At 40.8% G+C, this 60,948-nt stretch overlaps 1 protein-coding gene across 1 annotated transcript; it reads right to left on the reverse strand.

The window, feature by feature from the left end:
• Nucleotides 1-9,093: 9,093 nt before the first annotated feature.
• Nucleotides 9,094-41,513, reverse strand: LOC122650745. Its single transcript, XM_043844135.1, has 8 exons — nucleotides 41,208-41,513; nucleotides 40,818-40,920; nucleotides 40,513-40,613; nucleotides 17,002-17,050; nucleotides 15,231-15,323; nucleotides 13,905-14,019; nucleotides 9,711-9,940; nucleotides 9,094-9,561 (listed from the first exon to the last, which is right to left on the reverse strand). The coding sequence occupies exons 1-8, from the start codon at nucleotides 41,465-41,467 to the stop codon at nucleotides 9,094-9,096; spliced, it is 1,419 nt and encodes a 472-aa protein (XP_043700070.1). The 5' UTR covers nucleotides 41,468-41,513.
• Nucleotides 41,514-60,948: the final 19,435 nt, after the last annotated feature.

Consider the following 60,948-nt stretch of genomic DNA (forward strand, 5'->3'; position numbering starts at 1 on the left):
AATTTCGGATATCTCGATAGTATTGAGACGAAATGGGATAACGAATTGGAAAAAGTACATATTTCGACGATATTTCAGGACATTTCGGGACATTTCGGTATGTCACTGAAATATTGCCGAAATATGTTACATTAACTTAAAGAGTCACGTGACCCTTGATTTAAATACAGAATCTCGCAAGTCACAGTCGAAATTTCGACCGAGACCTGCAGAGACCTCTATTTGCTGCAGTTTTTGCTTTCTTCCACTATTCCAACTTGGATCCAAGCATTGTTCTTCATCATTTTCAACGGATTGTCGCCGGAACCATGTCGGAGCCTCATCCAGCTCATCCTCCAAGGATTTTTTATTATTTAAGGTAATTCTTTTTTCTCTAAAAATAATTTTTTTGAAAATAGAATGTTCAATACATGTTGGATGGTGATGATATTAATATATGTTAGACACCAGAGGCCGATCTACAACCTCATGGTGTCGGAATTTTTTTTCCATATGTATTTTATTTTTTAAATTTTCTGATTTAAAAAATTGATTTTCCTACAACAAAAATAGTTATAAATTAGGAGTAATATAAATTGGATGGGGATCAATTAAATATATGTTAGACACCAATGGCCGATCTGCAGCTTCACGGTGTCGAAAATATTTTTCTGCCCATAAATAATTATTTTTATTTTCAGAAATTAAGAAAAATATTTAAAAATTCAAAAAAATAAATAAATAAATAAGGAAAAATATTAGGTTTTGGTTTGAAAAATCATGAAAAAATATGAAAGTAATTTCTACATGTTTTTTAAGAGCATTAGATATATATTATGTTTAATCATTTCGGTTTTGTTGTGTTAGGTCAATATTTATATGAAAATTATTTATAAAAAATTGTTTTTAATTAAGAGAAAAATATAAGGGTTAGGGAAAAAATATTAAATAGCTATACAATTGTTTTAGTACTCTCAAAGTCTCAATTAAAGTACTTCTACATTAAGTTTTTAATCATTTGTTTTACTTACATTGCAGTAAACAAGTATTATTATGGCCAATCGTGAAAGACAACGTGCGAAAGGAAAGCAGAAGGTAGGGAAAGTAGTCAACAGAGGGAGCAGAGGGAGCAGAGGCCAGCCAGGCAGCCTAGGGTTGACATTGCATGGTTACATAGCACTCCAATTGATGGGGATAAGAGAAAATCCCAATATAACTATTATCAAATGCAGTTTTTGGGAGGTGGGTCCAGTAGACTTAAACAACATCTGACTAGAGGATCTAAAGATGTTGTAGGTTGCCATATGGTCCCTACTCAAGTAGCTAGGGAAGTTGGTGACAGTTTGATGGGAAAGAATAAGAGGAAAGCTGAAAAGCAGAGGGTAAGGGAACAACTTGAGGAGGCAATGAGGAGTTCAATGGGAGGAGGAGAATACCATGATGATGATGGTGATGACTCTAATGATGATAACAGTGATGACCCCATCTATGTGCCTGATGATATACAAACACCACAAGAGGCTAGGGACTTTCGACGGTCTGTTTCGAGGAGTAAAGTTAGTTTTCGAGAAGATCAACAGAGACAGAGAGTAGGGGGTAGTGGAGGAGCAGGCACATCTGGAGGTTCTAGAGTTGGGGGTTGTTGAATCCTTTTAAAAGATCACAAAGTATGAAAGCAGCTCTAATACCTCTATCGGTACCAGTACCACCATCAGCATCAGATCCTAAACTACATAAGAAGGGAAGCACTCAACCAAAAATCAAAGGAGCATGGAAGAATATAAAGGGGTTAATGAAAGAGTCAATACCTAAGTGGATGCTATACCATACCATCCCAACAAACACCGCACAAGGCCCCCATTATGATACCATGATTAATACAATTGCAGAGGCTGACTCAGGGTTCAAGGGACCCACCCCATATGAGGTAATGAATGTTTATTTACCTCAACAGAAGTCTGAGATTGATAGTACATTGGGGAGATGAGGAGTATGTGGGAGACATGGGGTGACTATAATGGCAGATGGTCGAACTGGGCCTATAAGAAAGTCCATCATCAATTTTTATGCTATATTATGATGGGAGGACAGTTTTCCTCAAATCTGTGGATGCTCTAAAGAGATAAAGGATGCAAAATATATTTATAGATTGTTGAAGGAAGAGGTTGAAAAAGATGTAGGAATAGAGAACGTTGTCCAGATTGTAACGGATAACGGAAGCAACTTCAAGAAGGTCGGTGAGAAGATGATGAATAACAGTAAGTACCGGCTGTTCTGGACTCCTTGTGTGGCCCATTGCATTGATCTAATGTTGAAGGATATGGGGAAGTTAAAGTTGATGAAGACTGTGGTGGAAAGTGCAAGACAAGTCACCAACTTTGTATACAACCACTCCTTCGCACTATATCTATTGAGGGAAAAATGTAGGGGTGACTTGGTGAGGCTGGCCATCACTAGATTCGCCACAAACTACATTGCCCTAAAAAGCTTTGACATAAAGAAGGTCGGGCTGAGATCTACGTTTGCTTCTCAGGAGTGGTTTGGATGGAAGGGTTCCAATACCACAAGTGGGAGGGAAGCACGAACAACCATGTCCTCTGAGGAATTCTGGACAAAGCTAAGCAAAGTGGTGAAAGTTTTGGAGCCAGTAGTTAAAGTTCTACATATAGCGGACTCCGCTCTCAAGGGCCCCACCATACCAGTCCTATATGTTGCCATGGACTTGATGAAGGATAGTGTCTACAATGTGGCTCCTCGTAGTAGCAAGCACTTCTTGGATATTATCAATGCTCGCTGAGAGAATCAACTTATGCATTCACTGCATAAGGCAGGTGAGTAATTTTGTTTATGTAAGTAATTCATATCTTAGTTTTGTAGTAATATTACTAATTACAATATCTCATTTCTATATGTCAATTTTCAGCATACTACTTGAACCCCAAGTATCAATATAATAATAGGCTTGGATTGGATACTTAACTTATTGATGCTGTGAAACAAGTAGTAAAAAAGTTGGAGCTAGATGGTAGACTACAATCTATATGCAACAATGACGTGAGTCTTATAATTCATTTGGAACATAATTAGTAAGTAGTAATTAGTTAATGAGTCATTACTAATTTTCCACATGGGTATAGATGAAGGTTTTTAGGGATGCATTGGGGAGTTTTGGAACTGATGCTGTAGTATACACAAAGCACGCAGTGATGCTGGTACTCAATTCAATATCTTATTCTTTTAAATTACATATGTATTGAAAGTTGAAAGTTATGAAAATTTTGACACGTCTTTTTTTGTTCTAAACTTGTAATGCAGCTGAATGGTGGATGTTGTATAGGGAATCGGCTGAGAATTTAAGAAGAATAGTAATCAAGGTCTTTGCCCAAACATGTTCCGCATCTAGCTGTGAGAGGAACTGGAGTACGTTTTCGCTCATCCACTCCAGGAGGCGTAATAGATTGGGTTCCGAACGTCTATCTGACATGGTGTATATGCACTACAACTTAAGGCTGAAACTACAACACATACGCATGGGACATGAGGGACAAAGGGGCACTATTGACCTCGCCGACATCTTTTAGGTTGACTCGGATGATGAGGACCCTATTGTGGATTGGGTGAGGGATAGAGGTGAGCCGGTGTTGGATCAGGAGGGAGGTAGGCCAAACCCCATGATAGCTTCTGAGATGGGTGCTAATATGGATGACTATATGGCTGACGAGGGTCAGATACACACACGGGAAGCATCACCCATACCATTCCAGCCCATAGATGGCAATGCTGATGAGGATGATGACTGGTCCAGGTCCTCAGGTGGTACTAGTAGGAATCAGACTCAGACTCAGACTGGAACTGATGGAAGTGATGGTGATGGTAATGATGATGGCAGTGATGATGATGATGGTGGTGATAATGGTGAAGCATTTGATGGAATGCGAGAGCGTTGTGGTAGACCAGCAGACGGTGCCTGTAGAGCCAGTCCGATTCACCGGAGAAACACAATTTGATCATTCCACACAAGATACGGAGCACGGTGCACGTGAGCCCGCACCCACACCGGTACCCTCACGTACCCCCTTATCATACACCAGGAAGCGTAGGAGTCGGCAGACACAGGCTGTTGATTATATGGATATTGATGAGTTATCTAGCTCTGTTGGCGGATTAAGTATGGGTGATAAAGAGAGAGGATCGAGTGGGCATTGGCGTGCCCCATCTTTTGACGCACATACCACTCCATCATCACCGGATTATAGTGCATCACAACCTCAAGGTGGATATGGATATGGATATGGATATGGGTAGTTCATTGGGGACAATGACTCCCAGTTCCAATACCAGCCCTAGGGATGTACTGGATCATCTTTTGTGGACGACATCTTTTCATACCCTAGCTACCCAACTCACCAGCCATACATGCTGCCAGCAAGCCCAGCACCGACGTCACATCATACTGGATCAGTGGGTAGTCAGGGTTCTTCTTCACAGTCACAGATTGGTCATCAATATCCTAGGATAGGTTACCTGCAATATGTTGATGACTCCATTTACATGGCAATTGTGGATGACTACACTCGTTTTTTCTTCGAAACTATACCGTGGTCCACGTATGTCCTACAGACAGAGGACAATGGACGTCGACTCCAGCGGAGCATGAGTGGGGTCGATCCAAGAAGGCATAGCAATTATTATTAGGATTTGTTTTATGACAGTTGTCAGGCTTGTGAGTTGTGAGTTGTGAGTCTTGCGACTTATGAGTTGTGAACTTGTGACTTTGTGAGTTTGTGTATTGAGTATTGACTATTGAGTATTGAGCTAATGACTTTATGCACTTATGAATTTTCGAGTTTAAAGTTTAAACTAAAGGCCACATTTGACTTTAATTTTGATTCGTTACTTTGTTTAAATTTATTATTATGTCTTTGAGTACTTATACAATGTGTATTTAACTATTTTTACATCAGGGTCGGATCGTATACTGTTAATCAAGGGTGCAAACCCAAAACACAACTTTGAGTTCACTTTTTTGCAATATGAAGGTTTAAATGTGTTTATTTAGCTTAAATAAGGATGTACATGAAGTATCAGGCCTTAATATGGCCAAAATCCCACCGAGATGGACTGCCGAAATATGGCAGAAAAAATACCATATTTCGGCAAAATTTCGGTAAATTTTGGATATTTCGGATATCTCGACCAGCCCAAGATACCGATATATCGCGAGATCTTGAACCTTGCTTCTTCGTTTAAATTCCAACAATGTGGCTATCTCACTCGGGCTTTAATAATTTTGTAAAGGTGAAGAAATAATGATAATAATGGCTTGTGTAGAGCAATGAGCCCTCCACGATTTATTTATAATAGTAAATCCATAAGAAAGCAATTACAATTAGAACTCTAACACGATTTATTTATAATAGTAAATCCATAAGAAACCAATTATAATTAGAACTCTAACTCTAACTAGGTGACTAGGCAACATAGTAGAGCTAGGAATATAACTAGGAATAGGAATAAACAACTAAATAGAAAAAACAACCCCATGGGTCGACCATATATCATGGGTCGACCCATGTCACACGGAAAGCCCATATTCCAACACTCCCCCTCAAGTTGGTGCATAAATATCTGTCATGCCCAACTTGCACACTAGAGGTTGAAAAACTTTTCCACTTAATCCTTTTGTGAACACATCAGCCAACTGGTCTCCAGATTGCACATAAGGAACGCAAATAGTCCCATTATCCAGATTCTCCTTGATAAAATGACCGTCAATTTCAATATGTTTTGTCCTATCATACTGCACTGGATTATGGGCAATACTTATTGCTGATTTGCTGTCGCAGTAGAGTCGCAGAGGTAGAGTAACAGGAATGCTGAAATCTTGTAACAAGGTTTTGAGCCACAATAGTTCACAAATACCAAGAGCCATAGCTCTAAATTCAGCCTCTGCACTTGAACGGGCCACCACTGTTTGCTTCTTGCTGCGCCATGTAACACAATTTCCACCCACAAATGTACAGTAACCTGTGGTGGATTTTCGATCAGGGGAACCAGCCCAGTCTGAATCAGTGTAAGCGTCAATCTATAGATGATCATGACGGGATAATAACACACCTTTACCAGGTGCGACAAGTATCGTAAAATCCTGAGTACTGCTTCCATATGATTAGACCGAGGATCATGCATAAATTGACTGATAAGACTCACAGCATAGGCAATGTCAGGCCGAGTGTGAGATAAATAAATGAGTCGCCCGACTAACCTCATATATCTCCCTTTGTCTACTGTTTCACCATCAGTGTCTCGGAAACGAGCATTTGCCTCAATAGGCGTATCAACAGGAGAACAGCCTAACATGCAGCCGCAGCATGAAGATCTAGAGTATACTGCGTTGAGATAAGAATAGCCCTTGAGAAGAATGAGCCACTTCAATCCCTAGAAAGTAGCGAAGTATGCCTAGATCCTTGATCTCAAATTCCTTGGCCAAATATGTCTTCAACTTGGAAATTTCAGCAGGGTTATTTCCAGTTACAACTATATCATCAACATATACTATGAGGAGAGTTATAATGCTGTCTGATTTCTTGATGAATAAGGTGTGGTCTGCGTTGCTTTGTTTATAACCAAATGTCAACAATGCTGTCTGAAAGCGACCAAACCATGCACCTGGTGATTGTTTCAGGCCATACAAAGCACACTTAAGTTTACAAACCTTGCTGTGAGTTGCAGCAGATGAGAACCCAGGAGGAACACCCATATATACTTCTTCCTCTAATTCACCATGGAGGAAGGCATTTTTAACATCAAGTTGTTGTAGACTCCATCCTAAGTTCACAGCACAAGAGAGAATTACCCTGATAGTATTCATTTTGGCAACAGGTGCAAAAGTTTCCAAATAATCTATCCCATATGCCTGAGTAAATCTGCGAGCAACCAGCCTTGCTTTAAAACGGTCAACAGTTCCATCAGCTTTCTGTTTAATTACAAATACCCACTTGCAGCCAACAGTCTTCTTCTGTGGTGGAAGTGTGACAAGATCTCATGTACCACTCTTCTTAAGAGCTTGCATTTCTTCGACCATGGCCTCTTTCCACCTAGTATCTGCAAATGCCTCCTGCCAAGTCTGTGGTATAGAAACAAAGGATAAAGAGGAAACAAAAGCATGAAATGAGGGGGATAAAGACTCATACGAAACAACCTGTGAAATTGGATGTTGCGTACAAGACCTTTTTCCCTTCCTAAGAGCAATGGGTAGGTCAAGTGATGGATCAGAAATAATAGGAGAAGGATCTAAAGGATCAGAAATATTACCAGAGGAAGTGTCATTCGGTCCTGGTTCATAGGAGAACTCTTGGTGTGGTAATACTGCAGTGGTGGGCTGTCTTTGCCCTTTTTTCTTTCTATAATACTGCTGATTAAAGTCTTTCTCTGGCTGTACCTGCTGCTCCCCCTGGACATCATCTTCTAAAGGTACATGGTAACCATCAATGGGTTCATCTAGAGGAGGTGGAATAGACTGGCACATCTTCTAGAGTAGGTGTAGACTCCCCCTGAAGAGGCGCCGAGGAAGGAAAGAAAGCCACTGCCTCATGAAAAACGACATCCATGGAAACAAAAACACAACGAGAGGTAGGGTGATAACACTTATACCCTTTTTGAGTAGGAGAATAACCAATGAAAATGCAGTGGAGACCACGAGGATCAAGCTTACCATGGGCATAGTGATTCCTAACAAAACAAACACACCCGAAAATCTTGGGCGGAATAATATATGAAGAAGACCCCTTTAAAAGATCAAGAGGGGACCTGTAGTCAAGGACCCGAGAGGGCATTCTGTTGATAAGGTAAGCAGCTGTTAAAACAGCCACACCCCAAAAATTAGAAGGGACATGCATCTCAAACATAATAGAGCGAGCCACATCAAGGAGATGTCTATTTTTGTGTTCAGCCACTCCATTTTGGGGTGGAGTGTCAACGCAACTGGTTTGATGAATAATACCTTGAGTAGCAATAAATAACTGAAATGCTCCATCTAAATATTCACGACCATTGTCACTCCGGAGAGTTTGAATGGTGGCCTAGAACTGAGTTTGAACCAAGCTATTAAAAACTTTAAAACAAGAGAACACTTCACTTTTGTGTCGCATTAAATAAACCCAGCTAGTGCGTGTGTGACAATCAATAAAGGTGACAAACCACTTAAAACCAGAAATAGAAGATGTACGTGAGGGACCCCAGACATCAGAATGAATCATAGAAAATGGTTTAGAACATCTTTTATTGGAACTAGAATAAACAGAACGAGTTTGTTTTGCAAAAACACAAGCCTCACATAATAAAGAGTGAGGATTACAATGTTGAAATAAAATAGGAAAAATCTTAGCTAGTGTTCCTAAAGGTGGATGGACCAATCGACGATGCCAACGATGCAGTTCAGATAAATGATGGTCAGCGGAAGTAGCAGTAAGAGCCTGTCCAGACTTAGCAGCAGCAGTAATAGAGATAAGATCATCGTCAAGCAAATAAAGGCTACCACGCATTTTACCAGTTCCAATCGTTTTCCCTGTCCCCAAGTCCTAAAAGACACAATGTGAAGGATAAAAAATAGCTTTACAATTTAGATCAGAGGTCAAACTTCTGATAGAAAGCAAATTAGAAGTTAGCTTAGGGACATGCAAAACAGAGGACAAAGATAAAGAAGGAGAGCAATGGATGGCCCCCTTCCCGGATACAAAGGAAAGAGAACCATCGGCTATTTTAATTTTATCTTTGCCTGAACAAGGAGAATAACGAAAAAACAAATTAGATGTACTAATCATGTGGTCAGTAGCTCCTGAATCAATTATCCAAGGATGAGATAATGCCGAAGCACACTGACCAGCAAAAGAAATACCTGGTTTGGAGAAAACAAGGTTGGATTCAGAAGAGGGAACCACAGTCGAGGTAGAGGCAGATGCAGATGAAGATGCAAGAGATCCAAAGTTTGTCATCATGCGACGAAAAACAGCAAGTTCCTCTGCAGAAAGGAGTAGTAGGGGCTGTTTCAGTAGCTTCAGAAAGGTGAGCCTGTGTGCCACCATGACCACCACGACCACGACCACGACCATGGCCTCAACCACGACTACCACCACCACCATCAGATGAATCAGATGGCCGACCATGCAACTTCCAGCAATAATCCACAGTATGTCGTTCTTTTCCACAATGGGTACACTTAAGAGGTTCCTTCTCAAATGAGGAACGGGTACCAGTATTAGAAGAGCCACCCCCAGAAGAAATTAAAGCAGATCTCTCTGGCTGTGTAGTTGGTAACATGGTGGAACGACGAGTATCTTCCAATTGTATCAAAGAGTAGGCTTGCTCCAAAGTGGGAAAAGGTGAACGACTCAAAACTTGAGACCGAAGCTGATCATATTCCACATTAAGGCCAGTCAAAAAAGTGTATACTCTAAATTTGTCCTCCCTAAGCTGAAATTTGGTAATATCAGAAAGACAATCAAGCTGAAAGTTATCATAATAGTCAAGCTCCTGCCACAAACTACGGAGTTCACAGTGATATTCGGATAAGGTCAGTTCACCCTGTTTGGTTGCATGAATTTTCCGTTGAATATCATAAACTTGTGCATCATTCCCTACCTGGGAATAGGTACCCTTAGCAGCTTTCCAAATTTTTGCGGCTAGCCACGGGCAATGGAAGGAGTCATTGCACTGAGAAGAAAAGACATAACAAGAGAGTTACTTGAACTCCACTTGTCTTGTAATGAACCAGCCTCACTTGGCTTGACAGTGGTACCATAGATATATCCCTTATAACCCCTTGCATCAATGGAGAGAAAAACTGATGTGGACCAGAGTAAATAATTGGTGCCATCGAGCTTTACTGGGCTGACTGGAAAAGAGGGATAATCATGATGATTCCCTTGTGCAGTAGTTTGGCCAGTGGCCACTGTAGAGACTTCTGAATCAGGCATAATGATCACAAAAAAATCCAAAAACAGCCAAGAAAATTGCAGATATCGATTCCAAAAAAGTGCAGAAATCGATTTCTGCAAAAAGGAGATCTCGGCTCGTGATGGAATACTGGTTCTGCTTATGTATAGTGCAGAAAAACTGCGAAGAACAAAAAAATCTGCAGGAATTCTGGAAACCGAGAACTGCAGAAACAAAAAAACCAGATCTGTTGTGGCCGCAGGTCTGCAACAGGAAAAAAATACCTGCAGGTTTTTTGAATAATCTGCAGGTCTTCAAAAAATTGCAGGGCTTAAAAAAATCTGCTGGTCTTCGAATAAAAAATTGCAGGTCTTCAAATAAAGCTGCAGGTCTTCATAAAAAAATTCTGCAGGTCTTCAATAAACTGCAGAGCTTCAATCTTCAGACATGGATCTCACGATTGTTGGAGATCATAAAAAAAGGAATACACGAAAGGAGGTAAGATTATGGGCAGGTACTAGATCATTATGAGATCACCTCAAAGTACCGCCTCCATAAAAGAAGAAGAAGAGAAGAGAGAAGGCTTTAGGGTTTCGGTGGGTTTAGGGTTTTAGGAAGGGGAAGATGAGTGGGAGCAGAATTCAATCTCAAGTAGGGAGATCGATATTGGGATGTGAGAATTATCTCTCAGGTATCGTTTTCAGCTCTGATACCATGAAGAAATAATGATAATAATGGCTTGTGTAGAGCAATGAGCCCTCCACGATTTATTTATAATAGTAAATCCATAAGAAACCAATTACAATTAGAACTCTAACTCTAACTAGCTGACTAGGCAACATAGTAGAGCTAGGAATATAACTAGGAATAGGAATAAACAACTAAATAGAAAAAACAACCCCATGGGTCGACCATATATCATGGGTCGACCCATGTCACACGGAAAGCCCATATTCCAACAGAAGGATTTTTGGTCTTCTGTGTATGAAGTTTCTGCTTTGCAGGTTCTTTTCTTGTCACCCCCACCTCATTCCACAGCCTGAAACTCCCAAATTCCACAAACCTTCTATTTTCATTCCACCCCCATAACTTCACTTCTACCCATCAGAACTTCATCAAAGTTGCAGTAGAGCCCTCTCTCCATGGATCCTACACTCGATCCAAGTTTGATCACCGTCACATGGCTGGTTTGGCCTGCAGAGAATTAGTTTCTATTTTGGGAGTTGCTGTCTTATCTTCCAGCTCAACCATCAGAATCAATTGAAACATTCAGCAGTGTTTCTACCCTATACAAGCATCACTTGATCCAAACCTGGGAGAATTCCTTTGGCTGGTTTGGTTGATTTCATATACTTTCTAATTCTGCCTCTTGTTTCTATTTTGGGCTTATGGGTTTAACGATCCTACTGTAGAGTGGTTCTTAGTTGAACCCCTTCTACATTACCAGCCCAGCAAGGTTGTGGGATTCGACTGCTGTGAGAGGCAGCCTGCTCTGATGATGTGGTAAGTTCTTGATGGTTCTATGAAGCATCACCTAAGGCAGCCCCAGCCCAGAGAGAAGCATGAAGAAGAGAAGGGACCAAGACAGAAATTTTTATTAAAAAAATTACTGTTCACAAGAACAGTGCCCGAGTTACTGTTCTCGTGAACAGTGATTTGGGGGCAGATATGAAGAAGTTGGTGGAGATTGAATGCAACTTTGAAGACTTCTAGAAGAATTTCTAATTTATTTAGTTTCTATTTTATTGTCCTTCCTTTTGTTTTAGAAGGCTGATAAATAAAGCCTTGGTAGTTTCTAATTCTAGTTAGCTTCTATTTTCAAAAAGTTCATTGTCACTAGTTGCTAGGTTTAGTAGTTTCTATTTCCTACTTTCTATTTTCAGTTAGTTTCTATTTTAGGAAGTTTCTATTTTCTACCTTCTCTTTTGTAAGCTTGTCTAAGCTATTAACGGCCCCCTATTGTAAAGACGGATCAGATTTTGGAGAATAGAATTTTCAGGCCATGTTGCCATCGTTTATGGGAGAATATCCTTGTTTCAACAGTTGGGATAGCTGTGGGTGAGAGACCCAGACTGAGAAAGCCATCCCCTACCCCATTCTTCTTCTATCTTCTCTATATCCTCTTCTTCTTCTTCTTCTTATCCTTTTCTATGTTCTTCTTTCATATGTAAACAGAAAAAAAAACACACACAATAAAAGTTTCAGTTATTCAATTTGTTCATCCTTATTGTGTTGATCCTGGCTGCAATCGATCTCCCACTGGTTTCCCTGGTTCGAGGTCGACTTTTGCATTAATCTGTCCTACGCAAAGTACAAGATCTCAGCGAGATCTCAAAAATATCTCGGTATTGTGACAAGATGAAACAGTAGGCGATACAGGATTTGTGCAAGATCTCGGTCGAGATCTCGGTATCTCGCAGAGATCTCATGGTATATCTCGATCTCGACCAAACCATACTATAAAAAAAGGCACCCTCTCAGCGAGATTTGGACCTTAACTCGAAATCTCGCCTCTCTCGATGTGCTATGAAGGAAAAACACTTGGAGGTGGCTGCACACCTTAAGAGCAAATCGAAATGGAGACTCTCAAAACAGAGATAAAAAAAAATGCTAGCACTGATTATCTAAGCTCAGATACCATGCAACATTACCAGAATCAGATAACCGGTACCAACAGCAAAGAACAAGCGAAAGGGAGAAGAAGAGAGAACTACTGCTGGAGAGCGCAATAGTCCATATGATAGATCTCTCCCTCTACAATGCTTTATAGATAAAACCTAACACTAGTTACAATATCACAGGACTCCTAGTGGTAATAGAAAGCTAATAGAAGATTACAATACCAGTCAAGACTAACTAATTTAACTTAGAAATACACTAGGAAACCAACTAAGACTAGTGCTAACTAAGACAACCACAGGGGACTGACAGCAATATTACAGCATATCTTAACAGTCTGCATGGAGAGCCACATGAGCAGGTCCAGCAGGATGATAATGATTGACGGAGGGATATATTTTCTGGATTGATCAACGATGATCAACAATCCCTCGCCAAACCAGATAAGGATCAGTCAGAACCATCCAATCCCTTAACTCTTGTATACAGGTTCCTAAATAGAATCCCCACAATTACATTGTGGATTGCGATTTGAGTTTATTTCTTCTTTGAACACTATCAAACTAACTTTTGAGTGCAAAAATGAATCAGGACAGGAATGGTGAAGCTGGTGGGATGGAGGTTGAGGGAATGAGCATCAAATTCAGCCTGGTAGGAAAAGTTGACTGCTGCAATGACAAATAAAACTTTAAGATACCCGCTTGGGAAAATACAAGAAAAGTATGAGGAAGAATTTTCTGCCCTTTAATAGCAAACAAACTATGTGACAGTGTTGACAAAACCTCCATCAAAGAAATAAGACCGACTACAAAGAGGATTTTTACCAACTAAATGCAACAAGTTGATGGAAAGTTATGGGCAGCATTGGAGGTTTAAAACCCCATTGCATGATGTGCTGAATTTGCACTCTTTCCTCATTTTGAAGGTTGAAGGAACCATATAATTCTGCAGCTCAAGAAGCTGGATTGCTCAACAGCACTGCAAGTGGTCCAGCTACTATCCTTCTTTCTGTCATTATAATTCAATTGAATTGTCAAAAGAATATGAGCCATGAAGGCAATCAATTTTTCATTGAGGAAGAAGAAGAAGATGATGGCAAAAATAACATAAGTCACAAGTCTAATAAGGATGATGATTGATGTTGATGAAACACTAGTGAACCAAAAGAATCTCCATAATACCTAAATGATAGACAAGAAAACTGAATGGGGACAAATGAGGACATGACAAAGCTGAATCGACACATCAGAGACTTCAATTTTCCAATCAATTAATACTATAATAAATGTTATTTTCAAATATAATAGATCTCATGAATCATTTTTTAAGTGAAACTAACAAAAGGATTTATGAAATACAGGTTCTATACTGACCTGGATCAAGCGGAAAGAAAAGACCATAAGATTCCAGGTATTCATTAAGCTCCATCCATCCAATCCCAGGCTCAACAACCACATCCATGTCTTCAAGATGCAGTACTTTAACATTCTGCCATGCAAACAGCAGAAATGCAGCCTCTGGTTATTGCAGTAGCAGATGTTTCCTCGATTAACTTTTGTACAGAAAGCATTTAAATCCCAGCAAACCTAAAACATCTTAAAGTTGATAAGCTTTACTCAGAATTGAACGTGAAATAACTTCGATTACAAATCATGTCAGAATGAGAAAAGATAGCAAAATGGTATCTAACAGGAGTCTCAAGGACTAAATCATTATTTTAGTTATCTCCTAAGATGCTCAAATCCGATCACTGGTTCTGGTTCAAACTTTAAGGATTTATTCTCCTTCCCTGTTAGCCCGCTGAACCAGAATTTTGCCAAATTACATGTCTTTTCTCTGGTGAATTAAATCTCAGTTGCTGGTTTTGGTTCCTACTTCCTCCGATTCTGGATTTACATGAGGTTTTCTAACTCTAATCCTTAGGTGATTAGAATACCCGATTACTTCTGTCCCACCACAAGCAGATCCTCCATCATCCAATCTCCATCAGGGTCTCTAGGATATTCATGTGCTCAGTTCCTGAACCTCATATGTGGAGGAACAATAGGTAATCTGGATCTCCATGATGGTCACTCATCAGTGCACCTTGTTCATGCTGTCCTTTGCTGATTTGTCACGTATTTGGGCCTTCCAGGGCATCTTTCTTTTTTTGTGAATAACACCAATTTTATTGCAAAAAAAAAGATGACTTATCAGTAGGGGAACACAGCAAATGAAAAACAAACAAAAAGACCATTGAAGAACAACCTTATTCTCTGCATGGAGGCCCAAGGGTCTCCAGAAAAATCATCAGCTGGGCCCTGAGCCTCATACATGGAGAAACAGTGGGTAACCAGGACCTCCATGATGGTCCCCCATCAGACAGATCTTGTCCATTCTGTCCTTTTGTCACACATTTGGAGATAATCTTTTCCTTTTTATGAATTACTGACTTTGTTACACAAAAAGGACCTATCGAGTTGAAGAATACAGCACATGGAAAACAAGCAAAAGATAATCAAAAAAAGGACGCACACGGGGGTGGTGGGAAGACTTAATTCAATAAGGTTGTTTGGGACATCCTATTGACTTATTCCCCCACATTTCTGAACAAAATGCTACAACACATAATACAAAAACTCTTAACTGCTGATCAAAAAGAAAATGCAAGAGTAAGAGCTAATTGTCATAAAAGTTAATAAGAAACTTTTAATTCATACTTTCATCAATGACATGTCAATGCATACACCCCCATGTGGAGACAAGGTGTGACCCTCAAGTGATGTAGCTCCACCATAAGGTACAATAGGAACCTGCTTATGACAAAAGAATGAGCAGTTTAGACAATACTTCTAGGAGCCAACCAGACCGTTTATACACTATAAAAATCAAGGAAACCAATGAGATTATCTAGTCATAAATTATGCTTGGTTAGTGAGTATTAGTTCTTGGAACTTTCAGCGATTCATTTAATGTTAGGGTAAGATGAGGCATCAAATTTCAAGTCAAGCGATGTATCTTCCTTCCTTTTTGGCTTTCTTTTTTTGTGCAATTCTGTGCTGAAATTTTAGGAAATAAGCATTTTTGGCAGAAGAAGCCGGGTTGGTTATGGGAGATAGAGCTGGGTAGGAGGGTCATAACTCCTAGCAGAGCCATGTTGGCAGTATTTGAATCACCAAATGACACACTAATCTTTTAAGTGGAGAGGGGAGTTAAGTAGCTTTTATTTTAATGGTTTTTAGCCGAATATGTGGTGAGTTCTAGTGATGCTGGTTGGAATCATAGAGAAGTTAGGATACCAAAGAGAGAGTATGTAGAAGAAATAGAACATTGACCAATATCGAAATGTATATTCAAAAAATGATCAGGTTGGAAAGGGTGACAGAATAATAATTTTGGGAGGATACATGGTTTGAAGAAATCATCATATAGATAAACTTTAAGAGTAGCGGAGATGAGGATGTTGAGATGGATGAGTAGCAAAAAAGGGAAAGATAAAACAAGGAATGATCAAATTAAAGCTGCTTTGGGAGTAGCTCCGATACATGATAAACTACGAGAAAGTTGTTTAAGGTGGCATGGCCATGTTCCTCGGAGGCCATTGGATGCCCCAATACGGAGGAATGATTTGATTCAGGTTGAAAGAACTAAAATAGCCAGGGGCAGACCTAAAATGACCTTAGGAGAAGTGGTGAGAAAAACATGCATAGCTTAGGCCTTGTATCAAGTATGACTTCGAATAGAGCTGATTGGAGAGCAAGGACCCATGTAGCCAACCCCATTTAGTTGGGATAAGGCTGAGTTGTTGTACATGGTTTGAAGAAGCAACTGCTTGGGGAGCTTTATCAGAGACTATACAATCAAGCTTTTGATAAAAGAATTGCCACCGATAAGTGCTTCGCTGTAGTGAATGGATATTGACATGGAAGTTGGGATCTGCTCTTCTCATGCAATTTAATCCACATGACTCAACTTTTGTTGTGATGCTGTTCCCAAAATTTTGTCTTGCAAGTCCTGAGCATCAGATTACTAATATGCATGAACTGGCATAATTGTGGTGGTTTCTCCATCCATTCTCTTCTGTTTACCGAAACTCACCGAAAAAAAATGCACTGTTTCAGCAAAATTTCAGTTAAGCTGACACAAGACCGAAACAAGAGTTTTCGAACCCCAGAATAGGAGATGATAATCCGACTGGAGAAATATAGCTTTATGCAATGTATAACTTGCTTATCTTATGTTCTTAAAATTGAAAAATTCCACTCCATCATATTTGTGTGAAAAGGATGTGTCACTGTCTTTTTTAACTTAAATTTTATTAAAAAAAATCTTTTGGAATTGCCAACTAAGAGAAAGGGGGGTAGGGTAGGGAAACCCCCACTTTCAATAGTGCACTCAAATGGGAAAATCAGATGAATACTTGCATAATTTAAAATGATAAAACAAAGAAGAAGAATCTGCAGCTTCCATAGAAAAACAATAAGATCTAACCTTGTGGTTGTTACAAGATCTGACAATCTTAGAGACTTCATCTTCAGACCTGTGTGCTCAAATAATGAATTAGAGTTCATGTCTTGAAAAAAATTTATTTTTCTCAAGGGCAATGAGAAATTTTCAGCAACGAAAATAAAAATATGCAAGAGAAATTTTTCATCAGGCTCCAATTGTTTCCAGGTAAAACCCACATAAAAGTAAAATTATTAGGTAAAATCAGTATAGAACGCAAGATTTTCCCAGAAATTTGTTCTTTTACATGAAACTAAGCCTAAATGAAGAAAACTGTGAGAATGATATTTTACATTTTCCATTCTCTTCATCTTTGGTTGGACTAAAAAAGGAAGCAAGAAATTTTCAGGTAAGGACAGAGGAACTTATTAAAAAGAAATGTGAAAATGAGGAGCGTCTTGACATAAGGCATTTAAAACAAGCATCCTTAAAGTTCTACGTAGACCTGTAGACCAACACAAAGGAAAGAATTATGCATCAATACAAAAAGTTCAAGAATTATGTCATGAAGGAGCTACCCAACCACAATTTCCCTTGAACTTGGGATTCAGCCCATTCTCTAATTCTTTGAGGGTAGGGGGGAAGAGATGCAGGTTTTCTGTTTTTGCTGGTGATGGCATGGGTTCATTATCTGTTGGTATAGTATGGTATCATCCTTGCAAGACCCGTCGGTGCTGTTTCTTTTTGAAAGGGTGCTGGTTCTGATACCTGTTTGTGCTGAGTTTTGCACATGGATTGGCTGGGGGATCGTTTGTCCATTTATTAGTCCTCTTTCCATTGTTTATACTTTATAATTTGCCTCCATTATACCAAACCCTCTGCCATTGCTTGGTTAAATCATTCAACACTTCAACTTTTTTAGTTCTCAATTAAATTTTAGACAAACATTCGTCAACAGATTTAAATCTCATCATGCAGATAGATTCAAAATCAGGTCCAATCAGGTCCTCAATACCTTCAATACACAGTCACCAGCAATTGAAAGCCAAACCATTAATGATGCAGAACATCCATCTGATCCAGCAGCCGGCCCCTTCAAATTCCAGCTTAGCCAGCCCCTTCAGCTCCCAATTCGTGGGCTATGGATGTTTGACTCTTTATCTCCCCTAGGCTTCCTATGTTATGAATGAGTTGTTGGACTCTTCAACTTATCAAGGCCTCTTTATTTGTGTTTTTTCCTACAAGTAGTTATTGTCTTTAAAAGCCTCCCTCCATGTCTTGGGAATTCCAAAAGACCATTTAATGTTCTAGTGGTTAATGTATCCAGCCTTTGGAATTCTTCCCTTTGTTTGGGAATTGCAAATACTGAATAGGAGGTAATCAATTGAGGTTCAGCCTCCTTCATCTATAAATTGAAATCATGGGTGAGCTCTCAATCATCCAAGAAAAAATCTGAAATATGACTACTCCTTTTGTGAGAGTTTTTTCTTGTGAGATGTAAGAAGGTTTGTGAGACTCAAGCGGGATCAAGGTGGGACTCCTTCAATCGTAACCACAGTGGGACTCCGACGGTTGGCAACCAGCAGGTTGCACCTATCCAACTATCCATCTACCATCTTACCTTCATACCATAAGCAACCCTTCATATTCCACAACCTGACCCTTCACCTTCCACCTTCAAATACATCTTCTTTCTTCTTCCCTTTAAAGCCTCACCCCTCACCACCATTACCAACACAATCAACAGCCTTAAAATCTTATTAGCCTACCCTACTTTGGTCCTACACAACCTGATTTTGATCTGGTTGCCCTCCAGAATCGATCCTGAAGTGCAGATCCCTTAGGATCCACAATCAATTAACATCAGTAAAGAGGGCACATTCAAACCCAGATACATGATTTTCCATCATGCAGACAAATTGAAATCAGGTCCTCAATTCCTTCCTTACACAGTCAACAGCAATTGAAAGCCAAAAACCATTAACATCAGTAAAGAGGGCACATTCAAACCCAGATGCATGATTTTCCTAGATAGACAGAAAACAATGACAAATTAAGCTTCTTCATGACTCACAGCAAACCAAACAAAACAATTGGCCAGCAGTACTGTTGCCAAGTTAATTTCAAAAAAGAACTGCATCAAGTTTGATGCAAAAAGGTTCGAGGTTTTAGCTCCAGGCATGGTTTCAGCTGCTGAAACTTTTTTTTTTCAAACTTGGGTTTCGGGGGCCATATGACCTAATTAAGACATGAAACTTGTAGGAAGCCTATTTAGGCCCTACAAACATAGTGGAAAACTTAGATTTTAAAAATCACACCTAAATGTTACTTTGACTTCGGACCCTAGGTTGGTAGTTTACGTTGTATATATACACTGATATAGACTATATTCCACACAATCTTTAGTATTAGAATACATAATTCAAGTAAAACATCTTAAATAAGCAATAGGGTCAAATATATCTAATATTGTTTGTTACATAGAGTCAAATATATTGGAGGCAACATTCAACAATACAAGCAACAAGTCATCCCTATGCTCATCCTATTGTCCTAGAATTCTAGTATTGAAACGAGTGTCGGGCAAAATCAAAAGCACTAGAATATTGTTGATACCGAACCAAGTTCTCCTCCAACTGAATCACAAAAGCTAGCCATGTCATAGTATGGCGGAAGAAATGCTCAAAGTCCATAACAGCCCTATAAATGGAATCATCAACATACTCGAGGTACCATAGGTCCATAACCTAGGGTATATATCTCTAAACCATAAGGAACTCATTCAAGACTCAAGAGACACTACTACTGGATGATACATATGGAATTGGAACCAGCACCGGCATGTGTTGTGAAACCCGGTTAAATTTCCGAATAAATTTGAACTTTTGGAATCTGTGTGATTTCAAGTTCTGGTTCAACTTTGCCCATACTAGCCTCTAAGTTGTGGGCTGTCTTGATTAAGAAATTCAGACCTATCTCATGACTCGTCTGTAAAGGCATTCCGATCAGCCAACTACCGTGGCCTTAAATGAGTCTGAGGTGTCTAGCGAAAGACAACACATAAGCTTGGCATGCTGGATTGATGGCCTGCGAAGCATCTCTCTGTCTTAGGCCGAATCCCAGGTAAGAATACCATTTTATATGTATGTATGTTGTATTTTTAATTAATTAGTGTATTAGGGGCAAAATAATAATTTTTACCTTGTGGGACCCCGCACTGAGCTACTGTGTCGGTCTGCTGGTGGACAGTGCAGGACCTCCCCTTAATTAAACTCAATGTAAGTATAATTTAAAATATATTTATATAACGTTTTGTACGACCAAATAGGGTTAGAAAGGTATTTTAGTAAAATTGTCGTTGTGGGACCCTGTTCCACAGTGGGGAATGCTGTTCCAGACAATTACCCGTGTTCGGATGACCTTTAATGTCGCCCGGCATCAAGTTATGGATAGAATAGACCAATAAATACGAATTCAGGTTTATAAACTATTTTAAAAATTAGTTTAAATCTAATTTATGTCCAAAAGACAGATTTACCCCTTAGTGCTTAAGTAGTTAGATAAATATCAAAAGCCTTTCCAATTGATCACTATTCACAAGTCTAAGGGAGCTAAAGAAATTCGTTCCAGCTTGGGAGAGAAGGAAAGAAAGAGGAAAAGAGAAGAGAAGAAGAGAGGGAAAAAAAGGAAGCTTACCTTAGGGCTTGTCTTCAACACTTGGAGCTGAACCAAGAATCTCCATTAGAAAGCTGCCTGCACTCTAAATCTATTCCTATAACTGAGGTAAGCCTTGGATACTTGCTGTCTTCCTCTTTATTTCCCTTCTTCTCCATCTCTAGTTCACCTATTAAGAATTTCTGCCATTAAAGCTTGGAGACCAAGCTTGGGTTTGTGAAATTGAGCATAATTAGACTGATTTGAAACAGTTTTTGACTCTCTAAGACCTGAAATTTGGGAAATTACCAAGTCTGAAAGTTGTATTGCTGTTCTTGATGGCAATTTATAAACCCTAAACTAATTAATTGGGTTTAACTGAATAATTACCAAAATTATGAAGTTATTTATGAATTTGAACTCCTATATAGGTAGACCCACCTTTATATAATGTTAAAACACTTAGTTTCTTCCTTGCATGTGAAGATCTACCTAAAAATAGGAAAAACCCCAAATTCGGACACACTCCCGAATGGAGTTGCAGGCCCAGGGCCGGTTGACCGGCTCCCTAGAAGTCTGCATCCGGCTCCCCCATTTTTGTGCCCTTATGACCTAGCCCCATTGGGACTTGACCTTAGACCATCCCAGGATCTATTGCATGGTGTTTGGTATGTTGTTTAGGGTTGTTTCTACTGTTTTCTAGTCGGTTTGTTGGATTTTTGGTGGGTAACTGACCTAGAATTCCTTCTATAACTAATCTATAATATTCTTGTCTTATATTTAGGACTGTCTTGGTCTGTTCTTGCCTGCCTATTGGAGTTTATTCACCTAGGCTAGCTACAACTATAGGTAAGGGGATTCGACCTTAATTTCCTACGTATTTATCACATTAATTTCAACTTTATGCTGAATGCCATGCTCATGCATTATTACCTCTATACCTGAAGCATGTACTTTTCTAACTTTTATTTAATGTATTAGACTGCATGTAAAATAGGTTGCACAAAGACATACTGCATTGCATTTGCATTGATTATTTATATGATGTGAATTTATGATGATGGAATTCGGTAATTTATAACTCAGATCATGCTTGCCTCATCATGTTTAGACTGCACTGGGCTAGGTTGATATTCATTACCCAGTACTGCGCCCCTTACCAACAGGGGGAAAGGTGTTAGACAACCCGTGGCGAGACCGATGTGTTAGTTCCGGGATGCCATCTTCGTCCCATGTTAGTGGGTCCCTAATTCTTGTGGGAATAAACAGCGAGGGTTGGTCATTTGGGGGTCTGTCGGGGTCCGATGTGTTAGTTCCGGGCGGCGGGTCCTCACCGTGGTAGAATGGTTTCGCTCGGGTGACCGAAGGGTTAGTTCGAGACCGAGGTTAGCATCTACCACTAGTAGTAGTACTTATACCCCATGAGACTTAGTATCTCGTTTAGGAACATGTTAGTTTATACATGCATCATGGATTTATTGTGTTTGAATGCTTGTACCCCCCTTACTGGGCTCAGTTGAGAGCTCACCCCTGTGGATATCCTTATTTTTAAGGTGATTTAGTTACTTCTAATGTTGAATTTGCGGCGCTGGAGTTTAAAGTGCACGATACTTCGTACGCACGTGATGATTGGGCAACCTCCTGATCTTGGCCTGATAGTCCAGGCTGCCCCCCCCCACTCTTTTATGCTTTATAAATGCTTTATATAGTTATAGAATAGTTTCTTGTATACTTTTACTCTGTGCTACCTTTGAGAACTATATAGTTGTATCACAAGCCTTATCATTTATATAAATGAAATATCATTTAGACTTCTCTTACTAATGATGTTATCTCTATTAATTAAATTGTTTCCGCTGCCTCTGATTACTATATCTGTGAACAATGATTGTGAATAGGGTACTGCACTTGTGATCCTTGGGGATTGGTTGGATGTCAGAGACATCCCGCCACACTTGGCCCTTAATAACTGGGTCGGGGTGTGACATGTGTAGCTAGGGGGTTGAGAACCCAAAGATGTTGTCCATAAAACCTGACCCAACGCATGACTGACCCTCATACTTAGAGGAAGAGGGTAATGATAATGAAGAGCTAGCTTTCCCAAACTGACTTAGTCACTATACTCGGAACCGGTGCTCCCCGTGCCATATCGATATGACGGTGCATGCCACTGCTGTCATACCCCGGCCCGATTAGTAAGGGCATGGTGTGACTGGATACCAACCGACAATCCAACCTGTCACATCCCGACCCGATTAATAAGGGCATGGTGTGACTGGATGCCAACCGACATCCAATCAACCTCCAAGATTACAAGTACAGTACTCCCACTCACAAGTTTTCACAATACAGTAATCAAAATGCAGCGGAAGAGAACAAATATTAATAACAAGAGTAATAAGAGGAAACTAAGTGATAAACTTGATATATTAATAAACTTGCATTTACACTATACAATTCTTCCAAAAGTAAATACAAGCTTAAAACAGAAAATAAGCCACTATATGCTTATCTATAACAAAAGTAAAGTATAAACACAAGATAAACATAGCCTTGTCCGTCAGGCCACCACATCACAGAAATGCGCAAGCATCGCACAAGCAAAAAACATCATGAACTTCGAACTCTTGCACCGCATAACCATCATCGGTGTGGAAGTCCAAAGCGGCTACTCTATCCGATCCTGATTCTTCACAACTAGCCATAACATCTAAAAATAAATAAATATCCGCGGGGATGAGCTCCACTGAGCCCAGCAAGGGAAAAACATGCAAACAGATGCAAATAGTCCATGATGCATGTCTTAAAGCTAACCATGCAACTAACAACAGATCTAGGCCTCATGAGGTATACATGCTACTGTAATAGGTATCATATTCTCAGTTCCGAAAATGCAAACAACACATTGAACACCCGAGAATATCACTCTACTACGGTGGAGACCCGCCAGTTCCGGAATAACACATCGGACCCCAGCGAAACCCCAAATGCTAACCCTACTGTTTATCCCATTCCGGAAGTACTTATCGGACCTAGGACAGTGAATGGCATTCCAAAATCATTTTTTCGGACCTACCACGGATTATCCAACACCTCACCCTTGTTGGTAAGGGTCGTAACATTGGGTTTATGAAAGCCTAACCATATGCATTTCTAACATAAATGTCATATGATTCAATAGTAGGTAGTTGAATAATTCAGTTCCATCACTATCTCAACAACATCATTCATAATTCACAATAATAATAATAATATGCACATACAATATGGAATGCATCCTATCATCATGCATACATCTAATGCAAAAGAACGAGTGCAGCAAGCATAAATAGAAAAAGACAGTAATAAACACTCTCAAATTAAGGTCAAATCCCCTTACCTTGAGTTGGAGAGCTGGTCCTAACCAAAAGAAGATCCAAACTCACAACTAAACCTCACCAACAGAAGGATTCACAACCTAATTTTATAACACAAAACATGAATTAGGTCTAGGAATAAACTTAAGTCAAAGCCCGAAAGTTTAGGACCAAAACAAAGGCAGCATGGGAGGACCGGATGGAAAGTACCCCCTGGGACTGGTTGACCGTTGGGATGGCTAATTTTCCATCCGGTGGTCATAACAGTAAAGGGGTTTTGGGTGTTCTTTCATGGATCTTACTATGCACACCCTTAAAACATAAAATTGGCTTGAAGGGAAATAAAAGAAACATAGTTGGGTTGAGTCTATCCAATTGCATGTTGGATTGGAGAGGGTTTATACCAAAAGCCCTAATTTCTCAATTTTGGGTTACTTGAGTTAGGAACTCATTAAAATTTCAAAGGAAGGAGAGAAATGGACAGATCAAAATATGTTTGATGATCTACCAAGATATGAGATGAAGGAGATGGTAGCAATCCAACTAAAATTGATCTTCCCCAAGGCTCCTCACTTCAATAGTCAAGATCTTCAAGCTTTCTTCTCCATTTCCTCTTTCTATCCTCTTCATTCTCTTCCTTTTCTCTAGAGCAGAAATAGGTTTCATATTTGGGTAGGAAATGAATTCCTAAGTTAAGTCTTTCTTATATAGCTAAGGCCAACTAAGGTCTGTTTGGTTTGGTCATAAAAGAAATAGTTTGGAAAATTTGATTCTCCAACCTAATTAAATGACAACTAACTCCCTAATAACTTATAGTTAAGTCCTGGGACTGATGTCTCACGACATAATTAAGGCCTCGGTCATGTTGGGACATGGGGATGTGGGTTCCACAGGAGAAAAATTACATTTCAGCCCATTAACACAATCAAGAAATTAAGTCAATATTTACAATAATAGCTTCTTACCTATGACCCGGCCTAGGAGATTGATGGGTTTTGCATATGCTCCACCTGCAAAACTTATGTACGGGGTCCAGCCAGGTTCTTCAGATTCCAAAATGGCTAATTGAGTTGGCTCTTCGGAATCCACCATAGGTGTATAGAGCAGCCATGTGCCAAGGGTATAGGATCGAGCAGGGTAAAGGAGGAAGAAGAACACTCAATCACCAGGTTGGAACTCGCAAGCTCCTTTGAAACGCTCCAATGGAAGTCAAAATTCAATATTATTAAAAATCTGCCTTACCACTATTATAATAGGTCCTTTTATAGGATTCCCAAAGCCCAATCTCAATCCCTAAGTCTAAGATTAAGTTTTACTAAAATAAGAACATACTAAATAAAAATATAGCATATTAGGTAAAAACTAATTAAGGATAGAATTAGAAGGCAATCAACTGTAAATCAGCCAACCAATCCTTGATTGCAATCAACACCAAATCAGCCAATCAAGCCTTGATTGCAATTAACACCAAATCAGCCAATCAATCCTTGATTGCAATCAATACCAAATCAGCCAATCAAGGATCCTTGATTGCAGTCAGAATCCAATTAGCCATGTTGCCATGTTGGGCTCTTATTCTCTCAGATCTTTTAAGGATCTTTGGGTGGTTGAGCTGGACTTCCACGTCCTCCACTGCTGCCTTTATGCCTGCATCATTCCCTCCTAGTTTAGAATAATTCGACCTCGAATTTAAGTCACCATCTTCAGATGTTCACCTTCTACCAGGATTAAATGGAAACCAGACAAAGTCATTAGTGATAGTGATATCTCCAATTGAATATAGTAGAATTTGTAACTCAACTTCAGATTTGATAGCGATAGCAATTGAGATGTTCACGGCTTGAAGAAATGAGGCATTAAAATATGGCTTGTTGACGATGTGTATACCGTGAACAAATTGAAGTACAGAGGGGAAAGAAATAACGGCCAAATATGGATCATCATACATATTGATAATGTCGATCCATTGGAACATGTCTCCATTCGTCTTCTCCGCAACATTGTCAACCAATAAGTAAAGAAAGTTGCATAGTTGCAACGGCTCCAAATATTAATCTTGCTGCGGTGTCGTGTTCATCATTTCCTTTACGAAAAAATCTCCAAAAACAGAAACTGATATGCATGATGGAACCAAATCAAAGACTTGAGAGGTGACCTCCTTGATGGGAAGATCAGTGGTTGTTGGGACTGGTTCTTTGCAAGGAAAACAATCACTTACATTTAATGATGTTGGCTCACCGTGTTATGCTTCTAAAATAGAATCAGGTTCAAGGCTTTCAAAACTATCATGTTCGTCGATGTACTCATCCTGGTACTCTTCAAACTTGGGAGGTTCTCTCAGATCAACCTGGGTGACGAATCGATTGTTGGTAGCTTGTTGGCAAAATTGTCGATTCTCCACTCCGAGGTTGATATTTTCAGCTGGAGTTGTGTGGTCGCCTTTCAACTTTCGAAACCATTCGACCTCTCGCTCCTCTTGAGCATGTCGTCGTAGTGGTCTCATAGCAATGGTACGCCTTTCATCTTCAGATGAGGGTGACTGACTGCTTGTGGAGTTATCCGATCTACTAGAATGACGAGATGAGAATCACAAACGCTCCATCTCAAGATTCATTGCAGCAATCTGTTGACACAGTTGAGCATTCTCGTCTCTCAACATAACGTCCTCTATGTGACTAGTGTGACCTCCCCTCCACTTGGGAGCCTTACTCGTTGCACCTTGCTTTGGCTCTAATACCATAATGGAGCAGCCTTGTGCCAAAGGTATAGGATCGAGCAGGGTCAAGGAGGAAGAAGAACACTCAATCACAAGGTTGGAACTCGCAAGCTCCTTTGAAACGCTCCAATGGATGTCAAAATTCAATATTATTCAAAATCTACCTTACCACTATTACAATAGGTCTTTTTATAGGATTTCCCAAAGCCCAATCTCAATCCCTAAGTCTAAGATTGAGTTTTACTAAAATAAGAACATACTAAATAAAAACATAGCATATTAGGTAAAAACTAATTAAGGATAGGATTAGAAGGCAATCAACTGTAAATCAGCCAACTAATCCTTGATTGCAATCAACACCAAATCAGCCAATCAAGGATCCTTGATTGCAGTCAGAATCCAATTAGCCATGTTGCCATGTTGGGCTCTTATTCTCTCAAATCCTCTAAGGATCTTTGGATGGTTGAGCTGGACTTCCATGTCCTCCACTGCTGCCTCTATGTCTGCATCACTAAGACGTCCATGGACACTATCATACTCCCCGCTAGCCCTCGCGAGATGTCATATACTCGTCCACATCGGTACCCATCTGACCAACTATCTCGGAGTCGGACCTACCCCTAACCTGATCCATGACAGGGTCACATCGATCCTTCCACCCACTGGTATAGAGGATCCCCCTCTTCCTCCAAGTCAAGCTGAAAACTGTTGGCAAGCTTGATCATTATAACCCTTCGTGCCTTGGCATATGTGTTGCATCCTCAGTCTCGTGTTGTAATGCACATACATCAATTGCTCTAGTCATCTGTGACTCAAATGGTTCTGCCTCTTGAACGGATAAGTGAGAATGTACTCCAATTGCACATGCATCCAGAGGCTAAACAAGTCTGAGAAAGCACCTTGATTGTTATTTTTCTCGAGTTAAGTGAGTCTTTCCCATAGAGCACCCACCAGTCAATTGCATTAAAAATTTAGAATATTAAGATTACTTATGGGTGAGGGTGGACCTTGGTGCAATGGTAAGGTTGTTCCATTGTGACCAAGTGGTCACAGGTTCGAGTCTCTGGAAACAGCTTCTTCACGAAGTGGGGGTAAGGCTGCATACTATGACCCTACCCAGACCCTGCAGTGGCGGGAGCCTCGTGCACTGGGTACACCCTTTTTTTAGGATTACTTATGGGTATGTGAATTCAATGGAAAGAATATGACAAATAATGCAGTGGACCTACCAGCGTTTGTGGAATCTCTAGCAACAACTATGACCTTACAACTGAAACTTCCAACAACATATTTGAAGTTCTTTATCTATACTCATTTCAAAGTTCAAACATGCCTTGCATTAGTACATGTTAACAAAACAGAATTTAGTGAATGGCTTGAATGATAAATGTGATCACCAAGCAATATATTTATAACTTTCAAGTAGAGGACAGAATTACCAATAAACCCCCCACATAACCGACTCTACTGGCTATTGGGGAAAACACCCAAAAATACCCAAAATTCCCTCTCAGGTTACATAACTCAACACTCCCCCTCAAGTTGGTGCATAGATATCACACATGCCCAACTTAACTAAACTAGGATGAAACAATTTTCCACTTAGTCCTTTAGTGAAGAAATCAACAATCAGATCACCTAACTTCACAAAGGTATACAAATCTGCCCACTCTCTAACTTCTCCTTGATGAAGTGTCTGTCAATCTCCACATGCTTGGTACGGTCATGCTGCACTGGATTGTGGGCAATGTTGATTGTTGCTTTGTTGTCACAGTACAACATCATTGGACGATGAACTTAACCACTAAGCTCTCGGAGTAAACTCTGAAGCCGCAATAACTCACAAATGCCTTGGGCCATGGCACGGAATTCCGCTTCAGCATTGGACCTTGCCACAACATTTTACTTTTTACTAAGTCAAGTGACAAGATTACCTCCTACAAACGTACAATAACCTGAAGTAGATTTCCAGTCAGGATTACCACCCCAGTTAGCATCGGTGTAGGCCTCAATACGAAGATGATCATGTGGAGACAAGAGAATCCCTTTTCTTGGAGCTAACTTCAAGTAATGGAGAATGCAAAGAACAACAGCCATATAACTGGAGTAGGGATCATACATGAACTGACTGACCAAACTTACTGCAAATGCGATGTCTAGTCTAGTGTGGGAGAGGTAAATCAATTTTCCCACTAATCGTTGATATCGTCCCTTATTAACCGAATCAGCATCCTTCTCTTTTAGACGAGTAGTAGCTTCCAAAGGAGTGTCACAAGGATGAAACCCTAACAAACCAGTCTCTGAGAATAGGTCTAAAACATACTTCCTTTGGGAGAATGGGCAACTTCAATCCCAAGAAAACCTTCAGGTGAGAAACCTCATCTGCATCATTGCCAGTCACAACTCACAACTATGTCATTGACATAGACTATAAGAAGAGTAACCTTATCTACACAGCACTTGATGAACAAAGTGTGATTAGCATTACTCTGTTTGTATCCTACAAAGATCATTGATTTATGGAACCGGCCAAACCAAGCCCGAGGAGACTGCTTCAGCCCATATAATGCCCGCTTCAGTCTGCAAACCTTCCTATAAGTCTTGTCAAAAGAAAAACCTAGGGGAATCTCCATATAAGCTTCCTCTTCCAGCTTTCCATGAAGAAAGGTATTTTTTACGTCCAATTGCTGCAAATCCCAGCCTAGATTGACAGCATATGACAGTAAATCCCGAATAGTATTCAACTTTGCAACAGAGGCAAAAGTCTCCTGATAGTCGATCCCATAGGTTTGAGTAAACCCCTTGGCCACAAGTCTGGCCTTGTATCTATCTACTGACCCGTTTATCTTCTGCTTGACAACAAATACCCATTTACAGCCGACAAGTTTCTTGCCCGTAGGAAAAACCACTAGCTCCCACATCTCATTTTTGGAAAGGCCTTCATCTCTTCCATCATGGCTATTTTCCACTTTGGATCTGCAATCGCCTCCTGCCATTTCTGAGGAATAGAAACGAGGAAAGAGATGACACAAATGTATGATAGGAAGAAGAAATAATCATAAGAAACAACATTGGAGATGGGATGTTGAGTACAAGACCTAATGCCTTTACGAACAACAATAAGTAAGTCAAAGAAGGATCCCTACCAGATGGTATAGTAGGCTCTGGATCAAGTTCTGACAATTGAAGAGGAGGTACAGTAGTGGTAGTCCCAACTTGCTCCTTGTGCTTCCGGGTATAGACTTTATCAACAGGAATGTGACTCACAGGTCTATGCACCCCCTGAATAGGAACCAAACTAGAGGCTGGAGTTAGAAGGTCTGAAGGAGAAGGCTCCCCTTGCATAGGAACCGCTAGTGTAGTAGGCACACCTTCAAAACGTGGATCATGCTCCCCCTGAAGAGGTGGCTGACAATAATATGCCAAGGATTCATGGAAGACAATATCCATAGTGACCAAAGTATGTCGAGTGGGAGGATGATAGCACTTGTATCCTTTTTGGGTAGCGAAGTAGCCCAAAAAAATACACCGAATGCTACGAGGATCAAGCTTGCCATGACGATGATGGTTGCGAGCATAACACAGCCAAATATTTTCGGGTGCACCACAAAAGAACCCTGAAGGATGTCAATACGGGCACGGCTATCAAGAACACAGGTAGGCATGCGGTTTATGAAGTAGGCAGCGGTAAGGACAGCATCATTCCAATATTGAGAAGGGACCTGCCGAACAAACATAATGGCCCGAGCCACTTCAAGAAGGTGACGATTCTTTCTTTCAGCCACACCATTCTGGGCCGGAGTGTCAACATAGCCGGTCTGATGAATGTCCCATTTTCAGCCAAATAATTGTGGAACTGACCGTCCATGTATTCCCCACCATCATCACTCCGCAGAATTTTTAAGGTGGCATTGAATTGGGTATGAACCATACGATGAAAGAGCTGAAAACAGTGGAAAACCTCACTTTTGTGCTGCATCATGTACACTCAAGTGGTCCGAGTAAAGCAATCTATAAAGGAAACAAACCATCTATTGCTAGAAATGGAAGCATGACGGGCAGGACCCCACACATCAGTATGAACTAAAGCAAAGGGAGAAACACTTCTTTTATTTAAAGGAGAATAACTAGAACGAGACTGTTTGGCCAAAACACAGGCCTCACAAAAAAACTCATCTGTTTTACAATTTTTAACTAATTGAGGAAATAAAAAAGCTAAAGTCCGAAGTAAAGGATGGCCAAGCTGACAATGCCATAGATGGAGATCAGGAGAAGTTGTTGAATGTAACTGATGAGCTAGAGAAGAGGTTGGTGGAAGAGAAGGCTTGATCTTCAAAAAAAAGAGATTCAAAAATCGCAAAGGGTTGTAGAAACCATCGATCTGAAGTTGTATTTAGAACATGGAGATAAGAGGTAGGATGGAGGGCAGCATCTAGATCATACGATCACCTCATTAGTGCTGCTCTAACGTGGAGGATGAGAACCAAGAAAGAAAGTCGAGGAGAAGGGGGAGCGAGGTGGGTTTTGAAAACTCAGATCAGAGACTTTGGCTTTGATGCCATATTAACAAAACAGAATTTAGTGAATGGCTTGAATGATCAATGTGATCACCAAGCAATATATTTATAACTTTCAAGTAGAGGACAGAATTATAAATAAACCCCCTACATAGCTGACTCTACTGGCTATGGGGGAAAACACCCAAAAATACCCAAAATACCGTCTCAGGTTACATAACTCAACAGTACACAATAGAGTATAAAGTAATTACATTCCTTATAAATTAGTGACTAACTTGGTCTCACCTCATTATTGCATTTTGCATGTATATCAACATTAGGTTCCAACTTCGCCACCATATTTTCTACTGCTTCTAGCAATGAGTCATCAATCCCAAATTGACGCTTGTAGTAATACTTAGGATTAAGATACTACATTGATAATTACATAAATAACTTGTCAGTGCTTATGAATATTCAAATGGAATGTAAATTAACTTAAGTATCTTTCACTAAACATATAAAACTCACCAGCTTTATGCAGTGGATGATGCAAGTGCTTCTCCCATCAATCCTCAATGATTTTAAGGTACACCTTCCTACCTTGAGGTATCGCAGCTCTCACGCATTCCTTCATTAGTTCCATGGCAGCATACAGGTGTGCAAGGTAGGCACAACCTTGAGTATACCAACCTCAATACCCTTACCACTAGATCCAATATATGAAGGACCTTCTTCAAGTCCTGCAAGAACTGATCACTAGAGATGGTTGCCTGTGCTGCCTTACCCCCTGACGAACCCGACTCTCTCCAACTAAATCACTCCTTACTAGTAAACATAGACCTCAGGCCATCCATCTTCACCTGAAAGCTCTGCAATGCAATGTAGTTGGTGGCAAATTGAGTAATGTCAGACCTCACCAAATCCCCTTCGCACTTTCTCTCAATAACTATAAAGAAAATCCATGGTTATAGACAAATATGGTCAGCTGTCTTTACCAAAGAGAGCAATTGGTCGGAATTCAATGCATATGGTCATTTTATTGGCGTCAGGGAGTGTTGGATTGTATGGGCTAGAATACTGTGGGGGGTATTCTGGACTTTTTACTATTTTATTTCATGTACAACCATGTCAGCTATGATAGGGACAATTCTGTCCATGTAATTTTCATTCCTTATTATAAATATATGGCTTGGGGTCTACCTTAGACCATCCAAGCATTCACTCCTAATTCTAATATCTCAACATGGCATCAGAGCAGGTTTGAATTAGGGAGTTTTTTTTCATTCTTGATTTCCCCCCCCCCTCCTCCCTTTCACTCTCGATCTCCTCTTCCCACCCCCCTCTTCTTTTTTGATCTTCTCTCTCCATCATTCTCCCACTAGGGCAGCACTGATGAGGTAATTGACAGATCCAGTTGCTGCCCTCCTTTACCTCATCCTATGATAAGGTTTTTTGATCGCTAGGGACAAGTTCTTGCTGCCTACGATATTTGCTTCTTCATTTTTTTTGGATTGCTTCCACTTCTTTCCAAGGGACCAATCTACCTCATTGAAGACTCAAGAACTGTGGCAGTGTTTATTTCTTTGGATCAGTTCCTATCTCCAACAAGATTGAAGACCTCCTAGATCGATTTCTTTTCATCAAATCAGGGTTTTCTCAAAACCCTGACAAATATCGATCTAGGAGTTTCAGGTTTCCATTGGAGCTGGTTTTTGGAGGAGTACTTCAGTCCTATTAGAAGCACACTCAATCCAAGTTTCAGCTCTATCTGGTGTTTTTTTGTCAGCAATCAGCCCTCCATCGATTCCACCAAAATCAGGGTTTTTTTCAAAACCCTAAAAAATCCGATCTCAAGGATTTCTCTGTCAGATGCTTCTGGTTTTTTTAGACATCTCTTCCTATATTTAAAGAGGATTCTCCACCAATTTCAGCCCTTACCTTGAAGAGATTCTTGGGTTTCTCATCCCACCAACTTCTCTGTGATCAAGGGCGACTTAGTTAATTTGACTGGAACTTCTGTTGGTGATAGCCAAGGCAAATCAGAATTTCATACCTTTCCTCCTAATCCAATCAAACTGGATCGTTCCAATTACTTGCTTTGGTCTCGGTCTGCTTCCTTTGCCATTGCTGGCCGTGGCCTTACTAGTCACATTAATGGCACCACTATTATGCCAACTGGGACTGGTCATGCTCAAGATAGATGGCTTGCCAATAATGGGGTGCTCATGTCATACCTCATTGGTTCGATGACTTCAGATCTTGCGCATGATTTCTTCTCCTTGATACAGCCTCTCAAATATGGGCTGCTTGCAAAGAAACTTATGGGCAGCTTGGCAATGATGCCCAGGTGTATGAACTCAGGCAGAAGGTGCTTCACACTACTCAGGGAGAGTTGTCAGCCTCTAAATACTATTCTACTTTGCGCAGCCTTTGGCAGCAATTGGACCACTTCTCTGATTATCACCCTACTACAGCAGCTGACATTACTTCCTACAAGAAGCATGTGGACAAGATTAGAGTATATGACTTTTTAGCTGGTTTGAATGTGGAGTATGACCAAATTCGGGTTCAGGTGTTAGGCCATAAACCTTTTCCCACCCTTGAACAGTCCTATGCTTTGGTCTCCTCTGAGAAAAACCACAGGGCTGCCATGCTGCATGCACCTATTACTGACAGATCAGCCCTCAAGGCTACTGCCCCGGCTACTCTTGCACCTGTTGGCACTGCTTCTCTTGGTGATTCTACTACAGGGATTGTTGTTTGTGAGCACTGTCACAAACCCTACCACACCAAAGAGAAGTGCTGGAAATTTCATAGGAAACCAGCTGACTTTGAAGCTAAAAGGGCTGTCAAAACAAAGACAAAGCCAAAGAATAAGGCTCATCACACTGAGACTGTTACTACAGCCCCTGCTACTGACATTGGTCTATCCCGAGATGATCTACAGGCATTCCTATGTGTGCTTAGAACTTCCGCTGCTGCTGCCTCTACTACATCTGCTGATACTACCAACTCTGTTGCTCCTTCAGGTTCACACTTTGCCCAGTCAGGTATTTTATTTGGTGGTCACTGTGCTTCTATAGCTTCCCATCCTTGGATCATAGATTCTGGAGCTACAGATCACGTGACCGTTTCCTCTAGCCTGTTCCTTCGTTATTCTCCCACTTCTGGGAAAGACAAGGTCAAAGTAGCTAATGGTTCCCTTTCTTTGATATCTGGTAAAGGAATCATCAACTGTACTTCTTCTCTTCCTTTGTTCTCTGTTTACATATTCCTAATTTTACTACTAACCTTCTTTCTATCAGTAGTATTACTCGTGATCTTAATTGCAAAGTAACTTTTTTTCCTTCCCATTGTGTTTTTCAGGATCTGAACTCTGGGAAGACGATTGGATTGGGTAAAGTACACGGTGGATTGTACCTGCTTGAAGATGGTCATCCCTCTCCACCACCATTACCTTCTCCGCTACCTTAGAACTCCTTGATCTCTTCTGAACTTTACCAATGGCACTCTAGATTAGGTTACCCTCCATTAGGAATTTTAGCACATTTATTTCCTAGTTTGGTCAACCCATGTACTAAGGATGACTTTTTTTGTGAGGCTTGTGTTCTGGCCAAATAAACACGATCAACTTATTCTTTATCAAATAAAAGGAGTTCTTCTTGTTTTCAATTGGTGCATTCTGATGTTTGGGGTCCTAGTCGTAAAACATCTCTTTCTGGTCACCGATGGTTTGTTTCTTTTATTGACTGTCACTCTAGGCACACATGGGTGTATCTTTTACACACAAAAAATCAAGTTTTTGAGTGTTTCCGGTATTTTCATAAAATGGTCCAAACTCAGTTCCAGGCTACTCTCAAAATATTGTGAAGTGATAATGGAACCGAGTATAAAGAATCTCAATTTCAAAACTATCTAGTTGACCATGGTATTGTTCACCAGACCAGTTGTGTTGATACCATAGTTCGAAAACTTGTTTCGTTTCGGTGTTTCGGACTGACCGAAATATCCAAAATTTCGGATATTTCGGTCAAAATTTTGCATTTTTCTGTTATGTTTCGGTAGGTCATTTCGGTGGGTTTTAGGCCAAGTTAAGGCCTGAAACTTCATAGAAACCCTATTTTAGGCTATATAAACACATTTAAATGTTCGAATTGCAAAAATAGTCACCCAAAGTGGTGTTTTGGATTTGCACCATTGATTGGCAATGTACGGTCAAATCCTAATGTATAACTTAGTTAATTACACATACACATTGTTTAAGACTTTAAGTACTAGGAGACATAATAAATTAATGATTAATAAGCAATTTAAACAAGTAAATTGACTTGGAAGTTGGAAACATAAAGTGAATGACTCATAAGTCATAACTTAAGTCATAATATTAAGTACAATAAGTAAATAACAAGTTAAGAAGATGATATCAATATGACAATATCCCCAATAGTCCAATACAAGTCAAGTAGTCATCTAGTGACTCAAATGCTTACAAATATTCTAATAATAATTACTCCGACGTCCAGGATCGACCCCACTCATAGTCCGATGGAGCTGACATGCATTGTTCTCTGATAGTAGGACAAACGAATGCCACAACATAGTATGGGAGAAGAAACTAGTATAGTCATCCACAGTGGCCATGTAAATTGCATCAGCAACATACTGAAGGTAACCTATCCTAGGATATGGGTCACTAAACTGGGAAGAAGTACTACCCACTGATCCACTATGATATGACGTCTCTGGGAGCATGTACGGGTACGACTAGTCGGTTGGGTAGGAAAAGATGTCATCTACAAAAGATGATCCACAACATCCCTGTGAGTGGGAGTCATACTCAAAACTGGGAATGGATGGAGAAGAAATTTAATTGATCACTATACAATGTACATAACCCCTATTTTTTTTTTACATTCTTATTATAAGAAAATCAAATTTTGAAGCAAAAAAATAAAAAAATAATATATATTTATATAGAAAAAAAATTTTGACACCGTGAGGTTGTAAATCGGCCTCTGGTGTCTAACATATATTAATTTCATCACAAACACATAAGTATTGATCATGCTTCTTTAAAAAAAAAAATTTTGGAGAAATTGGTTTTACCTGAAATAATGGAAAAGCTTCACAAATGTGTGTTTTCCGGAATAGATGCGGCGAAGATTCGAAGGCCGGTGCAAAAATCAACGAGGAGAAGTGAAAGGATGAAAAACAAGGAGACAAGAACCCAAAAAACCAGAGCTTGTTAGGTCTCGATCGAAACGAGTTTTGGTATTTATAAAGCTACTTTAGGAAAAGGAATCTCGATATCTCGCGAGATTTTTATTTTTTCTTGAGATATATCGAGATGGTCGAAATTTTGACCGAGTTTTTGCATTTTTTTATTCGAGCTACTGTTTCATTTCGGTCAGGTCGAGATACTCGAAATATTCGAGATCTCGACCGAGATTTCACGAGATTAAGTACTATGGTTGATACCCCTGCCCAGAATGGTGTGGCAGAAATGAAAAACTGCCACTTGTTAGAGGTGGCTAGGGCTTTGATGTTTGCTAGACATGTCCCATCTCAATATTGGGGAGATGCTGTCCTCACTGCTGCCTATCTCATCAATAGGCTACCTTCTCGGGTTCTTGACTCCCGTAATCCAACTAAAGTTTTACTGGGGACTTCCTCCTTTGTTGTTATTCCCAAAGTGTTTGGTGGTGTGTGTTATGCTAGAGATACAAATTCTCTAGGCAAACTTGAACCTAGGGGTTACGTTGTATTTTCTTGGGTTATTCTCCAACCCAGAAGGGTTACAAGTGCTACCACCCCCCTTCCCGTCATACTTTGGTCAGTATGGATGTTATTTTTCATGAGACCCTTTCCTATTATTCTTCACCACCTCTTCAGGAGGAGAGTTCTAGTGAAGATGTGTTGTCCTTTGAGGTTCCTCCTCTTAAAATTCCTCCTTTTCTAACCCCCTACGGCTGCTGTCCAGCCCTCCATGGCTACTGCCCAGCCCCCTCTGGCTGTTCCCCCCCTCATCCGAAGGGAGTCCTTTACAGGGAAAGACCATGGAAAAGAGTGTTGTTGATGTTCCTATTCAAGGGGAGCTGACTCCTGTCTAGAGAACTATTGGTGAGTTTCAGAAGAGGATTGACAACTCCAATATGATCACCTACAAAAAGGGAAGCACCAAAAGGGGGCAGCTTCAATCCACTATAGCACCGATACCCATCTAGTTACCAGCTCAAGATCCAGATCCTTCCTCTCCTGGTAAGCCCTCTTCTTCCGACCTACCTATTGCTCATCGCAAAGGTACTGGGACTTGTACTCTGCATCCTACATCTCGTTTTGTTTCTTATGGTTCTCTTTCTCCTTCTTTTAGTGCATTTGTATCTTCTCTTTCTTCTGTTTCCATTCCTAAAAATTGGCAAGAAGCATCTACAGATGGAAAGTGGAAGGCAGCAATGTTGGAAGAAATGAGAGCACTACACAAAACTAATACGTGGGATCTTGTGGCTCTTTCTCCAGGGAAAAAACCAATTGGATGTAAATGGGTCTTTGTGGTCAAACAGAAGGCAGATGGGACAGTGAATCATTATAAGGCACGATTAGTTGCAAAGGGGTTCACTCAAACTTATAGAGTTGGCTAGCAGGAGACCTTTGCACCAGTGGCGAAACTCAACACTGTTAAGGTATTATTGTCTTGTGCTGCAAATCTTGGGTGGGATATTCAGCAGTTGAATGTAAAGAATGCCTTCCTCCATGGGGAATTTGAGGAAGAGATATATATGGATGTTCCACCAGGTTTCTCTGATGATAGGACTAGGGGCAAAGTCTGTAAATTGAAGTGTGCTCTTTACGGTTTGAAGCAGTCACCTAGAGCCTGGTTTGGCAGGTTTCACAAGGCTATGATTTCAGCTGGATATAAGCAAAGCAATGTTGATCACACTTTGTTCATCAAACGAGTTGGTGACAAAGTAACTATTTTCATAGTCTATGTGGATGATATTGTGGTCACTGGTAATGATGGTGATGCTATCAAGAAATTGAAGCACTTCCTTGGCCGTGGAGACTCTAAAATATTTTCTAGGGATAGAAGTTGCTCGATCTTCAAAGGGCATCTTTCTTTCTCAAAGAAAATATATCCTAGATCTGCTGTCTGAGACTGGGTTACTAGGTTGTCATCCTTCAGATACTCCTATGGAAGCTTCTACAAGACTTAAGGAAAAAGAGGGTGAACCTGTTGACAAAGGCCGTTATCAGTAATTAGTGGGCAAACTAATCTATCTCTCTCACACACGACTTGACATAGCCATTGCTGTAAGTTTGGTGAGTCAGTTTATGCATGATCCTTATTCCTCTCACATGGAGGCAGTCCTTCGCATTTTGCGATATTTGAAGTCTGCTCTAGGAAAAGGAATCCTTCTCTCTCCCAAAGGTCATCTGAAGGTTGAAGCTTATACTGATGCCGATTGGGCTGGCTCTACTGACAGAAAATCAATTTCTAACTATTTTTCCTTTGTGGGTGGAAACCTTGTCACGTGGCGTAGCATTAAACAGAATGTTGTGGCAAGGTCCAGTACTGAAGCAGAGTTCCGTGCAATGGCACAAGGAATCTGTGAACTTTTGTGTCTTAGAGGATTGTTGTAGGATATTGGTGTTTCTGTCCATCTCCCCATGATGCTTTATTGTGATAATAAAGCAGCCATTAGCATTGCTTATAACCCTGTCCAGCATGATCGTACTACGCATGTTAAGGTTGACCGACATTTCATCAAGGAGAAGCTCGAAGCCGGACTCATCTGTGTTCCCTTTGTGAAGTTTGTCGATCAATTAGCCAATGTGTTCACCAAGGGGCTAAGTGGCAAAGTGTTTCTTCCTATCTTAGTCAAGTTGGGCGTGCACGACATATATGCTCCAACTTGAGGGGGAGTGTTGGATTGTATGGGCCAGAATACCGTGGGGGGTATTCTGGACTTTTTACTATTTTATTTCATGTACAGTAATGTCGGCTATGATAGGGACAATTTTGTCCATGTAATTTTCATTCCTTATTATAAATATATGGCTTGGGGTCTACCTTAGACCATCCAAGCATTCACTCCTAATTCTAATCTCTCAACAGGGAGCATGCATCTTCTTCATTCGTTCCTAGATTTGAGTATGATGCCCACTTACAAGGACATACTGGGTCTTCCTTTGTGGACAGCTTCTTCTCCTACCCATCCCACCAACCGTACATGCTACCAACACCATCAAATCACAGTGGCTCAATGGCTGGCTCTTCATATTATGATGACCTATACCATAGGATAGGTTACCTCCAATATGTAGATGAGGCCATTTATAGAGCAGTTGTGGAGGACTACGCGCATTTCTTCTCGCATACTATGATGTGACATGTATTTGTCATGCAGTCGGAAGAAAATGCACGTCGGCTCCATTGGACCATGAGCGGCTTCAATCCAGCACGTCATAGTTCATATCAGTAGATAGTCATAGTATTGTATTGTTGGGACTTGGGTGTCTATGTGAACTGTACTTTGTAGTTTGTACTTTGTACTAATTATTATGTTTCTTCATCCATTGTTGGATAGTTTACTTGTTTTACTTTCCTATCATGTCTTCTAGTACTAAAACAACGTGTAGAAAATAGGCAATATTACATAAGACATACAGCAGGGTTTGACATTTACTGTCAACCAAGAGTGCAAATCCAAAACACCACTTTATGTGACTTTTCTTACAATATGAAGGTTTATATATACTTAAATAGGCTAAAACAAGGTTTTCCTAGAGTATTGGAGCCTACTATGGCCATTCCCCTCCTCCCCCCGGAAACGGCCAATCTAAACATCCGGCAAAAAAATACACATTTTCAAAATTTTAAACTATGATCTAAACTACTCTATAAATATATTTCAAGCACCACTCACTTGGTATCTACTGCATGATTGCCGATTGATTTTTATTTCTTTCCCTAGGAGGCATCAATGTTCAGATTGATGATCAACCCTGCTATACAGTACCATTCACACAATCATCTTGAAAAAGGGGGAAAATATTGCATTATAGGACAAAAGGAGGAAGGGGAGAGAGGTATCGCAGCCATACAAAGCTGTTATTTTTTTTAAGTATTTGAAGAAAATAATGTTGTCATTATCAAAGCAAATGGTGTGACAGAAGTTCAAGATATCTGATGAATAAAAAACATCAAAACTGAATCAGATAAATTATTGCAATCCTTAGCAGAATCACCCAAAAGTATCTCGAAGATGAAAATTGAAACAGACGTGACGTAATGATTGAATGGCTTGAACCATGCGAAAAAGAGTCAGACCTTGGGAAAACAACAATGTCAGGGACATTTACAGCTGTGTGGAAACTGTTCTGTGGCTTCCCATGAAAGTATCTCTCATCATAATCTAGCGTCATATTTCCCTATACATGTGAAGAAAACGTCAAGCTCTGCCACAAAATCCTATCATTCAAATTTCCACTTCAAACCAGGCAAGTCAAGGACAAGTTTGCCAACGAAATTAAAAGGAACTTAGAAAAGAGGAATTTACAGCCCATTACATGGTAGGTAGACCGACTGTTAATATGATTGATAAAATGGAAATGGAAGAGTTCAAGTTAAATTACTCCACAAATGGCCTTCAATTCGTCAATAAGCTCTTGCGCGACTTCCTTGCGAGAACCTTTAACAACAAGGTCCGTGCTATCTTTGCCCCCAACGGTGCCACCACTGAAATTTGAAAATCCAAAACATGAATCAAATCAACCAATCAGCGGCTTGTCTGTGCAACGGAATTCTTTAAATTTTAATATGATCATTCACAAGGAAACTTATAATATGTCAATTAAATAAACTAGCCTACAATCCATAACCGATTGAAGTTCTGGGAACTGAAGAAGAAAGGGAGGAATGACGATTCAAGAGGAAAAGGTTTATCATATCACATGGAATGTCTAAATGATGAAAATTGTTTCAATCAATCAACTGAACCATTTGACAGAGATTTAAGTACGCACCGGTAATCATTAACACCGGAGGCATCGCACATCGAAGGATTTCTCCCAATGTCAAAGACAATTGATCCAGCAGACAATGCGACGGCGAGGGGAATAAGAGAGCTTGACCATGATAGCACTGGTTTAGTCCCCTCGGAATACAAAGTTTCAGGGATGTACGTTCTCTGAGTGCGAAAATGGTAGACGGATGAGCTCTCGATGGTCCTGTAAATGTTCCTTGAAGAAGAACGGAAACGAGAAAACCAAGATGAGAACGCCATGATAGAACCTCAGTTTGGTTTCCTGAGAGAGAGAGAGAAGCCGTTGGAAGAGAAGTTTAAGAAAACTTGGGACGGAATCCCGCCTCGGCCAGGGGATAAAGATCCTCTTCAATTCTTTTATCTGGCAATTCGCGGCAATACCACCTTCCTTGCGTTACACAAGGTATATGGGGATTAAAAATGGTTTTTTACAAATGCCCCCCTGAAAATGGCCATTTGTCTATATGCACACTTACAATTTTTCTAATTATAAACTCCCCCTACCTTCAAAATATTATAACATTTTGGTCCAATCCGTTAATCTGGGATGTTAGAGGTTAGTTTTAGGGAATTTAATGACCAAAATGCCCTTATGATAAAAACAAACCAAAATTAAAGAGTAAAGTGACCAAATTGCCCTTATCTTCCCCAAATAGTTTAGGGTTTAAAATGAAAATCCAAAAAAAAAACCTAAAATCATTCAAAAAACCATCTTCCTCAAATCCGTTTTTTATCTCAAATTCATCAGTTGTTTCTATTTATTTTTAGGGTAAATTATCGATCACCCCCTGGTTTTCAATCGAAACTCAAATCACCCGCTAATTTTTGAAAAAACTCAAATCACCCCCTGATTTAGACCCAAAATGACAAATTAGTCCCTAACATTAGTTTTATGTTGTTAAGTGATGATGTCAGCCAGTTAAATAAATTTAAATCCCTAAACTAACCTTGAGCAGTGTTGATTTACTATTTTACCCTTTAACTAAAAAACCCCAAATTCATCCTCTTCCTCACACCTGCAACTCAATCTCAGGCAGAGATCATTGGAGAGAAGAAAAGGCAGAAGTTTCATTCCAAGTGACAAGAAAAACCTCGACAAGAAGCTTTATCCCCTTGATTCACATCTCTTTTAAAACCAACTTAAACCCACTCTGTCTCTATCTGTACCTCTTTCTCATTCAAAAACTTTCTTTAACTTATCTCTGCATTCATGGGGTCTTTTATCTCCTTGCTCTTCTTCATCACTGTTTAAGTGACATACCTCTCTCATTCGTCTTCAGAGATTGTTCTACCTCTGAGTCACTCTCTCTCAAAAACCCAATTTAAGTTTGACCACACTCACCGGCTCCTCAAATCCTCCTCTGTTCGTTCAACCACCAAGTTTCGCAACCACCATCATCATCATGGACACCTCCACCACCGCCAAATCTTTCTCCCTCACTCTCTCGGTAGCGACTACACTCTCTCCTTCTCTCTTGGCTCCGATCCAATTCAAACCATCTCCCTTTACATGGACACCAGCAGCGACCTAGTCTGGTTCCCTTGCTCCCCTTCTGAATGCATTCTCTGTGAAGGCAAATACGACACCTCCGTCACCACCACTCCTCCTGACGTCTCTTCCTCTGCTTTCGTCGCCTGCAACTCCCCTGTCTGCTCCACTGTCCACTCATCCCTCCCCTCCTCTGACCTCTGCGCCATCTCTCGCTGCCCTTTGGAAACCATCGAAATCTCTGATTGCTCTTCTTTCGCTTGCCCACCTTTCTACTATGCTTTTATTGTACTTTATGTTTGATCTCTCTGTTTGACTGAACTCATTTGCAGGTTTTCTCCAGTCTGAAAGCAAAATGAGAAGAGCCCCTTTGGGACTCTAATCTGCGGAGGAGTTCTACGAACGAAACTCCGTCTCTCACTCCTCTCAGCCAACGCCAGAGGAATGAAGCTCTTCACCCAATCCTGGATCCCTCTCCCAACCAATGACATCTTGGGTATAGTCGTCGTCGTCCACGATTATACCAGCAAGTCAAGCTAGTTCGTACAACTCAACTCCATCCTCCTGGAAGAAGAAGAAAAGAAATGAGATTAAAAAAAAAAGAGAGAGATTTGGCTGTACAGGTTTTTCCTTTCAAGCTGGTTCATTGAATCTTCATCTTTCCCCATGAAATGCATCGACGGCGGAGGCGATGGCGGTGCTCCGAGCAGAGTTGCAGGAAAAGGGTGGGGTATTTTAGGTTGAAGATGAAGGAAGGGTAGTATTGTAAATTTATTCTAATGTTTTAGTATAAAGGTAAAATAGTCCTTTCACACCAATAACTAACAGCAGACTAACACCATTAGTGTAGAGGGACTGATTTGAGTTTTTTCAAAACCAGGGGTGATTTGAGTTTCGGTTAAAAATCAGGGGGTGATCTATAATTTACCCTTATTTTTATTTAGATCTAAAATGTTTGGCTTTGGCTTCGCATGATGAATACGTTTTCGTATTTTTCATACTCCATTTGCAGTTTTAGTAGAAATAAAAATAGAGTAAAACAGAGTAGTGGAGCCTGGAGATGTTTAGACTCTCGATCAATGGATCTGATTCGTATGGCCTTGTTTAATCTCTCGAAGTGTTTGAGTAATTTAGTTTGCCTTCCAGAGTGGTTTCTCAAATAAATATGATCATGTGAGGAGAACACTAGAACAGATTTTGATTCAGCTTTATTTCTGTAAAGCTTTATAAAACATTCTCAGAAGTCCACCTCGTCCTAGGATTCCAAACGCCATACATGAACGATACCATGACTGGGGAAATGGGAAACCTGTAAATCTGTGGTTCTGAGTCTCGGTTACTAGGAGCACAATTAAAATCGACACTGTGGGATGAAGAATGAACAGAGTACATACCTTTTAAAAACTGGAAAAGATAACTGGGATTGGAATCCCCAGAGCAGAGGTAGCAAAGGTTTAAAAACCTGGAATCATACTAGAATAAATACACACCGATTGAGAGAGTTGGAGGAAGAATTGAATGAAACTGGGATAAATCGGATCTAGTGGAAGTAAAATAGGGAATAGTTCATTGCTGCCCACCTTCCGATTCACAAACTACTCATATGAAGCCAATATAAAAGGCAGAAGTCAAGAAAAGAGGAATTATAAAAAGACAAATTGAATGGAACTAGAAAAGAGGGAAAAACATGAACACCTTCAGCCTTAACCCGGCCGTTAATGGTGTAACCTTCTGTCGGCCTGCAAAATCCTCAATTCTAATAGAAATTTCTTCAGTGCTAAAATATGAAGAATCATAATCAAATAGTAAGGACCATCTGTTCAGACATTTGAAGAAACAACAAAATTAGGGTTTAACAATGAAACGGATTTGGGGAAGTTGGTTTTTTGAATGATTTTAGGGTTTTTTTCGATTTTCATTTCAAACGCTAAACTATTTGGGGAAGATGAGGGCAATTTGGTCACTTTATTCTTTAATTTTGGTTGGTTTTTATCATAAAGGCATTTTGGTCATTAAATTCCCTAAAACTAACCTCTAACATCCTAGACTAACGGATTGGACCAAAGTCTTACAATGTTCTGAAAATAGAGGGGAGTTTGCAATTAAAAAAGTTGTAGGGGTGCATTTAGACAAATGGCCATTTTCAAGAAGGCATTTGTAAAAACCCATTAAAAAAAACACACATTCATCCCCACTTGTGTACTAATAAGACAAGTGCATCTATTATCACCAACATTATTCATATTATACATAGAATGAGATACACCTCTAATTGCACCAGCAGTTGATTTTTTTTTTTGATGAAAAGAAAGACTGTATTAAACAAGTTAAGAGGGTGTGTACATCTGTTTGGTGTCGGGACTACGCTGCTTGTACAGTTTAAAAACTAAATTAGAAAAGTTTTCAATTGCCTCTACTAGGCCAAGAAACAGGGGTAGAATGTTCTTGGATAGAGGGGATGGGGATTGGAATGTTAGAAAATCAAAAGGTCTCCTACTGCATAACCATATCTGCCTAATATTGATGTTCGCATGCTGTGCTTTCTCCCAGCCTTGCAAAAGTCCAAAAAGCTCCGCTTCTACTGCATCCTGCGTTGGAAGTCTACCTGCATCTGTTAGGACACTGACCATCTATCAAAATATAATAAGTCCACCTTGCTAAATTAAGATCTGGTTCATAAATTCCTGCAACCAGCAAACCAGATATATCCAAATTAAAATTACCAAAGTTAGGGACACTTTGTACTAAAGGGGTTGTATGGGTAATGGCCAAATTCCTTTCAGGGGGAGTGAGATCCAAATCTGCCATCCATCTTAATACATTGTTGATGACCAACTGGGGTCAACTTTAACATTGCACATGATAACTTTGTTCCTTACATTCCATATAAAGTAACAAGTGATAATGAAAACAGGAAAAAAAAAACCAAATTAACGAAACAGTATCCAAATCAAGGGAGCCAGGCAAAGATGCAACTAGGTGGATGAAAGATGGGGCAGAGAAATGCTCAGTTCTCAGTCCAAGAGGACCAGAAGCCTAGACACGCTTAGTCCAATCACAAGATAAGAATAGATGCCAGATGGACTCAACACAAGAGCCACAGAGAATACATTGAAGCTCAACAGCCATCCATTTGGAAAGGGTGCCTCGGATAGGGAACCCTGCATGTAAAACATGCCAAAAAAAGATTTTAAAATGTGGGTGAATGTTTAGTTTTCAAAAAAACTTCCACCACTTGGATAGTGATGGGCTGAGGGAATTAGTGTTGGAAATGAAATGGACAGCCTTTTTGTGGAGAAGCAACCATTGTTAGCTAAAGTACACCTCCAAGAATCTTCATTCTGTGATAAATTAAGTCTAAGAATGGCATGCACAAATGAAGGTTGGAAACAAGCAAGCAACTTTAAAAGATCCCAGGTATTATTATGCATGAAATCATAGACAAATGTAAAATTGGGAGAAGGATTAATAACCTGGGGGGAGGAGTTACCTGATATGGATGGAATCCATGGATCATACCAGCATGAGGTAGACTTACCATTTCCTATTTGGCGATAAGTTATACGCTTCAAGTCTGGGAGTACCTTGGCAATACTGTTCCAAGTCCAAGATCCTTTTTTGCGGGCAGTCTTGGGGTAAAAAATAGAAGATCTTGGTAAATATTTAGCCTTTAAAACTCTGGCCCAAACAGAAGAAGGTTCAGTCAGCAGTCTCCAATCTAGTTTGAGTATTAAGGCTTTGTTATGGACTGTGGATTTTCGCAATCCTAGGCCTCCAAAGGCAGTAGGCTTGCAGATTGTATCCCACCCAATTAAATGGCATTTTTTCCTCTCCCTGTGGTCATTATTCCAGAAGCTTAGATAGATGTTGTCCAAGTCCTTACAGGTTCTTTGTGGGAGAAGAAAATGGGACATGTAAAAAGATGGGGTGGAAGCCAGGATTGATTGGATCAATACCCATTTTCCAGCAAAGGAAAGGAGGCTAGCTTTCCAAGAAGAAAGTTTAGAGCGAACGCGGTCCACTAAAGGGAGTAAGTCTCTGTGCCTGGATCTTGAGTGGCACAGTTTTGTTCCCAGGTAGATAGAGTTGGGGGTCATTTCCTTCATATGAAGTAGGGAGCACAAATGTTTTTTATGGTTCATGGAGACGCCCTTACTAAAGAAATTATCACATTTATTGAAGTTTACTTCTTGTCCAGTAATGTCCGAGAAGAGGTCAAGTACAGATTTAATAGTTGAAAAGTCATCCTCAATTGCTCGGCAAAAAATGAAAGTGTCATCGGCAAAGAGAAGATGGGAGATTTCAGGGGCAGTGCGGGCAACCTTAATCCCCTTGAAAAGGCCAATCTCCCTAGACGCATCAAGTAACCTGGAGCGTACCTCCATAGCTAACAGAAAAAGGTAGGGGCTTAGAGGGCAGCCTTGACGTAGCCCCCGCTGAGGTTTGAGATAACCGAAAGAACTACCCTGGATTTTGAAAGAGACAGACGTAGTGAAAATAAGGCAAAGCACAAGAGAAATCCAATGTTTGTCAAACCCCAAAAACCTGAAGAGGTAAGAAATTAATTGCCATTCTACTCTATCATAGGCTTTAGACATGTCAAGCTTGATAGCAGCAAAGCCGATTTTCCCGTTATATTTTTTTAAATAAATAAAGATTTCTTGTGCAATGGTAATGTTATCCCCTATCTATCGGCCAGAAACAAAAGCAGATTGAAAAGGAGAAATAAGGTAGAAGGGGCTTAAGTTTATTGGCCAAAATCTTAGCCACAATTTTGTAGCAGACATTACAGAGGCTAATGGGTCTAAAATCAGTAACAAATGTCGTATTATCCTTCTTTTTTTTTTTTTTTGTGGTCTATCCTACTCAAGGGCCCATAAGCCAACTATAAGCTAAGGGGAAGGCTAAGACAAGCCCACAATCTACAACTAAGGGGGGAGGGGGAGAAAGGTGCCTCTTTTTTTTGGCACAAATGCAATCTAGGAGAGTCGAACCCTTGACCTCCTGGGGGCATTATCCTTCTTGGGATCATACAAAACAAAGTATGGTTGCAATCGAGAGGAAGTTCCCCAGAGAGGAAGAAAGAACGAACAAAATCCACGGCATCTTCCCAAATAAAATCCCAACAGTTGATTTTGGACTCATGCAGGGGATAAAAGTCAGAAGGTTGAGCCATCCCATCGTTTATTTTTTTGGGAAAATTACATCCCCCTCCCCTATAATATGGCCTAATTACACATTCCCCTTGGATTTTTTCCTAATTACATTCATATCCCCTATAATTTACAGTAAATTATTATTACACCCATGCCGTTAGCATCCGTCTATTAAGTACTTAAGTCGTGACATGGTTTAGTAATATTTTTTTAATCCCCAAATTAACCCTATGTCCATGTAACATGACCCTTTACCCTTTTCTTCTCTCTCATTCTTTTCTTCTTCCTCCTCCTCCTCCAACCCCTTCCCTACAACTCCGCCCCCACCCTACTGCCGACATAACCCATCTCCCCGCCCCCGCTCATGCTCTCTCCTCACTCTTTCCCTGCGCGCTGCTGATGCAAAGGGTCTCCGTAGTGAGGTAATGATAACACAAACACACCAAGGAAACTGAATAGAAGAGTAGATCACCACGCAAGTGAATAATAAGATCAGTTGTAGTAATACGACATGGGCAAACCTCAGCAACAGTAATATAATCTGATCGAAAAATCCAAAACAAACAACAATGTATAAATTCTAATCTACAGATCAGAAACAACAATAAACTATCTGATTTAGAAAAAAAATCAGAAATAGTAGTAGTGGCGATAAACAATCTGATCGAAAGGATCAGAGACAGCAACAGTGGATAATGGTCTAATCAATTGATTAGAAGCAACAAATAAAAACAAAAAATCTAAAAGATAACAAATTCAACAGTAACAATAGGCCGTTACTGAGGAAAATTCCAAAATAATAGAGATTGCGGATATCATGAGATCAGAAGACCCAATCTGGTGAAAATCCAAGTCGAAGGCAAGTTTCTATGTGCCCTTTAAATACCCAAAACCATGAGCTGATCTGAAGGTCAGATTGATAAAATGTGGAAGTCAAACCTGTCTAGAAAAGCATGTAAAAATAGAGTACCGCCAGCTTTTTTGTGAAGATCTATAGCACCTCATCAGGATCTACCCATGCCCAAACACCCTGCCCGGGTGGGGTCCACCATCCCCCTATTAGAGGAACTGGGGAACTGGGCCGGTCAGCAAACTGGAGGTGATAAAGATCCATAACTAACATCAGGCTAACACTGTCATCAAGAGGGAGTCCGAATGTAATTAAGAAAAATCCAGGAAAGGAATATATAATTAGATGATAGTACATGGGAGGGGAACGTAATTCTCCCTTCTTTTTTTTTTGTTTCAGTTGATGATGTTTTGGTATTCTTGAAAGTGGATCATAGCTCCATTCGTTCCTTGAGGAAGATTTGGATTTAAAAATATGAGGTTTCTGGGCAATCCATTAACAGTTACAATTTTTCCACATCTTTCAGCTGTAATAGTCATGTTTGCTTTAGAAGAATCTATGCCCAAAATTGTTGAAATTAAAGTGTTGATGATGCCTGATAAATACGTATGGGTTCCAACAAAATTTGGAAGATCAAAAAATGCAGTTTTCAAGGAGTAAATGATAAAAGTAAGAGACTTGTAGGGTGGAAAGAAAACTTGTTGTCACCTACAGGCTACAATTAGGGAAGTGTTCATCAAAGTTGTAGCCAATACTATCACTCAATTCACAACCGGCCACTTCAAAGCTTCTTAATCGGATGTTGAATGACTTAAATAAAAACAATTTGTAAGCTAGGAATGTTTATGCAAAAAAAATTGTAAGGGGGTTTGGGGCTGAAAATTTGGAAAATCCAAAATGAGGATTTACTTGCCAAGTTGGGATGGAATCACTTTGAAATCTCTTGAAGCATCCGGACGCTTTTATGGGCTAAAATGATCTGAAAATTTTGAAAATCCAAAATGAGTATTGTAAAAGGAAGAGGTCTTCTCCATAAGGGTCTTTTATGATTATTGGTAATGTTAGACAGTCCATATTTGGGAAGATCCCTAGATTCTTTCCTTGAATGTTTAAAATCATCTCTACTAAGCCAGACCTAAGAGAGCTCTTTGTTCGAGTATTGCTCATGCATTGCCTCCAAATTGTCTATGTCTATATACTGATGCAACATTTTCAACTCACCCTAAGGCAAGTTAGAATCAAACAGGATTTACAACTTACTCTCATTGTTACCTCATTGATGAAGAGAGTTATCCACCATCTGCGGTTTTCTGTTTTTTTATAGTAATATCACACAAACCACACACCAATCCCAAAAGGTTAATCGACTTTTAGGATCGTGGAATGGCGGATATATACAATACACACCACACTCACACACCCGATATGAGACTAAATCCACGCACCCAACACAACATTTTTTTGATATTGATATCACATTAACCACACACTATCTACGTTTTTTTGTTGTTATTACTGATATAAGGTCAGTTTCTAAATCCTTTTCTTTTTTGTGCTTTTCACTATGCAAGTAAATCTGAGAATTTTATTGCTCATGATGTTATCAAATGGGCTTTGAGTTGTACTTGGTTTGGCTACTTGGACTCCTATCCAAAGGAACTCCTGCCTTTTGTAAAATCTGTTTTGTTCCATTTTGAAACAAATTTGGCCTCATGTTCGGAATTGCACAAAAAAAGTCATGGTCGTATGTTTACTTTTTCCACGTGATGTGAAAGATTGAAGATGGTTGTGTGTCACGGTACGTAATTGAAAATTCTAAAATTCAATAATGGTTGGCAAAGACATACATGGGAGAGTATTGTTAGGGTTAGGGTTTAAGCACAAGGTTGCTTAAAGCATTACACCCTGAGTATCTAGTTTGGAATACCCAGATTGCTACCTCCAGCTAGTATATATAGGGAAACTAGGGTTTAGGTCAGATGGGCTAATTACTAGATTGTCCCTCACAGCCTGGGCATTAACACAAGTAGGATTATATTAGAACATATGAAGGGATATTACAAAAATACCCTTATAATCTCCTCCTATGTTCTACATATATCCATTACATATGTATAGGAACCATTGTTCAATCAGTAATTGAATCAATATAAATTGAATAAATTGAATATCAATAATCCAATAAATCAAATAAGAAATAAGTAAACTTCAAGAAATAAAACTAGGGTTTTAGATCAAAACTAAACCCAACAATAAATCCGAAGTTTCACATGCAAGTGGCTAAACCAAAAGAAATAATCAAAAGAAAAAATCCTTGCAATCCATGTGACTTTACTCATCAAGTAAGTCATCCTCATCGAGATCCAGATTCAACCGTTATCCACCATCTTCGTCATTCTCTGTAATTTATCAAATATGAATTTCATAAGATATTATGAATTCAATTATTTGCACAATAGTATCTAGTTCAACAATAAGAACTTAGTACATTTCATATATGGTTGAAGGTAAATCAAAAAACAATAAGCATCATCATCAAGTTTCTTTACAAGAACTCGATCCTATATAGTCTCTATCATAAGGACCATACCATGTTTCCATTTGGAATACTGTGTTCGTCATATTAGTCATAGATTTATGTTGTATCATCAAATTTGGAATGGTACACCATACTATGAAAGACATGTCATCAAATTTGAAATGACATAACGACTAGCACAATATCATTGAAACATTTCAAACATTTTCCATATTCCTTTGTGGAATAACAAAGTAAGGAGACTTCACATAAAAATTTGCTACACCATCAAGTTTGGAATGGTTTCACAGACCCCCATACTTAGTAACCTAACTAAGTTATCTGAAACATGTAAACTATCCCGAATGCTTACCAAGGCTAGATGAGATTCGAATAATTCAAAATAATACTGGGTTAGGTTAAGACCTGACTAAATGGTCTTTAACCCCATCTCCCCTGTAGTTTTGAATGTTCGATCTTTGTTCAATCCCTTTGTAAGGGCATTTGCCGTATTATCCTTCGATCTCACATCAATCAAAGTGATAATCCCTTGTTCTGTTCTATAATTCAGCATGGCCTGTTTCAGCCTGATGTGTCTCCTCTTACCATTAAAGAGTGAGTTATTCACAATCGTCTTTGTTGCTTGATTATCACAGAATATAGATATAGAGTTTAACTTAAAACTCCTCAATGGAATATCCATTATCAGATCCTTTATCCACTCTGCTTCATCTCCCGTAGAAGCTAGAGCATAAAGTTTCGATTTCATAGATGACAGAGCAATACTAGTCTGTCTCTTGGATTTTCATGCTATAGCTGCTCCTCCTAGTGTAAATACATAACCACGGGTGGATCTGCTGTCTCCCAAATCTTAGCACCAAGATGCATCAGAATATCCTTCCAAAGTTGGAGGATGTCCAGTATAACATAAAGCATAACCTTGAGTACCTTTAAGGTATCTCATCAGCCTCGATAGGGCATCCCAATGTTCTTTTTCAGGAATACTAGTGAAACGACTCAACATGCCTACCGTAAAGGCTATGTCTGACCTAGTGCAACTCATTGCATACATGAGACTATCAATCAGTTTAGCATAATCTAACTGATTCACGGTGTCACCTGTGTTAGGTTTCAACCGTTTGTTATAGTCATAGGGTATCTCAATCGGTTTACAATCACTGTATCCCCAACTAGAAAGTAGCTTCTCAATGTAATGAGTCTGACTAAGGGTGATCCCTTGCTCACTGAAGCTTACTCTCATCCCAAGAATGATGTCTACCACACCAAGATCTTTCATGTTAAATTCTTTGGATAAGGTTTCTTTAATGTTACTCACTACAGAGAGATCAGAACCTAGAATCAACATGTCGTCTACATACAAGCAAATAATCATGACCTTGTTTGACTCAGACAAAAAATAAAGGCACTTATCCGAGTTGCTGGTTTGAAAACCAAGGCTCTTTGATGTCTTGTCAAACTTCTCATGCCACAATTTAAGTGTTTGTTTAAGACCATAGAGAGATTTGTTTAATTTATAAACTCTTTTTTTAGAACCTTCCATGACAAACCTTTCAGGTTGGTTCATGTAGATTTCTTCTATTAGATCTTTATTAAGGAAAGACATTTTTACATCCATTTGATGCACAACATAGTGCTTAATAGATGCTATGGCAAGAAGAATCCTTATTGTTGTCAAATGGCAGACCGGGGAGTAGATGTCAAAATAATCTATCCCTCTCACCTGTTTATAGCCCTTAGCTACTAATCGTGCTTTATACCTGGCTATAGACCCATCTGGATTAAGTTTCTTCTTCAGTACCCACTTACACCCTATTGTCTTGGCCCCTCTAGGCAGGTCAACAAGGTGCCAGGTCTCATTCTGTATTAAAGAACTCATTTCCTCATCAATGGCTTCATTCCATAACAGTGAGTCCTAGATCTCATCACTTCCTTATAGGTGAATGGATCAGCCTCTAAATGGTAGGTCACAAAATCCTCACCAAAATTCTTGGGTACTCGATCTCTAGTAGATACTCTTCTAGATTCTGATTCAAGGAGCATTGTGGGAGTAGTGTCAGAAACAATTGGTTCAGATTTCAAAGGTGATTCTGTAACCACTTCAGTCAGACCAAGCAAGGTCAGGCCTTTATCTCTAAGAAATTTATCCTCAAAGAATATAGCATCCCTAGATTCTATCACCACATTGGTTGTTAGATCCAAAAACCGGTCTGCAGCACTGTCTTCTGCACAACCTAGATATACACAAGTGTTTGTTCTAGTTCCCACCTTAGGTCTCCTAGGGTCTTGTATCCTAATATAAGCTATACAGCCCCAAACCTTAAGAGTATCATAACTACAGGGATGATTATGCCATAATTCATAAGGTGTAGAAGTCAGTTTTGAATGTGGTAGTCTATTTAGAATGTGATTTGTAGTCAATATTGTTTCTCCCCAATAGCAAGAGGGCATGCCAGCTGTCAATAACATGGAGTTTAACATATCTGTTAACGTCCTGTTCTTTCTTTCAGCTATGCCATTTGATTGAGGTGAGTAAGGAGCAGTAGTTTCAAGGATTATGCCTACAGAGGCACATAATTCCTTGAACTCTGTCAATTTGTATTCTCCTCCCCTATCACTTCTAAATCTTTTAATTTTCAAGTTCAACTGATTTTCTACCCTAGTCTTGAAAATTTTAAAATTTTCAAATGCTTCATCTTTAGATTTTAACAGGTATAAATGACAATATCTAAAAAAATCGTCTATAAATGTTATCAAATACTTTCGACCTCCTCTAGTTGTATAGCTTTTAAAGTCACAAATGTCAGAATATATAAGTTCAAGAAGTTGAGTGCTCCTAAAAATCGGTCTGAAAGGTTTTTTAGTTATTTTGGTTTGAGCATGCACTTCATATCTGTTAAATCTAATTGAAGTGTCTAATGGTAAATTATGAGTTTTAGCTAGTTTGAGCATTTTCCTATAGTTCACATGTCCTAACCTACAATGTAGTATTTTGGGATCAAGTGAATTATGGTTAACCTAGTTTATTGTCTCATTAGCTAAACTCAACCTAAACATACCATTTAAATTATAAGTACGTCCAAAATAAAAAGAGTTAACAGACAATGTTACTCTACCACTACTAAAAGTAATAGACATGCCAGCATCAAGCAAAATTTCAATGGAAATTAAATTCTTTTTAAAATCAGGAAAGATTTTAACATTTTTCAAAGTTAATATTTTACCTAATGATAGAACCAGGTTCGCTGTCCCTTGTTGAGCCACTTTCACGACATCTCCATTTGCAACAGTGACAGTCTCTGTTACTTGAACAACATCAGTGAGCAGGTCCTTGCTATTACAAACATGGCAAGTCGCTCCAGAGTCTAACCACCAATCTGAAAATGTACTGACCAACCCCTTACTCTTGCCAACCATGGCAACAAAGTTAGTAGGCTCAGTCTTGTCCACCAATATGTGAACTTCCTTCTGTGGTGTGTCAGTGTTCCCTTTCTTAGGACCCCTATACTCAGATACATAGTGACCCCACTTTCCAAAGTTGCGACACTTGCCCCTCTTTTTAAAATTAGTCTTTTTGGCCTCCAACTGTTGGGATTCTTTCTTAGGTGGCTTGGACTGCCTAGGATATTTCTTGGGTTATGAAACCAAATTAGCATATGCCTGTTGTTGTTTCACCATCTTCAAGTTATTTCTGGCTCTGTTCTCATCTTCGATTCTAATGAACCGTTTGAGATCATCCAGCCCCACCTGTATTTTCTTTCTATGCATCTTAGTTTTAAAGAAATGTCAGGTAGAAGGTAACTTAAAGATAATTGCACCCACTAAGAATGCATCAACAACAGGGATGTTTTCTTGGTTCAATTTTGTTCTCAAGTTCTCAAAGTCTGTTACTTGTGGAAGTATCTCCTTATCTTCTTGAAACTTGAAGTCCATAAATTTGTCAACCAAGTGAGTTTTTGATAGGGCCTCCTTTTTGAATTGGGCTTCTAGGTTTTTCCAAATCTCTTTTGCAGTCTCATATTTACTATAAGTCTCTGCCAGCCTATCTGACAGGCAGTTCAATAGGTAGTCTTTACAAAAGTCCTCATCACTTATCCATTGGGCTTCGGTTAAGTCTGTACAATCAGAAACAGTATTTACTACAGTGTAGAAAATATTGAGGTACTTTAGTCCAAACTGAGTCCTCCTTTTCCAAGAACTAAACTCAGAGCCACTAAAGCTTTCCAATTTGATCATCTCAATTAGAACAACGTGTTTCTCCATTGTTAAGTGATTTGTTTATATGCCCAAGTAAAAATTTAAATAAAAATAAATACTTCAAGGAACAATCACACCTGATATGAAGAACCCTGGATTTAGATGACGGAGGAAAAGAAAGTAGCGGTGCAGCGGCATCGACACTTATGATGTGCACGTTGGTGCTTGTTGGCGCGGATCGCTGACTGCTAACACTGGCTGCCGGTGTGATCGTTGGCGGTTGATGATGGCTGCTGGTCACAGACAGGTGACCGAAACCAATAGAATGAAAGGAGAGTTTGTACGGATCTTTCCTTTTTTTTTTTTTTTTTTTTTTCTCTTCAAATCCAACGAATCAAACAGCCTTGAGAATCATCACACAAAACAACTTTTGACTTTCTCTAATCAAATAATAACTTTGAAGAAAGATTCTGCCAAAGGTCAAATCACTTCTTCTTTTGATTTTTTTTAAAAAAAAAAATAAAATCAAGAGAAACGAATCTTGTGACAAAGCCCTTTCAATTCAAAGCAATTAATGCCTTTGAAAGCAATTAATGCATTCACCCTTTTTATCTCTTGCTATCTAACAATGAAAGCACTGAGAAGATGCAAAAAACCGAAACGCAATTTGAAGAGCTCTTGACAAAAGGCTTCCTGACAGCTTCTGCAAACGTACTTTGTGGTTTCCTTTGATCAAAACAGTAAGTAATTGGAGAGCTTTAAAGCCGATCGGATAACGCACTACCGTGAATGATAAATGCCAATAAATCCAGAACCGTGAAGTATGATCTCTCAAAACCAGATTTGTGAATTTCGAAGCCGAATGTGAATCCAAAAATAAAAAAATCCAAAGCCGATCTTGATCGTAAAGAAATGAAAATACTAATGCTTTAAGATTGTTAGGGTTAGGGTTTAAGCACAAGGTTGCTTAAAGCATTACACCCTGAGTATCTAGTTTGGAATACCCAGACTGCTGCCTCCAGCTAGTATATATAGGAAAACTAGGGTTTAGGTCAGATGGGCTAATTATTGGATTGCCCCTCATAGCCTGGGCATTAACACAAGTAGGATTATATTAGAACATATGAAGGGATATTACATAAATATCCTTACAAGTATGACATTACATGAGAAGTAAATGATTGCATTTAGTTGATGAAATTTGATATGTGGTTTATCTAGACCATCTCCTTCGTATTTAATGGTCAGTTTTATCATTTGATCTTTCTATTTAGTGGAATCAGGTCAATTAAGTCCCAACTATGGACCCTTTACTTGACCTACCAACTAGGTAAACTTTTGCCAAAATATAATATACTTATTTTTTTCCATAACAAAAAAAGAGAGAATCATGGTGATGAGGCATAAAACACCCCACCTATCAGAGGCTGCCACGTGGCCGACCCGACCTCAGTCCGAGAACCGAGTTGGGCCGAGCAGGAAATTGGGCCGACCCCATATCCGATAAGTCACGACAAAGCCTGGTTTGAGCGGTGGCGGTGGGCGAGGCCGAGATTATCGGGTCAGCCATAGACTCCTAGCCGACCTCATGGCCGAGACCGGCCTCCTCCGGGCCGACCTCCATTGCCGACCCCACGGGCCGACCTCGTAGGCGAGCCCTCCTCCATTGAGGCTCTCATAGCACCCCAGGGGATCTCCAACCACGTCGGCACATCCCGAGAATCACGGGATAAGGACCGAGCCACGATCCCAGCGCAACACGGAATCACACTCTACAAGGACTCTTACCTTAATAAGAGTCCGACCCGAAAAATAACTCTCCACTCCGCTCTACGCGAGAGAACCTTCCGAAAGAAGGACTCCTACCATACTAGGACTCTCCCAACCGTCTCATCTCCTCCTTACTCTATAAATACCCGGGTATGGAGCACTATTCCAGATCTTGCTTTTGACTACGCGATTCTGTTGTCGCGTGGAAGACCCGACTTGAGCATCGGAGAGTCCTAGGCCGGAGCCACACCGGCCCTCTTGCGCTCATTGCTTGGTTTTGCGGGTTCATCCACGGGCGAACCCGATGGGAGGTTTTCACCGCACCATGATTTGGCACCGTGCGTGGGAGCGACATCGACAAGCATCGTCGTTTACGCCAATTCCCGAACAATAATAATGGTGCATACGAGGTCGGGCAGCATGGCTCTACTTCCCGTACGGAGGAGCCGCAGCCCGTTGTGCGGCGAGACGATCACCGCCCCGAAGCCTCTCGGGGATAAACGAAGACCCCCTAGGGCAGGTGGTGCACAGCCCATCACGGGCACCATTCCCCCTCCGAGAGGCGGGAATGGGGAGGTGCACTAACCACGGCCACGGCTGCCAGGGCACAGGCCGAGCCAAGTTTGGGCGGGAATGTCCTACTGCACCGCCACCCTTCTTAGGAGAGTTTGGACCCGAAGCCCCGACAAATAATCGACGAGGTTATGGATTTGCAGCTGCGGATGCTCCACACCAACGAGATGCTGCGCGCCTTCATGAACCGGATGGCCCGAGGCGGGCTGATGGGCCGCACAGCGCTGCGCCCCCCAGCTCCGGTTCATCTTGAAAGAAACCTGCAGCAAAATGGCGGCCGGCGTAGGGCCGAGCCGAGTCGGGCTGCGTCCTCGCACCGTCTCGTCAGAAGACTCCACCTCCGCGCCCCGTGGCGCTCGGCGGGAGTGAACAAGAACATCGCCAAAGCCCGCGAGCAGGGGCGGGAAATTGAGCAGGCCGGCTCGGTAGCGAGGAGGTCGGTATTTTACGGACGGATCGGAGAGGACGAACGCCGAGGAGATTCGAGAACAAAGAAAGACCCGGTTGAAAGGCGCCGAGACAAGGAGAAGGATCACGTCATACTCCCGGGGTCGAGCTCACCTCCCTGAGAAGAGCAAGGGGAGCCCCGAGGGTCCAACTTCCAAGAAGAAAAAGAACAAGGAAGGGTGGTGAGGACCGGGCTGACGGAATGGCCGACCTAGCGGGATGACCGACCCTATCGGCCCGGGCCGAGGCCGGTTGGCGAGCACCAAATCGAGCTGAGAAGCGACTACGAGACTTTTGCCGAGCGGTGGAGGGGTTGAAGAAACAGGCGACCCCGGACGCCTACTCTTTGGTCGGGCGTCACCCTTATCCTCCCGAGATCATGGCCGCGCCGCTACCACGGTTTCAAACCTCCCCGTTCGATCGGTATGACGGGACGGCCGACCCGGCGGATCACATCAACTACTTTAATGCGATGATGACCATGCGGGGAACCGAGATCGTTTCTTGCCGAGCCTTCCTGCATCCCTCAAGCGCGGCGACCTCATGGTTTTCCGGTTGCCGCCGAATTCCATAAAAGCTTCGCTCAACTGTCGGGCCTTTGTCACGCACTTCCAGAGTAGTATGAAACATAAGAAGACCACGGTCAACCTCCTCGGCGTGAGGCAAAGGCCCGACAGTCGATCAAGCATTCGTCTCCCGCTTCAACAAGGAATCCTTAGATATCAAGGATTTGGATGAGGCCACGGCCCATACGGCTATGAGCAACGGATTGGCCGACATGGACCTTATCAAGGACTTGGCCGGAAGCCTACAAGAAACCTGGCCGAGCTCTTGGAGAGGTGCAACGAGTTCGCAAATATGGCGAGGTCCTCCAAGCCCGGAAGGGCACGAAGGTCGTACCGACAAGAAAAGGCCGACACGACGACCGAAGAAGATAAAAGGCCAGGACGGATCGCCGGGCGACAGGTCGGATCGAGCTCGGATCCCCGACTACACGCCATTGAATGCATCTCGCAAGGAGATCCGATGCAAATACAAGATGGGGGTACATCCGCCGACCCCTACCGATGCAAGGGGTCACCTCAGAATCCCAACAAATATTGCCAATTCCACAAGGACATCGGTCACGACACGAAGATTGTTATCGCTGAAAAGAGAAATCGAAGAGGCGATAAGCGGAGCCCTTGAGCGATATGTCAAAGGAGGCCGAGAAGATCGTGGAGGTAGGCGGCCTGATGACCGAGATCAAAGAAGAGCCGAGCCTAGAGCGAAAGCGGCGAGTTGAAAGAGATGATGACAAGGTCCAAGCCGAGAAGAAGGAGGACGGATCGGGCGAGCAATGACAAGGGAGCCCCCATATACACTATCCTCGGAGGGCCGGGCAAGAGAGTACTCGAAAAGCTAAGGCAAGCGCTTGCTTCGTTGGAGTAGCCGAGATGCCCGCCAAGAAACTCAAGCCGGCGGTGACGATCTCCTTCACAGCCGACCTCGAAGGTATAAGTTTACCTCATGACGATGCTTTAGTGGTGCGAGGTAGAAATTGCGAAACAGACCCGTACACCGTGTATTGGTCAATACCGGCGCATCCGTGGACCTTATGTCACTGAAGGCGTCACGAACAATTTGGCTTCGGGCTGACGAAGCGCTTAAGCCGAAGGCACCTCGCTTCACGGGTTCTCGGGAGCGGCCGCGACCATCAAGGGCTCGATCGATCTACTAGTCACAATTGGGCAAGCTCCATGCCGGCGGCGATCCAAGTCAAATTCATGGTGGTACGGTCGGTAGTGGCTTTCAACGCCATACTCGGCCGTCCTTCATTGACCGCCCTCAAGCCATCATCTCCCGACTCACTTGAAGATGAAGTTCCCCCAGGAACGGTGTCGCGAGGTCGAGGCGACCAAAGAAGGCACGAGAGTGCTACGCTACTTGTCAAGCAAAACAAGGGTAATGTTCGAGGAATGGCCATGTCGTCGTACATCTCCCGAAGATCGCGGGATGAGCTTATCGAGAGAAGAAGGCGACCGTGGAAGACCCACTTCATCTCGGCAAGATGATCCAGCCAAGGTGGTCAGCTCGGATCACTACTAAATGAAGATCAAAGGAGGCGGCTCGGAGTTTTCTTAAAAGACGCCGATGTCTTCGCTTGTCGGCGGCGACATGTCGGGCATACCCGGACATATAGGCGAGCACCGACTCCATGTGGATCGGAGAAACCAATCTGAGAAGAGAAGGAACTACGCACTTGATCGACAAGCGCAATCAAAGAAGAGGTGGAGAAGCTTCGCCGATCGGGATTCATCCGAGAAGAGAAATTCCCGACCTGGTTGGCTAACGTCGTCATGGTCCCTAAACCGAGCGGGAAGTGGAAAATGTGTGTCGACTACGAAGCCTCAACAAGGCACGCCCAAAAGATGAGTACCCACTACCTCGGATCGACCTCTTGATCGACGCCACGGCGGGTCACGAGATGCGAGTTTCATGGACGCGTACTCGGCTACAACCAAATCATGATGCACGAGGAGGGCGAGTCGTACGGCCTTCCGAAGACGACCAAGAGAATTTCGCTACAAGGTCATGCCGTTCGGATTGAAGAACGCCGGAGTGACATACAGCGCCTCGTGAACTATATATTTCGCGAGCGATCGGAAAGAACATGGAAGTCTCGTGGACTGACATGTTGGTGAAAAGTTTGAAAGCGAGCAC

The sequence above is a fragment of the Telopea speciosissima genome, chromosome 2 (assembly GCF_018873765.1).
Source record: "Telopea speciosissima isolate NSW1024214 ecotype Mountain lineage chromosome 2, Tspe_v1, whole genome shotgun sequence".
NCBI classification, from domain to species: Eukaryota; Viridiplantae; Streptophyta; class Magnoliopsida; order Proteales; family Proteaceae; genus Telopea; species Telopea speciosissima.

Excerpts from the sequence above, each read along its gene's own strand:
- LOC122650745 (XM_043844135.1), bottom strand. The coding sequence starts at position 41,467 with ATGGCGTTCTCATCTTGGTTTTCTCGTTTCCGTTCTTCTTCAAGGAAC. Across the intron at positions 17,051-40,512 it reads GACATTGTTGTTTTCCCAAG|GTCTGAAGATGAAGTCTCTA; the intron begins GTCTGACTCTTT and ends TTGAGCACACAG. Across the intron at positions 15,324-17,001 it reads GATCTTGTAACAACCACAAG|GTTCCTATTGTACCTTATGG; the intron begins GTTAGATCTTAT and ends TGTCATAAGCAG.